The 53,275-nt window shown below is 48.4% G+C and overlaps 1 protein-coding gene across 7 annotated transcripts; it reads left to right on the top strand.

The window, feature by feature from the left end:
- The first annotated feature begins 2,071 nt into the window (after positions 1-2,071).
- On the top strand, positions 2,072-46,603 carry TLK2 (tousled like kinase 2). Of its 7 annotated transcripts, none has more exons than XM_064636686.1 (23): positions 2,072-2,576; positions 4,381-4,466; positions 6,268-6,333; positions 12,894-12,965; positions 15,509-15,578; positions 16,583-16,626; positions 17,976-18,071; positions 21,103-21,270; positions 21,807-21,902; positions 24,735-24,827; positions 26,034-26,144; positions 27,527-27,663; positions 29,337-29,489; positions 33,386-33,452; positions 35,281-35,378; positions 35,668-35,749; positions 37,437-37,528; positions 38,928-39,017; positions 39,469-39,638; positions 41,100-41,238; positions 42,338-42,449; positions 43,379-43,486; positions 43,995-46,603. In XM_064636686.1, exons 2-23 carry the CDS (start codon positions 4,386-4,388, stop codon positions 44,166-44,168), a joined length of 2,319 nt encoding a protein of 772 aa, XP_064492756.1. In that variant the 5' UTR covers positions 2,072-2,576; positions 4,381-4,385; the 3' UTR covers positions 44,169-46,603. The 7 variants fall into 7 exon arrangements, with proteins under 7 accessions (XP_064492756.1, XP_064492755.1, XP_064492759.1 ...); XM_064636685.1 differs by having other exon boundaries at positions 4,378-4,466; XM_064636689.1 differs by lacking the exon at positions 6,268-6,333 and having other exon boundaries at positions 2,073-2,576.
- Positions 46,604-53,275: the final 6,672 nt, after the last annotated feature.

The raw sequence follows: 53,275 nt of genomic DNA, 5'->3' as shown, positions 1-53,275 counted from the left end.
AAAAATCCGAACAAAACACAAAAAAACCACCCCCGCAAACGAACAAAAAAACACCCCACAACACAGACAGAAAATGCTATTTATTTATTTATTTATTTATTTATTTATTTATTTGATTCCTGCCACTGGTCGTGCACTGAAAATGTGACTCACGGAGCAGGAGCTGAACCTGGAGTTGCTCTTGTACCGAAAAAAAAAAAAAAAAACAAAAAAAACCCCACAACAACCAACCAAAAAAACACCGAAATTAAAGCACAGGAAACACGGTTTGTGTGAGCAGGCAGTGCTCCCGGAGCCATTGGCTGCTCCGAGTTACCAAAAGTACGATAAATTGGCGATTTTTAAATAATCCTGACTGCCCCCGGGAGTGATGCTCCGCCGGCTCCTCTCCGCACCCTCCCTCTGCCAGCCTGGGGGTTCCAGCTCGCCCCCAAACCGCTGGATGCACAGCGGAGGTGACGGATGTCCCTCGGCATTCCCGGATCCCTTCTGGAGCTCCGGGAGCCTCCTCTCCCATCGCTAATCCGCGCCTGCCTCCCCTCGGACAGGCCTGGCCACTTCCCTTCCCAACAATCCTCTTCCCCCCCCTTCCCTTGTTTGCTTTTCGCAAAGCTGATTCAGCCTTGGGGCGAGCGGGTCCTGCCCCTGCGCCCGCCCCGGGCGGGATGAGCCGCGATGGGATCGCTCGGGTCCAGCCAGGACGGGCCTTTTTTTTGTTGTTATTTTAATTTTTTAGTTGGTTTTTTGTTTTTTTGGGTTTTTTCCCCCGGCGGCAGCTCGGCCTTGCAAAGGCGAGGGCGGGCCGTGTGTGCCGGGGGCTGCTGGGGCGCCCGGCTTGTGTCTCTCACACGCGTGTTTTCCATGTTGGATCGGCCCCAAAAGAGGGGCTGGGAACATTCCTGGGGTCCCTGAGGGGAGGGGAGGGGGGGATGGAGAGTTGGGGGCTGTACCCTCCATCGGGGGGGGGATCAGGGTGGTTTTGGGAGCGAGATCGCTCCTGGGGGTGGAAGGTGGAGACTGGAGAGGAGGGGAAGAATTGGGGGTACATGGACACCACAGCTGCACCCCCGCTGGGGGGGCACCAGGGACCTGTCCCTGTCCCCCTGACCTGATCCCCACCTCAAGGTTGGATCTGACCTCCTACTTGTGCCTGTCACCCCCCACAAACCCCCCTGACCCCCACAGAACCCTGAACCCATCCTGACCCCTGCTCCCCCCCACCTGTGTGGCCCCCCCTGCCTCCTGCCCCCCCCCCCCTTGCTGACCCCCGGCCCTGTCCTCACCCCAAGGCTGGATCTGACCTCTCCTTGGGCCTTCCCCACAACCCCATGGCCTGCCTTGATCCCCTGCTGCCCCCCCACACCTGTGTGCCCCCCCATGCCTCCTGTCCCCCCCGACCTGCCCTGACCCCCTGGCCCACCCTGACCCCCCACTGATGCCCCCCCATGCCCGTGTGACCCCCCCCCGGGCCTCTTACCCCCCCCACCTCCTGCCACCCCTGACTTGCCCTGACCCCATGGCCCACCCTGACCCCCCACTGCCCCCCTACATCTGTGTGACCCCCATCACCCCCTTCCCTCCCCAGCCCCCTGTGACCCCCCCCATCATCCTCTTCCCCCCCCCCACCCCTGTGACCCTCCTGCCCCCACTGACCCCTCAGCTCCCCCCGACCCCCATAGTACCCTGACCCCATGGCCTATCCTGACCCCCCCACCCCCCTACACCTCTGTGACCCCCCCATCACCCCCCTCCTTCCCCAGCCCCCTGTGACTCCCCATTACCCCTTTCCCCCCCCAGTCCCGTGTGACCCCCTAATTACGTCCTGCCCCCCACGACTTGCCCTGACCCCATGGCCCACCCTGACCCCCCGCTGCCCCCCACACCCATGTAACCCCCCATCACCCCTTTCCCCCCTCGCCCCCCCTGACCCCCCACCCCGCCCCTCCCTCCTCCCCCTCAGGCCCCGCCCCTCCCCAAAGCCCCGCCCCCTCTGACCCCCCCCGTCCCCGGCGCGCCAACTCTCGCGAGACTGTTGGCGGTGTCGCCCCGCGCGTGTGCCCCCAGTGCCGGGCCGGGCCGAGCGCCGCGGGCCGGGAGGGACCTGGGGGGGCCGCCCCGACCCTGCCCTGCCCCGGCCCCGCCGCGCCCCCCGCCCCGCCCCGCCCCACCTGTGACCGCCCGGGCCCTCCCGAGCCCTCCCGCCAGGCCCTTTGTCCCGCCGCCGGCCCGCGCGCGCCCCGGCCCGGCCGCGCTCCTCACGCCAGGCCGGGGATCCGCGGCCTACCCACGAACCACCCCCCCCAGCCTCCCTCCCCGCCCGCCCCTCCGCCCTCCCCAGCCCCGCTGCCCGCAGCGGAGCCGCCCCCGGCCTCCCCCCTCCCTCCATCCCGCCCGTGCCGCCGCCGCCGCCGCCGCAGCAGGTTCCCTCCCTCCCGCCTTCCTCCTCCTCCTCCTCCTCCTCCCGCCGCCGCCGCCGCCGCTGCTGCTGCTGCTCGTGCCCCCGGCGGCGGCGGGATCTCCGCGCGGTGCCCCGGCAGCGCTGGGCCGGGCGGCGGCGGCGGGAGCGGCAGCGCCAGGTGAGACCCCGCGGGGGGCGGCGGGGCCGGCGCGGGGGGACCCCCCTGCGCCCCATCCCGGCGGGCGGGCGGGTGGGTGGGCGTGCGGGTGGGTGGGGGAGAGGCAGAACCGCGGGGGCCGGGTCAGGGCGGCAGGGCCGCGGCCTGAGCCCCGGGGCGGCGGCGGCGCGGCCTGGGCCCCTCGCCGGGCTCGGAGCAGCGCAGGCCCCGCGGCCCGGCCCGGCCCGGCCCCGCGGGGGCGAGCAGGGTGGGCACGGCCTGCAGAGCCCCGGGCTGGGGGGCGAGGAGGAGGAGGAGGCCGAGGCGGTGCAGCAGCTGGCAGCGGGGCAAGGCTGCTCGCTCGGCTCTGCGCCTCGAGTGGGTGGGAGAGGGCTGCTGGAAATCCCCCCACCCGGAGGGAATAGCAGCCCTGCCCGCGGGGGTCCCGGGGCAGCCCCCCGGGCTGGGGGAGCTTGTGTCAGCCCCTTCCCCACGGCAGCATCCCGGCGTGGGGATGCGGTTCCCCACGGATGGTGGCCCCGCGGTGGGGGGAGAAGCCCTGGGAGCGTTTGAACATCTTTGGCGTTTTCGTGGCTTGTCTGTCATTTTCCTCGCTGCTGCTCAGATTTCCTGTTTTGAAAACTGGGCTGAGAGAGCTTTGTTGGGCTCTCAGCAGAAATAAGGTGGTCTGATAAGCACGTTTAGTATCCCATCAGTTTTTGAGGGTTGTGGCTGATTTGGGAGAGCAGCTGGGAATGCCCCCGGATGGATTCACTTTGCCCCTGTAACTTGGAGCCGCAGCGTTTGGAGGAAGCGGCGGGGACAAAATGGACAGTTCATAAAAGGAACAATTGTGCACTGCCTGTTCTAGAGGGCACTTGCTGCCCTTCAAGAACTTTCCTCATCGCATATGCTCTTTATACAGCAAATCTTTATCTTCTGTTTCTGGGCTTTGCCTTTTTCTTTTTTTTTTTTGCTTTTGCTTTTTTTTTTCCTTCCCTACCTTAGTCCAGAAAATGAAACTGGAACAGACATTTCTGGAAATGAACTTGATTGGTGCGGTTGGGAAGATGTGATTCACAGTTATAATGAACAGTGAAATTTGTCCCATTTTTTTAGCAGTTCAGGATTCCAATTGTGTATTTCCTGATTTTTAACCTGTTTACACAGTTTTACTTGGGTGGGTTTTTAACCCTTCATATAAAGCATCCATAGTGTTGGATTGCCAAGGCACATCCAAGATGTAGAAGCAGCTGTTATTTTAGAGGCATCTGATGCTTTACCCTATAAATTAAAAGGTTTAAATGAGCATTATTTTCTTCTTATAATCTCTTTCTGTGCTTGGAAGAACCAGAACTGTTGTCAATGAAATCTGGAGTTTGGGGAGATCGAGTATTTCCAGGATTGGCCAAAAATAAATTATGGGGTAAAGAATGTTGCTTTTTTTTTTTTCTCCTAGTCATGCAGCACGGATGAAAAGCTCTGAATCTTTTAGTCATAACACTCTGGTCCCATGTTTTCCTTTCAATAAAGCATCCAGTGGGAGAATGTGACATAATTGGTTTCTTGGATTTAGAGATCTTGAAATGGCTGGTACAACAGAAGAGAGGAAACTCCAGCAGGGTTATGGTTTAAATACAATAATATGGTGGCAAAGTCATGTTGTTATTACGTGGTAATCTTGCATTTCTCTTTCAAGAAAATGCTCTCTACGTGGTTGTGCTGCAGAACAGGCACTTTTTAAGTCTCATCAGTGGCACAGAATATTAAATGTCTCTCCTTTTTCCTTGCATTGCATAATCTGAGTGTTGTTCTCCCGTAGCAGCAGAAATGATGGAAGAATTGCACAGCCTGGACCCACGCAGGCAGGAGCTCCTGGAGGCCAGGTTCACCGGGGTCGGGGTTGCCAAGGTGAGTGGGAGTACCTGTGGTAGCAGGTGGGACTTCTTATCCACCCTTGCCTGCACTTTGTTTGGGTGTTTTTAGTTTCTACACGGACAGTTTTGCTTTGCAAAAGAAGTTTTTGTGTGGCTTAGTCGTGTTTTGACAACTGATTTGCGTGAAGTGTGTTCAGGAGGAATGAAAATGGGATCTCTACGAGCAGATGTTTCGCTACACGGAAGGTTTGGGGCTCTGATGAAGTTCTTAGGAGTTGTTCCATCTCAAGGCACTTTGTGCACCCAAAAAACTCCAGGGCAACTTTGTGGAAGTGGGAATCTCCTGTGGCTCTTCCTTTCTGCAGGAATGCCTTGGAGAGCTGATTTGGCCTCTGGTGAGATACAGTTTCCAGTGGAGTGTGTTGGATACAACATGTAACCAGACTGAATACATTGAGTTGTTCAGTTCTCTGGGGGTGCAGGGCCTTCCCATTTAACACACAAAGTGTTTGCAGGGCAGCTCTCCTGGGTCTGATCCACAACCTGCCAGTAAAATCCCATCTTTATCCTCGTGTACAACTTCTCCCTGGGCAGGAGTTGCTTTCCCTGAGCAAGGCAGCTGAGTAACAACATTGTGTGGTTGCCTGGTGTCCTGGCATTAAGCTCCAAGTTCTCCAGGTGTTGGCAGTGTCAATGCCAGTCTCTCTGAGCAATGAAATGGTGGCAAAACTCATCTTAAAGTAGGTCAGGGACATGGAGGTAATTTTTGAGGGAGATACCAAGTTTTGGACAGCATCAAGGTAGAGGGTAAAGCAACATATCATTGGTAGAAAATTGTCAGAAATCTCCTAGAACTATGTTGAGGAGAAACGTTGTAGATGCTGCTTTTCTTAGAAAAATGCAAAGTGAGTCAGAACTGAAAGAGTTTAGAGTTCATGCTTTTCTCTGCTCTTCAGACAAGGTTAAGTCTTGGGAAGGGAGTGTGAGGAAGCCAAATTCTCAGCTGTAAGACAGTGTAGTAAGGAGGATTAACACTAGAAGTTGTTAAGAGGTAACAATTCTGGTTACTGAAGTAAAAGTGTGAGGATTTTTTCATCTTTGCCCCCTATTCTTAAGACTTTTTAAATCTGAAGTCTTTTACTGCCATAAAACCTTATAGTACTTTAATGTATTGTGATCTTGAAAGACTTGTTTTATACAACATTACAACTTTTCATGTACTTTATCACCTGTTTCTTGCCTTTTTACCCCATTTTGTCACGTTAGCATCTTTAGCTGTACCACTATAGATAAAGCCAAACAACTTTCTGGAATAGCTAAAACTTAAAAGCATAAACACTGTTGAAGCTTTAAAGCAGTGCCAACATGTTCAGTACTTGCAAAGAATGTTAGGAACTATTCCTTTTAAAGGAATAACCTTTAAAAGATACAGGAAAGCAAGTCTTAATTATGTTTCCAATATGTTTGGAGCAGAAAGTACATGCCCTTTCCTGTAGGGGTGAATATTGAGAACTCATTTTTGTTTCTAAAGCATATCCAAGTAAAAAAGCCTCATATCTTAGAGGCCTTACTTTGAGCAAAGCTGTTCTGTTGCTGAGTTTTATTTTTACCTGTTGTTGTGCAGTTTTTACCTTGTACCAGTCAGTAAACTGTTAAAGTGCATTACACTTATTGCAAACAATATTTATTTATTTATTTATTTATTTATTTATTTACTTGCATTCTCGCTAATTTGCACTAGATCAGCCAACCATTGATATGAATTAGCATGACTCTGCTATGTTGCAGCAAATCTTGGTTGCAATATTAATTTCAGCTACTACATTCCCTCCCAGGTTGGTGCTTCAAATTCCCTCCCCACCCCCCCAAGCCTCCGTCCGTCATGCTCCGCCCTGGCTTTGGTAGGTCACCACTGTCTTAAAGGGAATATGTTGGGAAAGCTGGGGGATTCAACTAAGATTTTTTTTTATTATTATTATTATTATTTTTATTTTTTTTATATATTTTTTTTTTTTTGCTGGCTCCAATGAAATGTTTGAAGGAAAAGAACCAGTGAGTGCCATCTAGTGGGACTGGCCCATCCCCCTGGGATGGAAGGTGTCTGGGGCTGTTTGTTGCATAAAAGGAAGAAATGTCGTCTCAGATGCTCCACCATTGGGTGAAGGCAGCAGGCACTTGTGCTGAGCTTCCTGCCTTCCTCCCACTGGGTGTATCTCTCCGTGTGTTTGCTTTGCTTTCTTGAATGTTTAAAAACCCAGGGTATGTTTTTGGACCTGCTGAAGCATTTACTTTACATCTTAACACTTCCACTGTCCCTCCGTGCTAAAGAACAACCACCTCTTGGGAGAAGTGGATGAGACTAAGCTGATCTAGAATAAATTTTCAGGCTGGAAAGTAGGAAAAAAAAAAAGCTTCTAGCCATCAGTCATGGGATTCTGGAAGAGCTTTCCAGTAACAGTAGTAGAGGACAGAAATCCTAAACTGTTTTGGAAACAGCTGTGTGCTGTCACCTCCTGTGGTAGCTGAAGGCACAACCCAATGACCGAGGTCATTTTTAGTCCCAAATGCCTCAAAATTCTGTTGCAAGTCTGTGATGAATTTTCTTACTTAGTAGCTGGAGAGTATATTTCTCTAGAAGCTTGGAGTTAATACATGGAATCAAATTTATGAGCAAGGAATGTTTCCAGGCAACTGATATACTCCTGTGGTTCATCCAGGTCACCAAATAGCTTCAAAAAGCCACTGATGCTTTGGATGTCTGTTCTTGCCATATGGTGAAGTGCCATTCTTCCCCAAATTTGCAGAGCAAGTCCCTGAATGAACACATGACTATCTGACACTGACTGTTCCTGCTTATTTAGCTCCTGCTTATATTTACTGACTGGGAAAACCTAAGGCATTATCCTGACTGGTCACCTGGGGCATCTTCCTTGGCTCAGGAGGTACAGGAGACAAAACATGGGGTGTTTCTCTAGATAATGTTGTTTAATTTTGTCTGTTCTCAGTTAAAATCTGTTCTGTTTCTCTTTTGCCTCCTTTTCCCCTATTTGGGTGCTGCCTTTAGGATATCAAGGGGGTAAACCCCAAAGGGTTTGTGTCATTTCCACAGACTTTTCCTGGATAAGAACTGGAAGAAGGAATTGTGATGGGTGAATGTGTGTTTGCACACAGGTTTGACCAGGGCAGATCCTCACAGCAGCACATGCATCTTCTACAGGTCTGCTCTTTAAAAGACCTTCAAACCAAATTGTGTGTGTCACTTTATTATAATTAAACTAAAAATGCTGAAGTTACCTGTAGGGAGAGAAACAGGGATCTTGTAGATCCAGCTAACTGAATTGAAGAAGTTTGGGTCTTAGTAGCTGGTGCTCCCTTTCCTCCCTCTTTGAGGTAATGCTGCAGAACATCTGCATCCAAAAAGAGAAGTGCTCATAAAAAACCAGCATTTCCTTGCATTAGTTTGGTTTTTACCCTTTCTCTGTCACTTTTTCAGTCTTGGTCTCTTCAGGAACTTACAGTTCTGTGATCTACTTAGCAACAGTTTTAGCAGCAGAGTTACTGAGTTGAGAATTCCTGTTTGAGGATAATCATGTCTTCCTTGGAGGGAGGTGGTGCTGCCCAGTGATGGTCCTGAGCAGGTGTCACATGCCACCAGAAGAACCTGTTAATAAGAGTTTTAAAACTTAGAGTTTCATTTATCAGCTGCCACAGAATGTGCCAGGACTTTATGCCAGATACTTGAAAATTGTTTGGATGCTTCCCTGTGCAACATTACTTACTTCAAATGTGTTGTCTGGCTCCTAGAGCCCAGAAATAGTTTGTCAGATCTCAGTTCTATTTCTGCCCCCGAGCTGAGGGTTAGGATGAGTTGTGTGACCCTTCTGTCCAGTTTGCCAGCAGTAAAATAAAAAAAACTGTATTCCCAACCAGAGAGAACTCTTGAGGCAGAATGGGAGCCAGGCAAATCCTGCTGCAAATCTGCTTACCCATCTTGATAGAGTGGGGGTTACCTGTGAACATCTGAGAGTAGATTAACTTCTCGTGGCAAAAAGACCTCAGTGATTCAGGGATTTCATTATCGGCCATAATACTGAGCTTTTCTAAAAGTCCAATTAAGAAGCAGGTTGTAATTCTCATACTTATGTGATGCTTGAAATAAGATAAGAATATGTTAATTAAACCTGTCTGACACTGGAGCAGAGTAACTGTAAAACCACTCAACCATGTCGCTTTGGTGTGAACCTGTGTGGAGTCAGCACTAACTTTTAGTGGAACTAAGGATTGACTTGTTCCCTTTGAAATCTCCTGATTTGCTACAGAATTCAGAGGAGCTCAAGTTAGCTTGGCTTGAGGTAATGAAGCATCTCTCCATGTCTCCTCCATTTAAACAGCCAGAGAATTTTGCACTGCACACTCTGGCTAGGCAGCTGGAATTCCTAGAGATTCCTTCTGGACAGCACAAAATGGAGACTACCCAAGTGGAGTTGTGGAGTGATGGATCATTTCTGGGAGCTTGGAGAGGCTGTGGACATGCACAGGTCATGGGAGGCAGGAGCTGGGTGAGGGGGGGGAGCCAGGCTGGTGTTGCAGACGGATCTGGTGGGAGCTCTCAGCAGGGTGAGCTGTTTGTATTGAAGCCTCGGCCATTGTGCCTCACTTTTGGCCTTCCCAGGGGCTCTTGCAAAGGGAGAAATGACTAACCAGCACCTGTGAGTGGCCAGATTGTAAATTCTTGCTTTTGAGTAGGAGTCTCGAAAGCTGCTGCTGCTGCTGTTGCATCCAGCTCTCAACATGGAGGCTTTGTTGTGCATAGGTAGGTCACGGGCTGAGGCAGCACTTGATAGGTGAATCACAAGGGAAAAGAGCCTGCCAGCTTATCTCAGGGAGAAATTCCTTGTGGAGGAGGAAGTGTGTGCTGTTCTTGTGCTTGTCATTTAGGTAAACACTATAGGAACCATTAGCTTGGTTCAGATGACCCACGTATTTTGAATTTTTGCTGAGCCCCATCAGCGATTCCCTTGACAGGGCGCAGGGGATGAGTGGGCTGGGAGTGATAGCACACAAGTGCAGTATTATCCCAAAGTGGTCTATGCTAGAAAAGCCAGATGACTTCTGCAACAAAATTCATAAGCCCTTCCTGTGTAAACTATTTCATGTTTATTATTCCCCACTGCTATTTCCCTGGCAATATTCTGGTGTTAGTGTTCTTTGCTAACTTGGCTTTGTTGGGTTTTTTTGTTGTTTTTTTTTTTCTTTCCAAAATTCAGGTTCATTCCTTTAATTCCTTTTGTGTCATGACCACTTAAAAATGGTATGCTAAATTAAGTACTGAACATTTACCCAGTGTCAGTTGCTGAGTTAAATATAAACAGTCAGGAATGATAAAATATAAATTTGAAGGGGTTTTTATACACACACTCACTGACTGTTGGTTGAGGGGAGATACTCAGATGTATAGTGTTTCACATCCATGTCTAAACCTGTTGCTATAAGGAGCTGATAATGAGGTTAGGTGTGAAATGAGGGATCTGGATGATCAGGAAAACTTGCTTTCCCTTTCTCTTGTGAGAAGAGGTGCAGCTGAGCACTAGGCCCTGTTCCTGAAACATCCTGGGTATTGCATCTTTATTGCTCCCAGTACAGCACGTTCTAGTGAACAATTTGTGTTTCCATTGCCAGAATGCCTCAAAACAACTTTGCCAGGTTCAGCTCCTGCCTGTAAAGGTCTAATCCTTTCCAGTAAGAAAGTGGAAGGTCCTCTGGAAGGTAATGGAGGGAGAGGGAGTCTCTTGCAGTGAAAATGGGTCAAAACATGTCTACAAAGAATTAACTGTGCATTTGTTCACAATATTGATCCATGTGACAGTGAAGTTGCTGGATACCTGTAGACAAGGACAAGCTGTTGTGCTTCCATAGCCAAATACTTGGTTCCTTCTCAACCTTTCTACTACTGCACTGAGTTCAGTTCTACCACATTGTCACTTTAGATTCTACAGGAAGGTTTAAAATAAAGGGAAAAAGGGGGGTTTTTTTGCTCTTCAAGAATCTGATCTAGTTCAAGGACTGAACTACTCTTTTGTTGATTCCAAAAGTGGGTTTGATTCCAGCTGCTAGAGCTGAAAATTTCCCACACAGAGGAGTCAGTACAGGTAGTTGTAGTACTGGAAGTGTGAAAAACGTAGTGGATTTTGTATCAGGCATTTTTGCAGCTGCTTGCATCCCAGAACTTTACATTCAGGGGCAAACTGGGTGGATTTCTTGTATTGGAGAGGATAAATTTGTATTTCTGGAAAAAATCTTAGCATCATTTCTGACTCTAGACAGCCTCAACAGTTTGTTGTCCAGGTGCCCCCAGAACATGGTGCATTGTCCTGTGTGAGCCCTGACCTTCCCCTTCAACCACAGTGTTCCTGAAAAGCTCCAATGGGGCATTTTGGGAGCAGCTGCTCCTATCACTTGCTGTCCACGTGCAAAAACAGAGGCAGAGAGATTGAAGCAAAGGTGGAAACAACTTTCACTTTCATCTTCCTCAAGTCAGAACCCCGACCTGCCCCTCTGAAACCACAAAATGCTCCCTGGGAGAGATGCTCCTGCCCCTCCCCAACCTCAGCTGGCACAGGAGGTGCTGCAGGGTTTGGGAAGGATTTTGGAGGGCAGCATTTGGACAGGTTATAAACAAGCTTTCTCATGGGTGTAAGGGTTCATTTTCTGCTGCCACTTCCTATGAGATATTACAATTTTTTTTAACAGTGAGGCCTTCACGTGGATGTAGCTGAGGTTAGTGTTGGCACTTCTGTTAAATCCTGTTGGCCAAGGAGTAAAATCCCTGGAATAACCAAGAATTGTACCTGTAACATTTGTGAGCTGTCACACTGGGTGGTGGGGAACTTGCTTTGCTTAAAAAGCAACTATTGCTGAAGAGATGAAACATCTTTCTGGTCCTGAGCTATTTGTGTGATGGCTTGAAGGGATAATGGTGTGGCTTAAAGAGCATAAACCTGCAATTTTTCTTAAAGTAACTTACTTTTAAAAGGGAATCATAAATGTTTAGCTTCTTGAGCTATTCAGGTGTTTGGATTTCTTATTTTTTTTGTGTTGAAGGAACTGAGCATTTTAGGAGGAACAGGTTTGGTATTTAACACTCAGTGTAACACAGAAAGTAAACAGAACTTCTACTTTCTGCACATGCCTGCTTGGAAATTGGGGTTAGTAACAACTAGGTTATATCACAGATTTAATTTGATGGTGGTGTTTGTGTCAGAAATAGGAGAGGGAGAACTGGTCCCCTCAAAAATTACCTACTGTGGGGTTTCTCTGTGGTGTTAAGGCTTCTCCCCCAGCCCACCATTGAGTCTTCTGCTCAGAAATATAATAAGAAGTGGCTTTGCCACAAGGAAAGATTGATTGGTGGGAAATGGTTACTGCAAAATTAAGAATGCTAAAATAGAATGAATCTTGGGGAAAAGATGCTCCCAAGTTATTAATGGAGAGCTGGCTTTATCATGTCATTCTTCCTGTTAATACATTCCATCATTAATTGTGAATCTTGTTTTTATATCTTTGTCAAATTTGTCTCGATTTTTTTTTTATTTTAAAGTTACATCTGTAGGAGGATACTTTTGTGTCAGGCTAAAACATGGTGACTTTGCATGATTCACTTTTTCCTTTTAAAACCGGTTTTGATACAGATCTTAAATCATTTTCAAACTGCTTGGATATGTAAAAATGCAGATGTGCATCCAGCAGAGCCTGCAAAGATGCAGCAGGCTCTTGAGGTACCTGGTTACTATTTTGATAAATCTGTTCCAGCCTGTGGAGTTTGTGCTGTGGCCTGGTGGGAGCAGCTGCTCTGTGGGCAGGTCAGCCTTGGGTCCATAAAACAGCCAAGTGGGAAAGATGGTACTGTGGGTACCAGTTGGACTGCTGGGAACACAACTCTCACTTGTGCACTCTCCCAGTGTTAAAAAAAGCATAAAATGACACATTTAAAGAAAAATCAGTGGTACAGCCAGCATCTGATAACAGCAATAGCTGCCTTGCCAGATGGAAGATGCCTCTGAATGCTTAGCCCAGGGTCAAGCAGATGCTTGTCTGAAGAGCTGAGCTTGGAACTCCTGCTACTCAACAAATCAGGAGGTTTTTTCCCCTCAAACCTTAGGCTGTTATAAATACCACCTTGGCTGTTTTGTGGGTGGGCTTACATGGAGCAGTGAGTGTATAAATTGAGACAGAAATATCATTCCAAAGGCTGGAGGAGCATTATCCTGAGCAAAGACTGTCCACTGACCATCCAACTGTCCTGCTGCAAAGGACCTGGGAAGTTTAGTGCCCCATCCTGTGGGGGGGTGTTGGAGCTGCTGTACCCACAGGACTTAGGCCAGCCCAGAGGTGCAGTGTTTGATAGGACGGGTCTGCCTCGTTTGGGTGTTGTTTCTAACAGTCTTTGCTTGTTTTTCCCCAGGGTCCATTAAATAGTGAGTCTTCCAACCAGAGCTTGTGCAGCGTGGGCTCTCTGAGCGATAAGGAATTGGAGGTAAGAGGCTCAACCCCGGGGCTTTTGGGGCTTAACTCATGTTAAGTTCATGATTGAACTCAAAATGTACAAGAAATTGTGTGAGAGTGAGCAACAGTTGTCTTAGTTTGGGGTGTGAGTGGGACTAGTGCAAGTATTTAGTCTGGAGCTTAACCCTGCAGTCTTTGGACCATGCTGGGAAGCTTCCCACTGCTCCAGGCAGGATTTACCCAACCCCAAACACAGCATTTGTAAAGCTCAGCTTAGGGAATTGGTTTTGCTGGTTTTGGTGTACTTTTGAACCAATAAAAGCCAGAGAGCACCGATGGAAAAGTTTGCCTTACCTATCAAATATGGGACTTTGCCTAAGTCTGTACAAGGCAGAGTTTTCATGGATCACTCTGTGCAAGTGTGGGGAGGAGAAAATTGATGCTTTGTCCCTAATTAATCTCAGTGCTTTAGGATTAACTATTTAAAAACTCTTGCTAAAGCAGCAAAATTAAGTGTAGAGTTAGATTTTTACTTTAAAATTCCATGTTAATAGAGCTAAATCTCAAGTTTAAGTGCATTTTCTTATGCATTTAAAGAACTTCCCACATGGTGATCAGGTAAGTTTTGGATCATACTTCCCTCTGTTATATGGCAGTGCTGATATGAGGGGTCTAGTGAAGCTCAGTCTTTTGAGAATGCAATATCTAAAACTCCAGAAGTGCAGTTAATAGTGAAAAACCGAGTATTCATTCTTATTTTAATTGGGTTGGGTTTTTTTTTTTTTGAACTTCTGTGGAGAGATTTAAATTGACCAAGCTGACATACTCTAATCTCTCCCATTCCTTGCTTTTTCAGTCTGTAGCAGATAATGTTGTGTGTCATTTTTGTTATGTAAGTACTTGAATGGAAAAACAACTTCAAGTGAATCTCATTAATATGCTCCCAGCTCCATGGAGGCTGTAATGGAGCCCGTGGTGTTACAGTCACGCCAACGCTGCTCAGGAGTTGCTCTTCACTCTGCAGTGAGGAGGCAATGTCACTGACTTCTCCACACACAGCAGCTGGAGCAGCAAGTCTCTACACAGTTATGGAGTTTTCAGTCCCCTCATTCTAAAAAAGTACCTTGCAGACACAATAACCACCTCTGTCTTAACATCCCCTCCCTCCTCTTAGAAAACGTGGCAGTGGGTGCCCAGCTGATGTCCATGTCCACCACCCACTGTGGGGACACAGCCAGGTTTAGGCTCAGCTTTATCCCTTCTTATGCTGCTAAAGATTGATTTCTGTGCTGACTCTGTGCAAGTCTTTTGGCAGAGCTCTTCAAACAGGGGCCTTGAGACTTGGGTTTGCAGAGAGCATGAAACTTGGGTTTCCCACAGACTCCCTGGCCGTGGCTCTCCCTCCCCCAGAGCTGTGTTTTGCACTCTGTGGTTTTCTCCCTGGCCCCAGGGTGTGGTTTAGTGGTGGCTGCAGTGACTGTAGAGCAGAGAGCTTGGGAATTCTTTGGGACCCTTTGGGATAAGAGATGTTTTTAGAATGACGTTTGGTGATGGAAATGATAAGACCTCTCTCTTTCCAGCAACCTCAGTGAGCTGCTTCCAGCAGGGCTTCCTTATGTTTTCAGCAGGTTTGGCCACAGATGTGACCCTGGTGATGGGGAAAGCACCATGCCAGGGTCTCCTCCACTCCTACATGTTTGGGCCTGTCAGCCTTGTACAAACAGATAGGCCTGGCACTCTGGAGCCTTTGGGCCTCAGGGATGACACTTCTGGAGCCCTCAGACCTCAGGCATGATACTCTGGAGCCTCCAGCCCTCAGGGGTGACACTTCTGGAGCCCTCAGGCCTGTCAACTATGCTCTGTATTGTGCCTGTGCATAAATAACACTGATTATACATCAATCCACTGGTCAGCTGCCCTTCAGGTCTCTGGTTGCTCACAGAAATGGCAGAAGCAACTAACCCTTGACTTTAGTGACAGCAGCTGAGGAGCAAACCAAAGTCCAGCACCTGTGGCAGGTCTCTCCTGGCTGCTGTCTTGGGGGGCTCTTCCTTGCCTTGTGCAAGGTTGTAATTTTGAACCAGTGGACAGGATAGTTCTTGTCCCCATCTGCAATGAGCTTTGGGAGGAAGCATTACCTGCAGGCAAGGTGAATTGTCCTGCTAGACTGTGATTGGACTGCAAATTTGGATGTCAGTACTCAGACCTCTCATTGTTATTCCCCTTGTACCAGTGCTATGATCACCTTGAAACAGTTTACACAGATTTTCATAAGTGTTTGAGCTTGCTCTGCTCACCCTGAGAGGTCACTGGGTAGTAGAGGCTGGATTGCTGCAGCTGAAATAGAAAAAATTCATTATTCTCCTTGTTAACCATGTTCTCTCCCTTCTGCAGCACATCAGAAAGTAGCAGCTATTTGAGAGCAGTTGTTTCTTTAAGTACCAGCAGGAGAAACAAATGCACCAGAGAAACGAACTGGCCACTGGGGATATGGAACAGATTATTGTGTATTGGCATTTTCTTTAACTCTTGGAATAACTGCAGAAATGTTAATTTTGAAGTATTGTTTAACAGACTCCTGAGAAAAAACAGAATGACCAGCGGAATAGGAAGAGGAAAGCTGAACCCTACGAGACCAGTCAAGGTAATTCCTGCTCCCACCCTGCTGCAGGGTTGGTAACTCCTTGTGTCCTAGGAAACTAATGGCTCTTCTCCAGGGTGTGTCGGGCAGCTTGTTATAAACTACTCCATGATGGTGTGTTCTCCTCTGGGAGCCTCGTTATCCTCGCTGGCAGAAAAATACTCAGTTTATTCCCACAAACTCTTGCATTTCCATGGGACAGGCTGCCCAGAGTCTTCCTATGGCTCAGCTGCAGGGTTGTTTTGGTCCTGCATCACCACACACACAGCAGCCAGACTGGAGGACAGAGCCTGTGCTCCCTTCCCTGCTTTCTGAGCCTTGTTACAGTAAAGCTGTGCCCCAACAAATTGAGAACAAGCTGTGCCCAAGCACAAAGCAGGCCCTGCTGTCCAGAGAGCTCAGGAGAACCTGGTGTGTTCAAGCCCAAGTTCACATTTTCCAGCAGATTTCTTTTGTTCCTCGACAAGAAAGTAGTGAAAATTGTGTTGACAGAAGTGCTTTGATAATATTATAATAAGAGAAAAGGGCTGAGTTTTAATGAGCTGGTGTTAAGCCACCACTAATTATCTCTCGAACTCTTATAGGAATGCTTGGGAGAGATCTAATACAAAGTAAGAGAGATCTAATACAAAGTAATTTACCTGAAGGCAGAGGACTAAAATACCCTTTGCTCTCTCCTTATCTTGAAGGAAATTTTGGAGAACCTGTGCAACAGTCAAAACCTTTAGTGTTTTCTAAGTACTTCAGCAAGTGCAAATGCTGTTTGATTGGATCTGAAATGTTTGGAATTGAGAGTTAATTGAATTGTCGACTGTAGATCCTCCCAACAACAGCACAGGAGCTGTAACCCTGGGGCAGGCTTTTGTTGTGCAGCAGCTTTGTTGTGATAGGTGTTGCACTGAGCAGGGAAAGGAGTGTCAAAATGTAGGAGGAGATTTTAGAATGGCATTGGAACTTCTGTTCTTACAAACACAACTCTTATTTCAATCCTTTGCTTTCCTTTTTAGGAAAAGGCACTCCTAGAGGACATAAAATTAGTGATTATTTTGAGGTAAGTGTCTTTATGTTGTCTGAGAAATCTACCTGAATTCACATCCTGCAAAATCTGTAGATGGAAATTTGTGATGTGACTTGAGTTGCTGATCCCTTGCTGGGGTCACTGACTGATGATGTCAGCCTGATATGCTCAGATCTGATTAGGCACAGGATATGAGGAAGTTGATTTTTAAATTAACATTTATTTGAACAGTTGCTAAAGCAGTTTTTCACTTAAGTCTAGGTTTGAGGTTCATTGGAACCTGGATCTCAGATGAGGATATCTGAGTATGCAAACAATTTTGATAAGAGCTCATGCTGCAGAAGAACCTCCCTGCACAGTCCTCACTGATTGGAGTAGGAAGTTGTTTACAGGGTTCCCTCTGCAGAAAAACCTCCCCTGGGAGGCTGGCACCACGTGGGAGATGGAAACCCCTCCCCACAACAGTGATGGACATTCCAAAAGTCAATATTCTTTTTTTCATTGCACAGTTTCTGAAGTTTTTCCAGCTCTGCTCAATCCAGGGCTGTAGCTTTTCTCTTAAGTCATTTCTTTATTTTACTGACTAACTTGGAGTCAGAAATTAAGTGCTTATAAGTGTTTTAATTTTTTCCTGGCTGAAGTTTTTTTATGAGTGGTTCACTGTGTGGTGTAGGGATTTCTGTGCCAACTAGAGCAGTTTGCCAGCTCCTTACCTGTCCTGTCTCTTACCAGTGACTGGCACAGGTGCCTCAGTGGAGCTGTGCCTTCCTTCCCACTCCTGTGGTGCACAGGAGACACATCTCACAGGGAAGGGGCTTCCTAATTCTATTCCAGTAAATAATTCTAGTAAATAATTCTATTCTAGTAAATAATTCTATTCTAGTAAATAATTCTGGTGAATAAATCTATTCTATTCTAGTAAATAATTCTATTCTAGTAAACAATTCTAGTAAATAATTCTATTCTAGTAAACAATTCTAGTAAATAATTCTATTCTAGTAAACAATTCTAGTAAATAATTCTAGTAAATAAAATAATTCTAGTAAATAATTCTAGCAAATAATTCTAGCAAATAATTCTAGTAAATCAGTGGTCTACTAGAATAGGATATATAAGCCAAGGTTTATACATGCAGGTTTATATCTCTTTTGTGTTAAAAAGGAAAATGGACTCAGTGCAAATACCAGGGTTTGTCTGAGGAACCTCTGCTGTTACTTTTGAAAACACCGCATGAAATGTTAAGGGGTTCCTCTGAAAAAAATGAGTCTGTGAAGCCTGTAAGGCTTCATTTTTAAGAATAATTTCTCCTGTCTGTGTTAAACTTGGTGCAATGTGGTGTCTGTGTGGGATTCCTGCTGACCCTGTTGTGTCTCCATGCCCAGTTTGCTGGGGGCAGTGGCCCAGGCACCAGTCCCGGTCGGAGCGTGCCGCCCGTCGCCAGGTCCTCGCCGCAGCATTCCCTGTCCAACCCCTTGCCGGTGAGTGTTCTGGGGACACACTGCTGGCCTGGCACTGCTGCTGGCCTGGCACTGCTGCTGGCCTGGCACTGCTGCTGGCCTGGCATTGCTGCTGGCCTGGCGTTGCTGCTGGCCTGGCGTTGCTGCTGGCCTGGCGTTGCTGCTGGCCTGGCAGTGCTGCTGGCCTGGCAGTGCTGCTGGCCTGGCATGGCTGCTGGCCTGGCATTGCTGCTGGCCTGGCATGGCTGCTGGCCTGGCATGGCTGCTGGCCTGGCGTTGCTGCTGGCCTGGCATGGCTGCTGGCCTGGCATGGCTGCTGGCCTGGCAGTGCTGCTGGCCTGGCACTGCTGCTGGCCTGGCAGTGCTGCTGGCCTGGCAGTGCTGCTGGCCTGGCACTGCTGCTGGCCTGGCATTGCTTGGCTCGGTGGCTGTGCTTAAGACACAGGTAACCCCAGGCTCTGAGCAGGGAGGTGGCTCGTGGGGAGTGGTTTGGCTTGTTCTCCGTTTTCAGCCTGAACCTGGGCTCTGGGAGCAAAGCTGTGTCTGGGACCCTGGGACAGTGGCTGTTCCAGCTGTGTGTGACATGGATACCCGAGCTTAAAGCATGCAGGATGACTGTTTTTATTAGCTGGGTGCTTACAGAGGTCCCTGTCCTTAGTAAAAGGTGGCACTGACCTGTTAGTTATCCTGTATTCCACTGTAGCACATGAACTTCTCCATCCAGTTGGGAGAATGTCGTGTGTTTGTGCAGCTCTGGTCAGGGATATTCTGATCTTGATTGGACCCTTTGGGTATCCTGAACATGGTACACACCATAATTTTACTGGGAAGGTCTTTTACTTCTTACCATGTGCATGTGATTTGCAAGGGGCATCAGCCAAAGCTTGCAGAGGAATGTGTGTACATGCACAGCTGGTGCTATTGTTTGTTACATAATTCCATTTTGCTGTCACAGCATTTCTGCAAGATCTGGATGTGAAGAAGTAACCAGTATTTTTAAGCCATTTTAGCACAGAGCAGCCAAAGAAATCTGCTTCATTAGCAAAACAATATTCAGAGCTGAGCTCTAGTTTTGACCACTGCCTGGGCTCCCTCTTTAAAAATGTTCAGCTTCTGTTGAGTGTCACAAAAGTCTGGAGCATTGTGGGAAAGGTTGGAATTCCCAAAACCAAAGTCTTTAGGGATTACATTATTCTGCAGAGACCTCTGCACAGTTCCTGAATGTACTGAACTAAACCCCAGCACTGAACACTCTGCTCAGAATTCCATGTGTGATTGTTAGATTTCAGAAGCCTGCTTGAGGGGGGAGCTTCACACATGCTTCTAGATCCTTTTTAATGTTTCTAAAAACTAAAATACAGCTTGTCAATTGAATGGCCCTTCCTCCTGTCTTGTATTAATTCACTAATACATCTCTTTAAAGAGAGGGTAGTGAAAGAAATAGCATCTCTGAATGTTGCAGATGTGTGAGGGACTAGAGACAATTCTTTTTTCCAGCAGATGAGATACCCCACAGGTGTTTGTAGTGGGAAAAGTGGATTCTTCCTTTGGTTTTCTTCTGCATTTGTATGTGTTGAGTAGGTAAAAGTTTGAGTGGAGTATTTCTGGTGAATATTGATGTTAGAGTTAGTTTCAGAAAGGCCAGTTTGTGTTCCTCCTTACACAGGTGCTCTTTGTGTTTCTTCTCTTCTTTACTCTTGCAGCTAAACCTGTGGTGTTTGCTTATTCATAACAATTCTGGGCCTTTGCAAGATCTGTCCTCTTCTTCCAAACTGAATGTCAGTGGTTTGAGCTGAGGCCCAAAAAATGGGGATGAGTGGAGAAGGTTGAGTATCTTACCCACTGCAGGTGTCAGTGTGGTCTAGGAAGGGAACAGAGTGTTGAAATGTCTTTCACATGAGACAAAGCTCCTCCAAACCCGAGTTAATCTGTACTGCACTGGAAATTTTCTGCAATCAGAACTTGCAGAGGAATTGTAGTGGCTTCAGGACATCACTTCTTGTCTTCAGATCTCTTGACTGCTTTGAATTGCCTCATTCCTCCTTTGATCAGAACAATGATCTGCAGGTCTTGAGGCTCTTGTGATGCCACTCTCAGGCACGAGCTCTCTTTTGGGGAAGGAAGCACACTCTTGACACTGGTAATGTTAGCCAGGAAATATGCTTCAGGTTGCAATTTAGGCTATTAAGAAAAACTGAAGCCTGACCTGACTGTTTACTTTCCCTGAGGCATTTACCTGGCCCAGAGTTAGGGCTTGGAAGGACTTGGATGATTATTACCCAGACTGCCAAGTTTTAGCAGCTATGGGCTGGCTTGGAAAGTCAGGACAGGGAGATGCTGAGTGCTGTAATCAGTGTAGCTCAGATGATTCTTGTTCTTATTAAACCCAGTTCCTGGATCACAGTTGGAAAACGAGTCTACTGCAGGAGAAAGGAGCTGACCCTTCAGAGATGTAACAGATCTTTAAAAGATTTGGGGAATGCATTAGTACCTTGTTTACCTTGTAGGAGATGGGCCCCAGCTGTAATGACAGAAATGAGCTTGCCCTGATGTCTGGGTCCTAGACATGGTTAGGTTGCTGCCATTTAGCAGTTCTGACCCAGTTTACTACCCCAGAATAACACTGTATGGTGACATTGGCTGTTTCAAAGTGAACCTTTCAAAACATCAAGTAGTACAATTGTGAATGCATTGACCAAAAACCTCAATGTAGATTTTTGGATCCTCAACCTGCTGGCTCTGAAACACGTCTTTGCGAAGGAAGGGGGTTTTGTTCAGCGGCGAGGAATTCTGTCCTGTGTGTTCATTTGTTAGGTTGGTGGGGTTTTTTTAATTGTTCCCTCCATTTCCCCTTTGCTGCCTGCCCTTGGAGCAGGATTGGAGTTATCACATCCTCACCACGCCGCCTGCTCATTCCTGAGCTGCTGCTTCGCTGACAACAGTTTTTGGCGAGAGTCAGAAGGAGCTGCTTTTTTTTTCTTTTTCAATTTAAAACAAACCCCCCCCAAAGCCCCAAAAGGAGTTGACTGTGTGTTTTGTGCCTGTGTTGCAGCGGCGGGTGGAGCAGCCGCTGTACGGGGCAGACGGCAGCGCAGCCAAGGAGCCGCAGGAGGAGCACTCAGCGCTGCCCACGCTGATGTCGGTGATGCTGGCGAAGCAGCGGCTTGAGAATGAGCAGCTGGCACAGAGGGGAGGTGGCCTCTGCTTTACTTTTGTCTCGGTGAGCAGCTCCCAAGAGATTTGGAGTCCTTAAAGGGATGGCTAGTTGAGGGATGGGGAGTTCAGAGCTTTTCTGCAGCCTGGGTTTTGCTGACCCAGTCTGTCGTCTTCTGGTAAGTTCATCTTCCTTGTGAAGGGTTGTAGGTGCCAGGCTCTGCTCGTTTAATAGAAGTGTGAGTTTCTAGTTAACAACTCAAAAAATCTTAGATCAGAATGATACCATCTGAGAGGTTAATCTGATAGATGCACAAAAGCAAAAGAATGAAGTATAGTCTTGCTGTGAGAAATGTTTGGTTTGGCCTCGCTTAATCTCAGCTGACATGAATTATATCAGGCTTTTAAAAGCTTTGTCTTCAGCAGGTTGGGCCAGGCTTCTTGAAGCAAACTGACACTCTTGTTTTACTGAACTGAATCTCTAGAGCCTTCTTAAACCTGAACATGAGAGTGTGGTGCAGGCCAGGCTGCAGCCCTGTGTGTGTGCACGGGCTCTGTGGTCGTGCTGAGGGACATATAACGATACACAACTTTCTTTTACAGGCCCAGCAAGGCAGCCCATCTTCCACCGGATCAGGGAACACTGAGCATTCCTGCACTTCCCAAAAACAGATTTCCATCCAGCACAAACAGTCACAGGTATAGCTCACTAGATGATACAGCTCTTGGGTGTGAGGTTGAAGCTTGATGCAGTTTGTCTGCCGTGCCACTGGTAGTGGACATGATGTTTCCAGTGGAAGAGCCAGTATTCCCAGCTCAGTCTGTACCTACTGAGTGAAGTAAATCACTCTGAACTTTGTTCCTCATCTTGTAAAGGATGTTTTCAGTTGCTGCTGCTGGAGTTTGTCCAATCTACTGCTGAGGCTTTTCTGTGTCAATGCTGTGGGCAGTTCTTCAGCTGTGTGTGACTGTGCTTGGGAGAGGAGCATCTCAGCCCTGTCTGTGTCAGCTCTGTGCTATCCTCAATGTTCTCTCTGGAAGTGAAGGTGTGAAGGAGACCTGAGTGGTGGTTGGGAATGCCTCTGTTCAGGGTCCTGGGTGCATCTGCATGGCTTACAGTACAAATAGCCACAGTCTGGCTGGAAGATCTTTGGCCTCTGCAGAGTTCACCCCGGAATAGTTTGTCCTGTCAAGGTGGAACATGATGTGTTCCTGACAGTGCTTCCCAGCAACTTCACTGACCTGGAGTCAGGAAAAGGAGTAGCTCTTCTGACTGTACTGGTGTCTTTTTGGTGCCTTTTACATTAAGATTCTTTTATCTGTGTCATCTTCTTCTGTTGCTTACCAGGATGTTCAGCTTTATCTGCAATGCACCTGGCTTATTTCTTCTCCAAGCCTGCTTTTAATCTTCTTTGGATTTTCATCTCTGATCTCTCTGTGTCTGACCCTTCCCTTGAGCAATTTTTAAGCAATCATTTCCTCACACTGGTCTGTGTCAGAGATGATTTGGTTGCTGGGGAAGGTCTGGTCTCCATTCCCCCAGCAGGTGGTACAAGTTCTTTGTGCACCAAGGACAGCAATTCCACCTCTGAGAGTACTCACTTGCTCAGGCCTAAGCTCTGTTGTGTCACTAGGGTCACATTTGTTGTCTGTGTTGTTAAAAGGCTGGTCTGGGAAGATCCATGTTTGCTGCTGTTTTCCCTGGGGAATTCTTGTGTGAGAATGATGCCATAACTTAGGAACCTGCCAGAGAAACCTTTCAATCTTTGCTGTCCCAACACCCACGCTTCAAATAGTGGGGTTTATTCCATTAACATCTATTTTATTCAAATAGATGTTTTTACTCTCTCCTCTGCTTAACATGCCCACAAGGTCCATCTTCTTTGCAAGACATGTTCTGAGCAAGCTTTTTGCAGCTGTCCAACTTCATTATATTCTCCAGAGGTCTGGATGTAGGATACACTTATGGGAAAGAATCCAGGAGGATGCTTGGCTGCACGATGAGGACATGTACACATTCGTGGGGTTTCCCTTCCAAACCTGTTTGGAGTTGATAGAATTTTGAGAGAGAAAAAAAAAAGATAATCTTCAGTGATTCCCAGCTTGAATCCCTGGTGGCAGTGACAGGAGCAGGATGTGATTCCCTCAGTGTTGGGCCCAGGTGCTCTGAGGCCGTGTGGGTTGGGATGGAGTCACATGGAAGAGTGTGGATGCTCAAAGAGCCTTCATCTGCCCCAGGGCAAGCGTGTCTGTGCCCTTGGCAGAATGAAATAACAGCTACCAAAGAACCTTTCTGCTGCTTGGCCTCCAGCTGCAGCCCAGGTTCTCCACACAGCCCCTGCCTGCTGCCCTCGGTGACAAAAGCTTTTGTCACACGTGCCTCCTGCAGGCAGGAAGCATAAACCAAGTTAGGGCAGAGGTGAGGTGACCTTCCCAGGCCTCCTCTTTGTCTTTTGGGATTCAGGCCCATCTTGCTCGATGAGCAGTGCTGGCAGGTGTTCTGTTTGAGCTTTCCCCTACTGGGCATGTGTAGAGAGGCAACAGTCAGCCAAGTTTGTCTCTTGCTCCATGGTGTGAGCTTCCAGGCAAGCCTGGAATTTGAAGAACAGTTATGTAACAATTCCACAGGTTAAGTCTCTGCTAACTCTTCTCAGAACCAGGAGAGGTGCCTGCTAGCCATAAGTGTGAAATGTGTGTGGGCAGTCAGGGAGAGAGTTTCCTCTGTGTTCACTTGACTATTTTAGATGCTGTGTTCATGTACATACCAACTCCTTCCCCTTTCCTTCCCCATCCTTTCATCAGAGTGCTGAGTTTGGAACACTAAAAGAATATAGTATGTGTCTTCTGTTGCTGGGTTTAAGTCTCATTTCACTGGTGAAGGTATTTGAGATGTGCTGCACCCCATAAAACTTTCCAAATAGGTTTCACTCGAGAACTGTAAAGCTCCTGTCCCCAGTGGGCACTAATACAACAATTTGTCAGAAACAAAAGCTTGTGCTCAATATTCCTGCTGTCCATCTGTGTTTTAAAATGAAGACTTGTGTTTTCTGTCAAGACCACTTTAGAACCCACAGGTGCTGTCTCTGTCTGCAGGTGGTTGTCTGTGCCCATCAGAGATCTCATAAATGTGATATTCCAGCTGAGGGCTGGGATTTGGTGGGGTTTCTCTTAAGCCTTTTCCCTATACAAGCTCTCCTGCACAGAGACCACCAAGGAGTGGGCAGAGCTCAACTGTAAAGCTAAAATTTGCAGGACACAGGATATTGTAGCCTGTGCAGAGTTCCCAGTTTGTGTTCTCCAGAGCAGCTCTGTGCTGGCTGACTGCCCCTGCTGTGCTGGAGGAGCCCCCCATGCAAAACCAAAGTGAATAATGGAGAAAATTCTTCCCCTGACTGCAAGGATGCAGGGGATCAGTCCTTCTTAAGCCCAGCTGTTCAGACCAGAGGGGGTTCCACTGGGATGTTATGTGCTGACTGTCTGAAACATTCCCTGTTTGTCTTAAACATGGTTTATGGTGATTTTTCCCTACAGTCCGACCTCACAATGGAAAAAATATCTGCACTAGAAAACAGTAAGAACTCTGACTTGGAGAAGAAGGAGGGGAGGATAGATGACTTATTAAGAGTAAGTATTTAAAGTGGGACAACTCTTCTAAAAGCTGCTATTTAAAGTTACCTGGAATGCTTGTGCCAGCCGGGCTGCAGAGCAGGATTTTGTACACCAGCTGTAGAACCAACACACTTGCAAGGTAAAACAAATCCAAGTGCAGGATAATTGTCTGGCTTGTGTAGACACTGTGTTTGGGCCTGCTTGAATCCACAAGCAGTGACTGTGGCTTTTGTTCAGCAGCATGTGCAGCAGCCTCTCAGTACCTGGGGAGTTGTGTTCTGAAATGCTCCTTCATGAGAGTCAGTGATGTGTGGGGAGATGAGGAGAACATCTTTTGGTCAAACCAGAAGAGTAAAACTCTTAACCCATTGGTATTCTTCAGTAAAAGATAAATACCTTTAAATCAAGGATCTTGTCTTAATGGAGAAGTTCTAATTGATGTGCCTTTCATCAGCTGGAGAGGCAGCTCTTGTGAAGTGTCAAAAAGCATTAGAAAGCACATTAAAGGGAGTAGAGGGAAGGCTCTGTGTGTCTAGTCTCAGCATCTGAAAGAAAATAATCTGTGAAGCAGGAAGTAGATTTTTTTTAAAATCATTATTATTATTATTTTTACCATTTACTGTTTATCAGAAGCCAGACAATTGGTTGGAAGGGAGATGGTCAAATTTAAGTTTCTCTCAATGCAAATGGCTGCAGATCCAATTGTGCTCTGTACTGTTACACAGCAGCTGTTGCTGGCAGCAGTCTGTGTAGAGGGGCTCATGGATAGTGATTTAAACAAGAATTTCACTGAAAGTGCAAAGGGAGTTCCCCCATCCTTTTCCTCTGCCAGTATTGTGGCTAAAGAGGAAGGATAGTCCAGGAATGACTAAGCTATTTTGAGACTTGGTAGCTGGGGCAAGGTCTTAAATGTTTAAAAGAATTTTTTAAAAAATCCCTTTCCTTGTGTTAATCTGTTTGTACCTTAGTTCCTTACCTGTAAAGCAGGATGATAGAACTTACCTGTTCTAGAGGGGTGTTCAGATGTGAGTGAGTTAAAAATTTAAGTTTGCCTTGGATGTTTTGCCAAGAGGAACCTGTTCCTTTTTTCCTTATCCTGCTGGTTTGCTGACTTTAATCTGCTCCCTAGAGCTAACTGGAGAAACTTCTGCCTAGGTGATGCTTAGTTTGGCTCTTCTCAGTGGTTTAAAGTCACAGGCTTTGTTCTCTGTTCACTTTTAGGCCAACTGTGATTTGAGGAGGCAGATTGATGAGCAGCAGAAGATGCTGGAGAAGTACAAGGAGCGGTTGAATCGATGTGTAACGATGAGCAAGAAGCTTCTTATAGAAAAGGTGAGCAGGGGACACCTCTGCAGGCACACTGCACATCCTGGGAAACATCTGAACAGTAAAAACCTCCTCCTCTCGCTGTAGTGATAAAAGACAACTGGAATTCTGCCTTGAATTACTTCTCTGCAAATGAGAACATAATCCAAAGACTGCAATGGTTCAGAATGTTGGGATTTGGTTACTTTTCACAGTGGCAGTGATCTCTTGCTTGAGTGCAATAGAGCTCTAAATGCAACAGGCATTGCTTGATTTGGACACTCATGCACTTTAAAAGCAACCCTGTGCAGCCCTGGCAGTGCCAGAGCAGTGTCCCCTTGTGCAGTGGGACTGCAGATCTGCTCTGGGACATGGGCAGGTGATTTAGACCTTCCCTTCTTCCACGGGGCGAAGCTGGAGATCATTGCTTTGTGTAACACTGAAAACAACACGTTAAAGACACTGGGGCCAGTGCCAGGCTGCTGTTTACCAGTGTCCAGCCTGCTCAGTGTTGAAAGGTTTCCAGCTTTCCTGATGGCTAAACAGTGGGGGGGTTTGATTGCTCTTTCACCTGTTGGCCAATTACACCTATTGTTTGTGGGCACTGGATGGGCAGAACCACCCGGGTGCTGGCTGGTACATGCAGTCTGTTTGAGTTGCTTTTGTCACAGAGCTGATTGTTCTTGGCTGACTGGGACTCCCCTCTCTGGGAGGATTTGTGACTCTGGGCAAGGTGTTAAGTAGGCCTGGCTTTCAGAGAGGTACTTGGGGCTCCAGTGGGGAGCTTCCCAGGCTCATCTTTAATCCTGTCTCGCTGAAACTTTGCTGTTCTTGTCTCAGACCTTGGAAATTTGTTCTCAGTTCCCAGAAATACTCTGTACAGAAACCACCAAAACCCTCTGTGACAGACACCACCACCAGTGTTTGTGCATGTTGGTGACCTGAGGTTGTGTCATGTCTGGGCATGGTACAAGTCTAGGACTGAGCTGGCTGATCACTGTATCATACTCTTAAGTGATCCAAGGTGTATTTTCTTTCTCCATCACCTGATGGAGTCAATAAGGGCCTGATCAGAGCCAGGCCTGTGGTCTAGCTAAGCTACTGGCACAAAGGGGCAGCTTTAATCCTGCTGCCAGACTGATTTCAACTGATCATAGGATGGGTGAGCTGCCCAGGGAATAATCAGGAGGGAAAAGTGAGGCTGAAATACCAGGAAGGAGGTGAACAAATACTTGTCAAACCCCTGTGAAGCACCAGCAGTAACCTGCTCCATGATCAGCTGCATTTCAGATAAGCAGAACCGAAACAATAGAAAGCGCTAAGAATTGGTGGTGATTTAAAACAGGGCACAGCTCTTTAGCTGCTAATTTATGGCTTGTATTTTCACATGTGCTGGGTTTTGTTTGCAGTCCAAGCAGGAGAAGATGGCCTGCAGGGATAAGAGCATGCAGGACAGGCTGAGGCTGGGGCACTTCACCACGGTGCGGCACGGCGCGTCCTTCACCGAGCAGTGGACAGACGGCTACGCCTTCCAGAACCTCATCAAGTGAGGACAAACAGCACTTTCTTTAAATTCACAGGCAGAAATGTCAAAAGCAAGCAGTTGTGTGTGATGCCTTGCATGTCAGTGTGAGAATGGTGTGAGTGATGCATGGAAGGATCAGACAGGAGCTACTGACAACGGGGAACGATTTCACCCTGAAGGGGGAAATACGTTTCCACTGAAAGCTCCAGAGACTTGAACTGGACTGAAATGGTTGGAGTGGGTTGGAAAGCCCTGTTGGGAATCCTCAGTGCACCCACTCTCTACAACTCCCTGACAGGAGGGTGTAGCCAGGTGGGGGTCAATCTCTTCTCCCAGGAACCAGCAGTAGGACAAAAGGGCTCAGTCTTCAGCTGTGCCAGGGGAGGTTTAGGTTGGACATTGGGAAGAAGGTCTTTACAGAGAGAGTCATTGGCATTGGAATGGGAGGGGGTGGAGTCACCATCCCTGGAGGTGTTTAAGAAGAGACTGGATGTGGCATCAGTGCCATGCTCTGGGTGACAAGGTGATGTTGTGGGTCAAAGGTTGGACTGGATGATCTCAGAGGTCTTTTCCAACCTCGTTGATTCTGTGACTGCTGTGCTTAGGGTGGACCAAAATCTCACCTATATTATGAGTCAATCAGTTTGATTTGCATACTTGCATACATTAGTCAGGGAAGGCTAATTAGCTTGCTTTTTTTTTTTCCTTGAAAGTAGAAAGTAGAGAAGCTTAAAAGAGAAAATCCATACTATTTAACTTTTTCTGCCTTCTGGTAACAGTGATCAAAGGGGCTGCAGAAACCTGGAAATGAAGATCAGAGACCCTTTTATGCAGGATGTTAATGGAAATATCCAGTCAATTCCCACCTGGCCTAGACCTTTAAGTAGGACTTGGCAAATTAATTGCATTAGAGAGAGCTGTGTGTGATCCTTTAAAATCACATCTCTTCTCTGTAGTCTGATAGGGAGGTGCAGCTCTTGTTAGGCACAGATTAAGGACTTTATAATTCTTGCTTAGTTTGTGCTGTAAGACATGGAGGAAATACTTTTGGAATACTTACCTGCAGTGTCTTCTTAAAAGGGAATTAAGTATGTAAATGCTTAAGTCATTTAGACTTGAATTTCAAGAGTGCTTTTATCACTTCAAAATGTTTCCAGATAGTCTTTTTATCTCAGAGGAGAGGCTGTTTCTTGGTGAAATCGGGAATGGTGTTGGTTATATTTTACAGAACTTAGGGTAGTTTTAACTGTACCTTTGAAGTTTAAAGATACTTTGTCAGGCAGTACCAGCCTTCAGGAAGAGTTTTAACAGGAAAATCTTGAGATTTAGAACAGAGCCTTCTAGGAAAAAGTATGTGGAAAGTTAGTGACTTACCATGGATCCTGGGTTTCCGTGAGGGCAGCGACTCCTTGGTTTTGGATATCCTCTGCATGAATAAAACCTTTCACTCACTGCAAGGTTTCTGTGAGCTAGGAAAAGAATCCCCTTTTATGTAAAAATACCTTTTAAAAATCTGACTCATCACCTTTGGCACATCCCCCTTTTCTGTACGAAAATATTTCGTTTCTAATCTTCCGAGTCCAACCCGTTTGGGATTCCTCACCCCAATCTGGTGAGAGCAGATGCTGAAGACAACCAAGTGCACACCCTTCATGGTTGTTTTTTTGGTTTTTTTTCTGCTCTCTGCTTTCCAGGCAACAGGAAAGGATAAATTCCCAGCGGGAAGAAATAGAAAGACAACGAAAAATGTTGGCAAAGAGGAAGCCCCCGGCCATGGGACAGACCCCCCCTGCCAGCAACGAGCAGAAGCAGCGCAAGAACAAGACCAACGGGGCAGAAAATGAAACGTAGGTTCCATCCAGGGCCTTCTGTGGGGCACTGCAAAGCCACAGGCTTTGGTTAGAGAGCATGGAATATCTCCTGGGAAATGGAATCTTGCCCTTGCCTCCAGGCTTCGCTCCATGCACAAATGAGTATTGTGGAATTAGCCTGGCACTCAGCAACAGCTGGCTGCAGTTCTGAATAGTTTTCATTGGAGTAAAACAAGGATCATTGCTGAGTCCAGACTTTGTATATGAGCTTAACTTTATTTCTTTTGAATGCAGTAACTTTTCAGCATTTTTGTTGTATCAGGTTTGGAAAGTGGGGTCTGACTTAAGTGTTGCAAGTTCACAATTGATATCAGTGTCAGGGTAGGACACTTTTTGTAAGGAAAACAAAATTATACACCTTGATTTCTATGGACTTTCTGGGGAGAATTGTGAGTTTGAATTTTCAAACAATGAATTTGGGATTCTGAAGAAATCAGATGCTCTCTGTAGAGACAGAGCACTGAGCACTGGCCTGTGTCCCCAGAGCAGTCTTTCACACATACCTGAGTTGGGGAAGTGGAAAGGTAGTGGAAGTGCTACTCTTTCTTCTTACAGACTTTTTTTCCCCTACCTCTTTTGAAGTTACTGATGTTCCAAGAGTCTTTATATTCTTAGAGAGTAAAGCTGGGTCTCACAAGAAATTTAAACTATCATTTTTTGGAACTTTTTATGAGTTGGAAATACATTAGTCAGAGACTTACCCCTCCATTCTATCAGTTCCCTTTACAGACCCCATTTCCTTGCTGTGGGCAATACCATAACTCTCAGTGACACTTTTCATTTTGCACTATTAAATCTCCTGGGCTTGATTTGACCTCCAAGTTCCTGAAGCCCTTTGAATTCTTGGCCTGGATCCTTAAAAGGGCACATGAAGCAACAGCTCCCACTGCCTTGTGCAGTCACAGCAGAGATGGCACTGGGGGAATCTGTTCAGGGTGCCCTCAGCAACCAGGGCAGTGCCCCCAGATGGCATCCAGGTGCCTGCAGATGAGGTGGGTTGTATTGGAGGGCAAAGAACTAACTTGATTGGAGTCATTTACCCCTCATTCTGGCCAAGTGAGCTTGAAAAGAACTAAATAAAACTTTCAAGTTGTCCTTCTGCATTGCAAGGGTTGAGGAGGGAGCAGCCAGTGGAATGGCAGTGCAGGGATATTTTGAAGTGTTGCTGTTCATCGTGGTAAACTTTGACTTCTGAGGGGTGGGATGAGCTTTCCCCATGTTTGTGGGGATGTTTTTCCCCAGCAGACTGGTGCAGCTGTGGTGTGGATTATTCTGGAGATGTGGCAGGACAGGTCTTGATGGGAATGGTCGTGTCTGTGATACTGGGTAAACTTCTGCCTGTGCTGAGGTTGTGACCTCACCCAGCTTTGCCAGACTCTGCTGGGAAGCCTTTTGTGCTACCAGGTCTTTTTCTCTGGTTCTTGCTGGTTTATCATTCTTCACTTTGGGGTTTTATCATTTTAGGGTTTTATACTTGTGGCTTAGAAGAGCTTCTTGTGGTGTGCTTGATAAAAACTGCTTGCCAGGCTATGGATGTGGTTCTTGTGGAGTGTTGTAGCTTCTGAAAACATCATTTTTGCAAGTCAGCTGTAGCAACTGGACTGACTGACTACTTGCTTAATCATTAATTACCCTGTGAGTGCATTTGTTGGACCATTGTGTATCAGAAATAACATTTTCTGACTTTTGGAGGGAGGCTTTTTCTGTGTAACTCTTACACAGAGGCTGACTTTTGGGCAATTTAAATATAAATGTTCCTAAAGGTTGAATGAGAAGCAGACAGCCAAATTCCTTTTTGATTTTTGGCTCCTCTTTGGTTCGTGGCTGTTGCTGTGTCTTAAAAAGGAGAGGAAGGTCCTGTGATGCAAATTTAAACATGTGCTGTCCCAAAACGAGTTTCTGGCTGTGAATGAGAAAAGGATTTTCATTCAGGAAGAATAATCTGCTGGGCTTGTCTGACATTCATTAGGGCAGCTTGGGCAGCCTAAAGCTCCACTAGAGGTGGTGTATTTTCAGCATGTTTGTGTGAAACAGGGCAGTGTTTGTCTCAGACCCCCGTGATTTTTGTCATGGTTGCTGTAACAGGCAGCTATTTTGGGCAGTGTTGGCCTGGTGGTGCTCCTTACATCTGGTGGTACTAATTACATCTCTGCCTTAATGAGGAGACTGGTGCTGTTTAGCATTTGGGCACAAGAATATGTGCAAAGCCTGTTGCTGGTTTATTCAATTGTCTTTTTATTCCCTTATACAGCAACAGCAACCAAAGGATCACAGAAAGACCTAAACTTTTGGGATGGTCTTTTAGATTGGCTGAATCTGATTAACATCCAGGCTGTCAGGGGGAGGGTGTGGTGTGTGAATTAGAATCACAGAATATCCTCAGTTGGAAGGGACCCACAGGAATCATCAAACCCAACTCCTTGGCCCTCAGCACACTTTTATAAGAAATGGGACAACATGTGAACATTTATGGTGCTGGCTGTGTTTTATACATATCTTTAATTTGTAATAAGCAGCTCCTTATGGTTGAGATTCCTTCAAAGGGAACTTGGCTCGTGAGTTTTGCATTAAATTTATCAGCTAACGATGCTTTCCACATGCTTTCAGCTATGTGGACCCTCTGCATCATCAACAGAGGAGGGAAGTTGGGGCATTTCAAGATGGTTGATCAGCTGAATATTCTCTCCTCTCAAGGTCCCCCAGCCTGCACAGAGGAAGAACTTGGTCCCCTCTTGAAATTAGTTGTGGCATTGATGTTGTGGAGGCCTCGTGGAGCTTTGTGTGAAGTACTGTGCAGAGCACAACTGCTCTTGCAGGAATCCTCCTGGGATATCCTCTGAACTCAGTTTAGGTTCAAAAAAAGATATTTATACACTGTCACATGCAGATCTTGTTTACAGAATAAATAGATGCAGTTGATATGGGCTTCATAGCCCTGTGTTCACATGTGATGCTTTTACCAAACTCCTTGTTGGTAGTAATGAGACAATTAATGTACTGATTGACTTTCTAACCTTGAAGAGCTCAGCATGGCACTGAACTTCACAAGTGATGGGGTCTGTCACTGTTTCAGTGTAAGGCTGAGCTTTGCCTCTGTCCTACATGGCTATAGAATAGAATCATGGAATGGGTTGGGCTGGAAGGGACCTTAAAGCTCATCCAATCCCACCCCCTGCCATGGGCAGGGACACCTTCCACCAGCCCAGGTTGCTCCAAGCCCTTTGTATAAAAGATATTGAAAGCATAAAACTTTCTTGAGCAACCATCTGGGGTGGAAATTTTGCACATCATTTACTATCCATAAAATGGGGATTATTCCCCTTATCCCATTGCTTCTCCCAACTACATGTGAGGTCCAAGATACAGTAAATTTCCCAGGATTTCCCTGGAAGCCACCTGGCAGGACCTGCAACAGGAAAAGCTCTGAATCCCAGGTCATTGCTCTATTTGCAGTGGCTCTGTGGCCAGGTGTGCTGCTGGTCCCAGAGGGAGTAGCTGGATTGAATTATCCAGCTTTTATTACAAAGGAAACTTTGAAAAATGAGTCAGTAAATGAAACTTTACATGGAAAAATAGGCTGTGGAATACTTGTGCTTCAGTGTGCCATATTTAAATTCTGGTTTAGCCATCTTTGTTAAAAGTCAGTCCCTAGCCTAGACAGGTGGTGTTGGGGACTTGGATTTGAAATTAATGTGCTGAGATTTTAAGCTTTAGTTCTCCTGTAGATTGAGTATTAAAAAATATGGATTGCAGAGTTTATCTACAAAATTTTGTGCTGGCTGTTGATGTCCTCTGGGTATTTGTCACTCCCACTGGTGATGTGTGTTCATTTTGTTGAACCCTAACGTGTTGGATCTTTCTCCTTTGTGCAGGTTAACATTAGCAGAGTATCATGAACAGGAAGAAATCTTCAAACTCAGACTAGGTCATCTTAAAAAGGTAAGAACTGACTGCAGCAAAGGCTTTTTGATGCAGTGTTCTGTGAACAAGAGCATTTCTCTGTAGAGGTCACCACTCTTTGTTTGATGAGATGTTTTTCTTGCTTGAAAGGGACAGCCAGGATTTTGTAATAATTTTTTTCCAGGGCAGTGGTATTCAGGAAAGATGTTCTTTGCTTCAATAAATAGATTTCTGTGTCCTTACAGTTAGGATTTCATGCAGAGAGTTCCACTCTTCTGATACATCTGTCACTGTGACCTGCCTGGTGCTGGGCTCTGAACGTGTCCAGCGTGGGGGAACAGGAAGGAATGGACCAAGGGAAGAAAATCAGGAGAACACAACAACAAAATGCAGCTTTTCCAATTCTTTGCAATATTGAGTAACCAGCACTATCAGTCCAATAAAATCTCCTGGGCTGTTGCAAACCAGTCCTGTTTAGGCAGCTGCAGTGCCCATTTGTTCTCAAATACCTTGGCTTCAGTAGGAACTGTACCTGCAGCTGAGGTTATATTTAGATAAGCTGTTGGTTACCTTGAAAGTGATTGCAGTGACCTATAAATAAGTTTTCTGGGACACTGCAACAGATGAAATTCTGAAGGAAAAAAGATAGATGTCTTCTGCCATTTCCTGGTTAGGTGTGATCTCTGCTAAGGCCAAGGAGTTTTCTTTTCCAAATGAAACAAAGAGGAAGTGGACAAATGTGCCCCTTCTTTTCTCAGGTGGTGCCTGAGCTCTACATTTATTTTTTTTCCTGTAACCTTGACACACAGGTTGCATTCAAAGCCTCATTAATGCCTCTGTACTCCTTGGTATTTTCAGTGGAAGGGAAAGTTACTGCACACATGGAATCTGCTGGCACTGTGCCCATTGTGCTTTATTGACCTGTGAACAAAGAGAAGGGATCTGGGCAGGGCTCCACAGCTTCCACATGGCTCCAGGGGATTAACTGCAGGTCCATCTCTGCTGGCATGTGGCACTGCCACCCTGGAATGGAGGAATCCATTGGGAAAAGGACCTTAATGGCAAATGAAGTAATGTGCTGGGATCGTGGCATTGTCTGAAGCTGAGCTTATCCTTCTCCACTTTTGGAAACTGGCTCATTCTTTGTGTCTAAAAATAGAACAAGTTGGAAAGGGAAGGAGCAGAGTCACAAGACCGATGGGTAACGATGTCCCTTGAGTCACACACACAAACCATTCTGCTCAAGGGACACGTTTTCCTTGAGGTTTGCAGCCCTGGCCACAGGGATGGCAATTCTCGTGTCCTGTTTGAGGGCACCTGAACTTCCCACTGGATAAACAGTTGTCAGAACTTCCCCATGGCACTGAGGAACGTTCTGACCTGTTCTGGCACTGCCACTACTAATAGGGACACAATGTTGTTCTCTCACATTTCCCATCCTGTCTGGATACTGCCCCCTCCCCACGTGGCATCATGACATCCCTGCCCTTACTTCTGAGCGCTGTCATCTTTCTCTTGTCCCAACAGAATTGAAATTCCTACAGAAACAGCTGCACAACGCTTAGGGAAGGAGCAGGATCAGAGAACAAGGCTTCTTAATTACAGAAAATGTTAAAATGTGAAAAATAAGGAGGTGTAAAGAGATGTGAGCTCCTGCCTGTGTAGGTGTGAACAGAACTGCCCAGTCAGTTTTCATTCCCGTCACCTTCCACCTGACTCTTAATTGACTCTGACCATCTCTCTGATCTCCCAGACAAGTTTTTTTGGCAGTAACCTCTTGGGAAGTGGAATTACATTTGTGTTTCCAAGTGCTACCTGCAGTATCTCACCCAGTGTGGTGTTTTCCTTTTGGTTTTCCCTTGAGCAGGAAGAAGCAGAGATCCAGGCGGAGCTGGAACGGCTAGAGAGGGTTAGGAATCTACACATCAGGGAATTGAAAAGGATACACAATGAAGATAATTCACAGTAAGAACTTAAAGCAATTTTTATTTGTTCTCTTGACAGTCTTTTTTAATTTGATGTTACAACTCAACAGTCACTTGGCTGGGGGGGGGGCACAGTGATATAACTTCAAGGCTTCCAAGTACATCAAGGTACCATGATATAGTCTTTCATCAGTGCAGAGTGATAAAATAGTATCAAATCTGTCAGTCATTAATAGTTTTCTGTCTGAGAGTAAGAATGTTTTTTCTCAGCTGTGCAGTAGCTGTGATTTATCTCTGTCAGTGTTCTCAAACCATGTCTTTCTCACCAGATTTAAAGATCATCCAACGCTAAATGATAGATATTTGTTGCTACATCTTCTGGGTAGAGGTGGCTTCAGTGAAGTATATAAGGTAAATTTGAAATGGCAATCTGGGGGGGAATCTGAATGTGCAGGGAAAATACTGTAGGAAGCAGAATTTCTCCACTTGTTTTCTCAATTCTGTGCGTGGTTGTGGCGGGAAGAAGGGAGGACAAAGCTCCTGGGGCATCTGGCTTGCATTAGGCAGCAGAACTGAGATTTTCAGGTGCTGCCCTTGTCCTCAGAAGGCCAAATTTCCTGCAAACATGTGTCAAGAAAATGTGGCACCAAGTCTTCAAGTTTTGTCAGGACAGAGAAGCAAAGCACTCGTTTCTCCAGGTGCTGCACACAAACATCTGCAGTGGCTCAGCCTTCCTGAGATGGCACAGCAAGTCTGGACATCTCTGCAAATAAGAGAAAATAGCTGCAGTAATAAGGGCAAAGCCTGCATTTCCTGGGGGTAGAAGGCTTTGTTTCTTGTGCCTTCATTTTACACTCTGAAGTAGCAGACTGGGTGTGTGTGTGTGTAGTTTTGGGACTTCCTTAGAACTGAGGATTCCTTGTGTGTCAGCACTCCTGACAGCCAAGACCTGGGATACTTTAAGTGCTTGCTCTTTGACTGTTGTGCTTAGAGCCATTCCAGTCCTCAGTACTCCCCATCTGCTCTCAGTAGTCTTGAATTCATGTTGAATTTGGCTGGGATGAAAATAATTATGCCAATGCAAATATTGGAAACTTCACAGTGCTTTATTATTTTGATGGAGGGCAGCAATAGGTACCTAAACTAAGGTACCAGACTGCTCAGGGGGGGAAGAAGAGAGTGTGAGCTGAGTGTGAGTTCTCTGAGCTGTTCTTTGGAGGCTTTGCTGACTAAGCAGAAAGTTTTGGCACCACAGATGAAAGCAGGAGGGTATGAATGCTTCATACCTGACTGCTCTTAAGAGTTGTAACTCTGTTATTAAAACAGAAACATGCTTGGCCCTTCTTCTCCAGGGTCTTGGCCAATCCATTAAGCGTTAGGAATTAAGTAGTCAACTTTTGAGATGAACACAGAGTATCCTTGTTTGCTTACAATAGCATTTTGCCCTGTCCTGTGAATTATTAGCTGTTGCTGCTCTCAGACAGGGTAAAAGATTTCTGCATTTTTCCAAGAGCACAATTCCAGAGGCCCATTCTTTAAGGACTGTTTAAATAGTAAAAAAAAGTGGAGGGGAAAATGCAGCACAAAATCACACAGTTCTGTCATTAAATTCTCCAGCTTCTAAATATGCTGAAACATTATGCTCCAAGTTGGAGAGCTGAGCTACCAGTGTGAAACAAAGTATTGAAAAATCCTCTGTATTTTGAGGTTTGTTTTTTTTTTAACCATGTGTAGAAAATGAGTTGGGGACTTGGGGGGATAATGGCAGGGTCTTTCCCAATATAATAACTGTCTATATTTTGCTAATTTGGCCTTTCTGGTCCCTTTGTAGCTCTGGTGGTAAAATGTCAGAATAAATGCAGCATGAGTTAGATTCCATGGGGAAGGTCAGATCAAAGCCCAGAATATTCAATTGTTTTCAGAGTTGCTTGGTTTCATTAGTGAAACTAATTACCTCAAAATGTGGGTTTGCTTTTCCCTCACTATGTCATAATGCTGATTTCCTGGGTGGGGATATTGGGTTGTTAGAGCTTGTCTGCTTTTGCAGTGTTAACTTGAAGCTGGGATTCCCACTGATTCTCAGCTCTTCTCTCTGCAGGCATTTGATTTAACAGAACAGAGATACGTAGCTGTGAAAATACACCAGTTAAATAAAAACTGGAGAGATGAGAAGAAAGAAAACTATCACAAGTAAGTGGGTCTGTAAAGCAGCCAGCCATGGTTCCAAACTCCTCCTGCATTCGGTTATCCAGTGTCTGCCAGTTTTTTCCTGTGTTTGCCACATTTCAAAAGCCCAGTAGCTGCTTGCAGAAGTTATGGTCAGATTAGAAATGTTTTAAATGTGCCCACAAACACACACAGAGTTTTGTATCAGCCCTCTGGCACCAGGTTTCAAAGCACCAGTGCTCTGTGAGGGAAGTGTTAAAGTGGCTTCTCCTCTCTGAAATGTTGAAGCTGTTTTGTGGGACACAGTTGTTCCTGCCCATCTTCAGGTACACACCTCCATGGTTCTCCCTGGAAGCCTCCCCCTTCCCTTTGCTTCCCAGAATGATGGATCCTTTCACAGATGGTGAGGAGGTAGAATCATGGAATGATTAGGGTTGGCAGGGACCTTAAAGACCTTCTCATTCCACCCCCTGCCATGGGCAGGGACACCTTCCACTAGCCCAGGTTGCTTCAAGCCCTGTCCAACCTGGCCTTGGACACTTCCAGGGATCCAGGGGCAGCCACAGCTTCTCTGGGCAACCAAAACAGTGTGGGCAGCAAATCAAGGAGAGAATTCTGCCCCTCTGCCTCTCTCAGAGCTGCCTCCAGCCCTGGGGTCCCAGCACAGGAAGGACGTGGAGCTGTTGGAGCGATGGTTTGAGGGATGGAGCAGCTCTGCTGGGAGGAAAGGCTGAGAGAGCTGGGACTGTTCAACCTGCAGAGAAGGCTCCAGAGTGACCCCCTTCCAATGCCTGAAGGGGCTACAAGACAGATGGAGAGAGACTATTTACAGGGCCTGGAGTAAAGGACAAGGGGGAATGGCTTCCCACTGGAGGAGAGACGGTTTAGATGGGATATTAGGAAGAAATTCTTTACTGGAAGGCTTTTGCTGTTGGTAGCTCTTGCTCCCTAATGCCATGGGTTAGATAAGCTCTCCAGAGTGGCAGCCAAGCCTTCTCCTCAGAGCTTCCCAGATAAAGCTGTGATCTTAAATCCCTGACAAGTCACTGGTGACAAACTAAGCTGAATTGGAAGCCTGGAAGTTGGGCTGTTGAGCATCATGGAATTTTTCTAGAACTTGCTGATTTTTGCATTCAGCCATCTTGGATCCCTTAAGGATTTATGAGGTGATTCTATTTTGGCAAGCAGTCCCATTAATCAAGATGAGTTATTTTGTAGCACTGCCAGCCCTGGAGCTGCACTGGGGTTCTGTGGTTCCCAAGAGCTGCTCTGTGCAGCTCCTCCTTCCCTTGCCTGTTCTGAGGCCGAGCGGCGTGATGAGCTCCACTGAAGCTGATGCTGGGTGGTGTGTCTGGGTTCACTATCTGCAGAACTAAGAATTAAGTCACTTGTATGACTAATGCTCAGACTTTGCTGCTTTCAGACATGCGTGTAGAGAGTACAGAATTCACAAAGAACTGGATCACCCTCGAATAGTTAAACTCTACGACTACTTCTCGCTGGATACTGACTCGTGAGTTGTGTTGTCCTTTCCCTTGCTTTGGCCTCTTCACTACAGACAGAGTATTTAAAACTTCCCAGAAAGCTCCAGAGAATGTCCCCACCAATGTTAGAGATATCTGAGGTGTACTTTCAACATACACTGGTTTTCCAGCTCCCAAACCAGCCTGTTGTGTTATGTCAGATGTGGTGCTTTACTGGTAAATCCTATTCTTTGGCCTGGGCAAACACCCCAGCTCATACAGCTTTTAGCTTCTGGGGCTTTAATGGGGGATCTCTGACCTTTGTACTGTTGAGCATCGAGGTCTGTGCTCCTGGGAGCTTATTTTTAGAAAAGAATTAATAGGCTGGCAGACTCTTAATTTAATATATTGACCAAATTGGTGAGTTACAGACAAGCCATAACAAAGTGTTCTGGTTCCTCTCAGGTGCCTTAATTACAACAACTGCTGTTTTGCTTGCAGGTTTTGTACAGTGTTAGAATACTGTGAGGGGAATGATCTGGACTTCTACCTGAAGCAGCACAAGCTCATGTCAGAGAAAGAGGCACGATCCATTATCATGCAGATTGTGAATGCTTTAAAATACTTAAATGAAATCAAACCTCCCATCATACACTATGACCTTAAACCAGGTATGTGTGCTGAGGTGCCTAAGGAGGTAACAAAAGGTAATGGGTTGCAGGTAACATGGGGGAGCTTCCTTTGGTCAGACAGCAAATGGAGACAGGGCTGTCTGGGAAAACTAGCTTGCAACAAGAAAAAAAACCCCAAATGCATAGGACATGCTGTGGAAAGGGTATTGTCTCCCAGAATTGCAACATAAAACAAGGAAGTGTAACATTCCAGAAAAAGGAGCTTCCTTGTTCAGAAGGAGCCCTTGAACCACCGAGTGTCTGTGTTTGTTTTCTTAATGTCCTGCTTGTATTTTGCTGTTGAGAGCTTCTGTTATTGCTTCATAAAGGTTCCCACAATTACTAGTGTGCTTCACGTTCCCATTCTTCTGGCTTATTCTTTCTGGAATCATCGGGCTGAAAATTTTGATGGCAGGAGTTGATATGGAAATATTCAGGTTTTTGTATCGTGGGGCAGCTCCCAAAGCTGAGGACACACAGTGAGACTGCTCAGCTCTGCCTTTGAATTCAGTCAGTTACATCTGCCAGGGAGAAGATCCTCCCCAAATATTTGTTGTAGATTTTCCTTTACCACTGGGCAGAATCACGGGAGGGAAATGGGAATGCTCTGTTTGGAGCGGTGCGTGTTGGTGACATGACTTTTTTGCTGGTCCAGTAAATTCATCCATCTCTTTGGGCAGTTATCCCTGGCTCCTCTCCCTGTCCTGGTGGCACTTCATCAGCATTGTGTAACTGCTGAGTGATGTGGTTTGTTGCATCAGCCCGAGGAATGTGTACAGGAGGTGGTGCTGTTGCACTGGTTCTCCTGACCCCGCTCCCTCCCCGCCTCTTCCCGGGTGTCTGAGCTGTGCCTGCAGCTGTGCAAAGCTGTGATTCATCCACTGCCACCACGCACAGTTCTGCTGCTTTATTGTAGGCTTGGAGAAGAACACTGATGATCTGACTCCTTGATCCTTGATGGATTTGTGAAAGACTCTTGCCTAAGTAGTAATTGTCCTTTTTGAGCTTAGAAAGTCACTGGGGAGCACTGCCAAGAAGGAGAGTTTCTGGCTTGTTGAGAGGCCAGGGCAAGTCAGAACTTCTGGGCAGGATGAGTCAGAACTGTGTGTGCACTTCTCTCCTTAATCCTCCTTTTTGACCTGCCCTTCCAACAGGACCTTTGGGAAGGGTCAGAACAGCCTGGGCATCAAGCCTGCTGGTTAACAGGGCTCGGGATCTGGAGGCTCCAAGGAAGATCAGGCCACTGGGTCATTCAGGGATGGGCAGATCAGTTCTAGTGCTTGATGGGAGCAGACTTGTCTCTGGACTTGGGGTTTTGAGAGTTAAAACATCACCCCAGGCTGCTGCAGCTCACAGTGTAGGCCCTTTGTCCTCGTGCAGAGCCAGAACTCAGCGCGATTTTATTCTTCTTGTTTCCTTGCTAGATGTGCAACCTAAAGGCTGCTTGTGTCCCCTCTCTAGGTAACATTCTTCTAGTCAATGGTACTGCATGTGGAGAGATAAAAATCACAGATTTTGGACTTTCCAAAATCATGGATGATGACAGCTACAACTCTGTCGATGGCATGGAACTGACATCGCAGGGGGCTGGTACTTACTGGTGAGTGTCGCCCGGGGCTCTTGCAAGTGAAGATCAAGAACAGTTTATAAACAGCTTTGGATCTGTGTCAGCTCTGTGTGTGCTGCCATTGGCTGTGACAGCTTGAGACACTGGAGGTTTGAGACCCTGGAAACTGCTCTTGTTGTCACACAGCTCCTTTTGAGGCTGGCAGCTTTTCGCTGTTCAGTGGGTTAGTGTTCAAAAACCAGCTTGGATCCAAAGGGCTGGTGAAAAGCTGCATATGCTGCTGAGATTGAGAGCTCTGGAGTGGGGCTTGGCTGCTCTTTCACAGTCCAGAGTGGCTCTGCCTCACAGCTTAAACAAGGACGAGGAGAATACTACACCTGTTTGGAAATTGAGGTACATCAGGGAGATGGAAAGAGTTATTCCCCTGAAACAAGGAGGTGAAAAGCCATAGTTAGCTCTCAAAAAAAAAATGTAAATCTCACAGTGCTGTCTATAGCCAGGGCTTCATTTCAGTGTCATGTGAAAGATGTTTTCAGCACTCCTTTATCCTCAGTGCCAAGTGTCAGTGGCTGAGAGCAGCCCCTTGGTGAGTGCCACTGGGGGTGACTCTGAGATGTCCCCCGAGCTGCCGACTGTCACCACGGGCAACGGCTGCACAGAACATTTGCTGAGGCATCTCGTGCTGTACAGTCTTGTTCTGTTCCTAAAAATGACACTGACTGTACCCTGAGTGTCTCTTAACTGGGACGTGGCATCTGGGCTTGTATTTCTAGAAATATGTATTTTGGCTGCGTGCTTCCATTGTGGGATTGTTGGCCAAGGCCTTTCAACAACAAATACCAGTTCTGAAGATAAAGGAAAATGGAGTTGTTTTACGTGCTCTGGTGCAAAGAAACTGAGTGTGCTGCTAGCTCAGAACACCAGTGTCTGGAGGGTCCTTGGGATCACTGTTCCCAGGAGGAGAGTAGGCATTGGTGATCTTGGCCCAGAGATCCACAGGAATGAAATGGGGTCCCTTGAATCCCAAACCAGTATCTCATCACAGAAGCTTGTTCCCTCCTTTTGAAAAAAAAAATGATCAAAAGTACTTGGAGCTGCTTCTCATAACCTGTTGTCACTTGCTTCTAATCAGGTATTTGCCACCAGAATGTTTTGTGGTTGGGAAGGAACCTCCAAAGATTTCAAATAAAGTTGATGTCTGGTCAGTGGGAGTCATCTTCTATCAGTGTCTCTATGGCAGAAAGGTAAGAAGGCATTTAACTCCTTTCTTAGTGGTGTTTCCCAAACCTTTTGGGAGCAGCCCTGGCTTCTGCTTCCTTCTCCCCAGACTTAGGTGCTTCCACCTTGTCTCCTTGCCATCAGTTCCAAGGCAGAGTCCATGCTAATGGAAGTGGGGAGAAGGCACTAGGCTGTGTTTTGCTGTTTGGCACTTCCCTCAGAAAAGACATTCTGCACAACATCTCTTTCCACTGGGCATGTTCCCACTGAGACCATTGTGGGTGGGCACTGTGGCCTGGTCTTGTTTTGTAACATTTTCAATGCCCTGAGTCTTTGTTGGGCTTGATGGCTGCAAGTCTTTAGGGGGGAAAAATAAGTACAAAGACCCATTCTGCAAGTTTTTAGGGTGGCTTTTGGGAGGGAAGAGTGTGGGTCAGGAAAAGATGATTTTTCACGAGAAGAGGTAATTTGGTTTGTGACAACAGCAGAGATTGGCTGCAGAAGGAAAAGGATTCCATGGGCTCTTGTTTCCAGGAGTCCTTGGTAACCAAGTGTTGTGAAAGCCAGGGCTGACACAGTCTGTGCTGCTCAGAGCTGTCAGTCAGGCACGGGGAACCAGCCCAGCAGAGGCTGGAGTGGGTGGATCTGCATCAGCTCAGATGGATGACACATGCTATAACAGACCTGCAAGGTCTGCAAGCAGGTGGAGATCCCTCCAGGCCGAGCCAGAGACACTCCAGACACATTCCAGCTTGATCCCTCGTGTTCAGTGAAGTGTGGGAGCAGCAGGTCCTGCTCCTCTGGCTGGAATCTGCAGCACCTTCTCAGCAGTTGTGGGCTGCTTGCCTGGAAAATACTGATGTCAGGTGATGATGAACAGTGGTGTTACGGGGCTTTTAAGGCCTGTCAGCAACCTTTAACAACTGTTTTGTTTTGTTTTGTTTTGTTTTGGTAGCCCTTTGGTCACAACCAGTCACAACAAGATATTCTGCAGGAGAACACAATCCTGAAAGCCACCGAGGTGCAGTTCCCTCCAAAGCCAGTAGTCACACCAGAAGCAAAGGTAAATCTGCTTGTGGGTCAGTCAGTGATTGGGACAGGCAGTTCCATCCTCTTGATTTCCCTACAGTCAGCTGGAATTCTGTGTTTAAGGCTCACCTCTTGCACAAGGATCAGTGGCTTTGCATGCCCCATCCCTGGAGGTGTCCAAGGCCAGGTTGGACGGGGCTTGGAGCAACCTGGGCTAGTGGAAGGTGCTCATGGCAGGAATGAGGTGGCCTTTAAGGTCCCTTCCAGCCCAAACCATCCTGGGATTCCACGGCAGGGGGTTGCAACCACATGATCTTTCCAACCCTTCCAACCCAAAGCATTCCACGATTGCTGTAGTCTCAGGCTGAGGGTTGAACCCCGTGGCCTGGCAGAGGCTGAGCTTTGGTGGTGCAGGAGCTGGGCCGTGCCTGGGGACGGAATTTCAGCGCTGGGGTGTCCCTCTGGCCCTGCTCCCAGAGAGCCAAAAGCTTCCTGTTTGTGTCCTAAACCACTAATCCTTGCCTTGCCCTGGGCTGCTGCAGGCGTTCATCAGGCGGTGTCTGGCCTACCGGAAGGAGGATCGGATAGATGTCCAGCAGCTGGCCTGTGATCCCTACTTGCTGCCTCACATCCGCAAATCCGTCTCCACGAGCAGCCCAGCTGGAGCTGCCATCGCGTCCACCTCCGGATCATCCAACAACAGCTCCTCAAACTGAGACAGAGCAATAGGCCAAAAACTGCTCGAGAAACCGGCAAAAAAAAGAATAAAAACCAAGACTTTCAGAAACAGCTTTGGAACAGAGGAATCCGCAAGGGTCTCAAGAAACCTGTACCAGGTGCTTTTTTTCTCTTGCTTTTTTCCATCCATAGAGCATGACGACATCAACTCTCATCAAGGAAACCTTTGGCATCTTAGGCCAAGCCACGTGGATAGGAGATGGCTTGAGGTTTATGCAGTCAGTGACCACAAAAGGGTGGCTGCTCTGAGCAAGGAGAGGAAACTCAAGAAAAAAAAAAATTACAAAAAGACATGGTTCCATGTACTGTGAACTTCTGAACATGCAGCCTTGGGGAATCCAGGACGCCGTGTGTGCTTCATATGAAGAATGTGGACTTTGGAAAAAAAAGACTGGGCTAGTCCAGTGTTGATATTTAAACATTGTTCTTTTTCTTTTAATAAAGTTTAGGTAACATCTCCTGAAAAGCTCGAAGCACCAAGGTTCAGCTGGGGATGGTATATGACTCTTTGCCCTTTGGAGGGGAAAAAAGTTGATCCTGCCTGTTCATGGCACTAGAGTTAGTGTTTTACCCCTAATTAATTTCAATTTTTTAAAAATAACAATTTTTTGGAAGAAAACAGTTTTCTGGTCTCCAAGTGAAACCCGTATTAGCAGGTTGGTGGCAGTGGCCATTCTGCAGCTGGTGCAGCTCCCCTGCTCCCTTGGGGTGGCCTCTTAGGAATAGTTCACCTCCTCAGGAGGGCGGTGAAGCCCTGGGAGAACAGGCCTGCGTGGATCTGTGCTGGGAGTGGATCACAGCTCAGGCTGCCACAAGGTTTCAGCTGCTGCCTCATCGCTCTCCCAACGGTTGCTCCTCGTTAATTTATTTCTGGTTTTGGACACACCCCGGCTGCTCCCCGAGCCCTGATCGGGACTGACGGGCAGGAAGGGATGGGAGCGCTCAGGTGTCACAGGTGTGATCTGTGCTCACACAGCTCTGTGCTGACCTGGTTCCTGTTAGAACATTCCCAAGCTGAAGGCTTGTCTGCCCCTCTCTGTTGGTGACTTGGCAGCCAAGCTTCCTCCCTCCTTTAACACTTTCCTTTTCAAACTCGCCGCACTCGCCGCCGTTGCTGCATCCGATTCCAGATGGGAAGGGAAGAGAATAATGCTCTTGAAGGGAGCAAACACCCTAATTATTATTTTTCTCTCCCTCCTGTAATCTGCCTGGAGGGGTCTGGCACCTTCAGCTGGATCTGCCTGCTGTGACACAGGAGCCTCCCATCCCCACTCTGCTCCCTTTTCCCCCCACGTTGAAGGAAAACCGAAAAGCAGCACTGCAACATGTGGCAGCCAGGTTGGAGCGTTCCTGACATGTGGCAGGAGCTCTTGGCCAGGGCTATTTAAAGATGCAGTGTTGGGGAGCAGGGTTTGCCTCGGGAGGGAGCTGAGCACTGCACTGCTGTGACTCAGGGTCTGGTTAAAAACCAAACCCCCCTGTGTGACTCCCCGACCCCCAGACCACCGTGGGGTGGGGGAGCCTCTGTGGGGCACCTCCGGGGTGGTACCCACAGCTCTGGCAGCACATGGGCTGTTTGGGGGGGCTCTGTGCCCCAGTGGCATCTCCTGGCAAGTGCTGTTCTCTGTCACAGACTTTGAGAGAGAACTGCCACTTGTCTGCCTTACCATGGGCCATCAGCTGCAGCTGCTGGGCTTAAACCTGATCAGGAACTGGAACGTGGAGCAGTCTGTTGGAATTAAACAACAGGCCAGGGAAGTGGAGAACTCTGCCACTTTGGTTTTTCTTACTGCTTTTGTAGTGACTCTGGGGCTTTTAAGTGGATTTATTCCCTCACAGCTGCATTAAGGTGATCTCTAAACTGTAGTGTTTTAAACAAAAGAACAGAAATACTGCATCTTTAAATCTTCAGCCATCCTTTCTTAGCCCTTTCCATCCCTGCTGCTCTAAGCCAGGAGTTAACTGTTCAGCAAGCAGCTTTGACATGTTTATTCAGCCTCTGTCAGGAGAAATCAGGGTTGGTGCTTCATCCCATTTGCCGAAACCGATGGTTTGGTGTCTGCCCACATCGGGGAGAATTCTAGGAGGGTTTTTTTCTATCCTGGTCCCGTTGTTTCTTGGCCATACAGTGTGTGCATCTCTGTGGGTGTGATTAGTTTTGTGTCAGAAGCATTTATCCTGCTGTGTGACACCATCCAGGGGCCTGGGGACAGCGCAGTGAAGAACCCTGGTAGAATTCTGGCTGCGACACCTCCCTTGTTAATATGGGTTTCACTTCCAATAACAGACCCTATTGCCACACTGTTCATTTACTTAAAGTGTATGAAGAATTTGTAACTTAAACCAGGCCAGACTGTTTTGGCTCTACCCAACAGATGAGACATGGATATTAAAATAAGTTTTAAGAAACTCATTTGCTTGGCTTTTACTGTTTTGCTGCTCTTGGTGTTGGCACGAGCTCTCTTGCAGTGGCTGTGAGGAGGTGACACGGGACAGGATGAGAAGGATGGAGGAAAGGTGAATCCAACCACTCACAGCAGTGAGATCTCTGCATCAGAGGGGGAATGGCTGAAAATTACCAACTCAGTTAATTCCTGGCATTGATTTTGTCCTGGAACATCAAGATTGAAATCTGAGGTGGGTTTTCCCTCATTTTCTGTAGGGCAGCAGCTGCCTTTAGAAGCACACAAATGTTGAGCACACAAAAAACACCTTTTTTGTGTCTGTTGATGAAATTCTGTGGCTCACAACACTCTGGCCACTCCCCAGCCCACAGGCACCCAGATCTCCCCTCAGTCACCCACAGTAACCACGCTGAGCAGTGATGAAACTTGGCCCTGAATTTCTCAGGGCTGAGCCTTGTCAGCTTTACAAAAACACACAATAGAAAATGAAAAAGGACCTTGGCAGCTGCAGATGTTGAGTCTGCTCGTATCTGGGCTGATCAGGGGGGAGCACAGACCAGTTTGTACATCCAGCTCCTCTGCAGCCGTGTGGGGCTGCTGATCAGGGTATCCCTTGGCATCCCCCAGGCTGTACCTGCCCCAGAGCTGGTCCCTTTAGTGAGGAGCTTCTCCACAAACCTGGTGTCACCCTGACTGTGCCTGAAGTCAAACTCTTTGAGTGCCAGTGAAACCCAACACCCAGTGAGTTCAGCCCCCTCCCTGCTGCTGCAGTTGATTATTTTTCAGCCCCCTGTGCCAGTTCTGATGATGCGACACAGATTTGGGCCAGGGGAGGTTTTGGCAGCGCCTGGAGCAGCAGCAGCAGCATCCTGTGGTGGTCAGGCCAGGTGCCCACATGTGTGTGGGGTGTACCTGGAGCAGGGACACGCTCAGGTGGACCCCAGCAGGAGCAAGACTCACCTTTGCCTCGCTGGATGCTTTGCCTCTGATATTCATGGCTGGGAGTCGCAGCATAAATGAGTTTCCCTCTGCCAGATGGGCCAGTCCCAGTTTATTTTGTGACCTGGCAAACCCTCAACCTGAGGTTTGCTACCGCTGCCAGGGTCTCCCTGGGGTTTGCTGCTGGAGGATGTTGTTTTCTGGGTGCTACACGAGCTTGGCTCAGGCAGCCTCTGACTTAAACCTTCCCAGCAGGGAGGGGGGAGAGAAGACTTTGGAGTACATGGGAGCAGGACCCAGCACAGCCCTGACTCCCTCCCAGCCCGGAGCTGCCTTTCCTACCAAATGCAGGCGAATCTTTGCACGGAGACACCGATTTTCCATGGTTGTGCCCATGGTCTCTGCTCCTCCCTGCCCTGGAGGGCAGCCGGGTGCCCCCGGCCATGGATCACCCTGGGTGGGGATGAGAGGCCAAGCAAACACGGGGCAGCTCAGCCTCCCCTCGCCACGTTCACACCCGGGAACGGGCTCTGGGCCACAAGGGCTCTATTGTGTGTGCTGGGAGCGGGGCTCAGCCACGCTCCCGTTCCATGGAATGGCTGGGGAGGGATGTGAAGCCCGGAGGAGCTGCCGGCGCGTGCTGTCGGTGCGGAGCTGCCAGCTCCGGGTGCTCCTCCCTGCTCCTGCCTGCTCCTCCCTGCCCCTCCCTGCTCCTGCCTGCTCCTGCCTGCTCCTCCCTGCCCCTCCCTGCTCCTGCCTGCTCCTGCCTGCTCCTCCCTGCTCCTCTGTGCTCCCGGCCCGCAGCTCACCCGGCGATGGGTCGCTGCAGCCCTTCTCCTCCTCCATCCTTCTCCTCGTGTTTCAGTCGCTCCATTGCTCACCACCGGGAGCTGATCCGGGAAAGCCTGGAAATAGAGGTTATCCACCATGTGCACTGCCAGTGTGGGATGAGCCTCACCAGCCCCCAGGCAGGGCTAGCAGGGAGCTGCTCTCACATCCATCCTCTGCAGGGATGGGGCAGATGGGTGCCATGGTCCTCATGGAGTTAAAAACATAGGGATGGAGCTAAAAACGCAGGAAGGGAGCTGAAAGTACAGGGATGAAGCTAAAAATGCAGGGATGCTTCGGGGACCAGTAGAGTCAAGACAGGGAGATTTGGCCTCATGTGCAGTCCAGATCTCCCATCCCCACTTGGGCAGCCCCGGGGAACTCCAGCAGCAAGGTTAGAAGGTGCTTGGCTCTGGTTTGAATTCACGGGAAGAATAAACCCAGAGCTGTGCTCGGCCCTGTCCTCTCTCGACCGAGGGCTCTGCTGTGTGGGAGCCACGAGCGGGTGCTGGCTGGGGCTGTGGGACAGCCCTTGGTCTGGCCCAGCTCTGCACCAGGAGCAGGGCTCAAAACCTGCTTTGTTCAGCACTGGCTCATCCCAGCTCCTGCTAATCCTAAAAATCCACCCGCTCCCACCCAAACCCAGGAGAGCAGCTGGGCTTGGTGCCAAAGCCCCTCCAGGCTGAAGGAACCGGTGAGGGATGGAGGTGGAAGGGCCGTGCCCGTGGCTATGAGGTAAGGCAGCGGCAGAGTTGGAAATGAAGCACCACTCTGCTCCTGCTGGAAAGGGCCAGGGAGCAGGGTGAGATCTCTGCTCCCTAGTCCCATCCCAGCTTCCAGCAGGAGGAAGATGCCGTTCGGGATATGCTGTCCTCCGCCGCTCTCCAGCTGCCTTCCCTCCCCGCTCCGCAGCCCCGGCTCTGCTGATTTACTCTTGAGTCATGCAGAGAAAGTGTTTTTCTAAAAGGCAAATTTCTCGTAAATGTCTGGAATTCCTCACTGCCCCTTTCCAGGAGCCCTGGGGAGGTCGGGCAGGAAGGAGAGGCAGCGGGCTGGGAGGGCAGCGCTGCTCCCCGGGCAGCCCCCGGCCCCGTCTCGCCCCCGCGGCGGAAGGGCAGGATCTCGGCGCTGGCCCTCCCAGCGCTGGAGCGCCCTGAAATTCCTCATGGCAGCTCTGAGCGAGCACATCTGGTTTTAATAAATTATTTTGCAGCTTGAACTTGCCTGACTTTTCAGGGCTGCAGAAGAGGGAGCAGTGAAGAGCTCCGAGAGCTGCAGCGTGAGGCGCCCGCGAAGGGACCCCCTTCCCAGTGCTGGGAGCCAGTGGAGCTGGGGAGGGGGCCGGGCGGGCTGGGGCTGACCGACCCCGGCAAAGCCCCATCTGCTCCTTGCAACAGCTGAGGGGACACTTGGGTTGGAGGCAGGGAAACGGCCCTTCATTTTGGCCGGGATCCCTCTACCCGCAGCTGAGCGTCGAGCAGAGCCGGGGCTGATCCTGAACCCTGTCAGCTCTCAGGCGAGGAGCTCTCCCTGACACCCCCTGCTCGGTGGAGCCCCGGCCGCCAGCACCGAGACCCCTCTCCCGGCACCGAACCCTCCTGGGAAAACCGAACCCTCGGGAGCCTCGACGGTCACCCCATGGCCACCAACACCCTGAGGCTGTGCAGTTGCTGAGCCCCTGCCCGGTGTGCCCAGGCTCGGCCTCAGAGGGAAGGGTGCGAATGCAAACTCTGGGGATGAGTCCTTTGCCATGGCCCCAGGGGGGTTCCCCAACAAGCCCAGCCAGGGGCTGCTGACCACCCTGTGCCCTCGATGCAGAGCCTGGCACAGGCCTGGGGGGGAAGCTGGGCTGTTCCTGCCTGTCTGGGAGAGCGACGTGGCCGTTCCCTGCTGCCGCTGCCGGCGCGGGGGAGAAGGAGGCAGCGGACGCCAAGTCGGCCTCTTTCCCCAGGCAGTGACCTCAGCGCACGGCGCCTGCCAGGTGGGTGTTGATCTTGGCCCAGCCCGGCCCGTTTGGGGCCAGGATGAGGCCGAGGCACTGCAGACACTGGGCTGAGCTCGGGGCTGAGCTCGGGGCTGAGCTCAAGGCACAGCCTGGCAGGTGCTGCCCGTCCCCGGCTGTAACTGGCACAGCAAAGCCAAGCCCTTGGCACCACCAGAGCCCCTCTGCCCACAGTGCTTTGCTCTCCTGGAGCCCCCAGTCCCGTGGAGAGCCGTGGGATGGAGGGAATACCCTTGGAAGGGCACAGCTGAGCAGGACATGCAGCCTCTCTGGTCATACAATGTACCCCCATGCCCTCCCCAGGCTCTAAAATAGACCCTTTGGACCTGCCAGTCCTCAGAGGTGGCTGGTAGGGTGGTCAGACCCTTCCTTTGGAGCATCTGGCAGCTACAGACACTGCTCTTGTGGTCCACAGGTCCCCAAATCCTGTCCTCTAATGCCTCTGGCACAAGCAAAGACCAAATGTGCCCCGTGTCAGCCCCAAACTCAACAACTCCCAGGGGCCTCACTGCCACTGAGCAGCCCAGCTCCAGATCTGGGGTTCCTTCCCCACCCCCATGGCTGGGTCCCACAGTGTGTTGGTGACACATTTTCCAGCCTGCTGAGCATCCAGACTGACCCTGGTTCCTCCCAGTGCTCCTGACCAGGCCAGACCTCCAGCCAAAGTTGGGCAAGTGGCACAGATCCACGTCTGGAAACATTTTCCAAGTCCTTCTGCAGGGTGACTCTCACCAGAGCCGGTGCTGTTTCACCCTGTCCCACTGCAGCCCCTCCACTGTGACCCCTCCCCATGCTGTGTTTTGCTTTGGCCAAAAAACAGCTTTTTATTTTTCCAACTAAGAGGCAGATACAGATGGTCTGACTGCAGGAACCAGCCACTGCCAGTGAGTGTCCCAAATTCTGGGTGATCCTGGGATGAGCCTGTCCCTACCATCCATCTCTCAGTGCAAGGAGCTCTCCGAGAGCGTTGGCCCTCCCCTGCACGGGCCACATCCCCTCGTCTGGCAGCAACTCCTCAGGGCCAGAGGGGTCAGACAGCTTGGAAACGTCCCAGGGGAAGGGAAAAATGCATTTCCTCCCGATCCACTCCGACGAGTAGCAACTCAACTGGTACTAAACCGGATTAGGAGGAGAGCGGGTGAGGAGCCTTTGGCCCGCACTGAAGGAATTAATTATTAAGAAGTGCTAATTATCTTCTAATCACACGCAGCATAGGGGCCTCCAAGACACGGGATAAAGCAGGCCAGGAAGCTGTGATGCTCCACGGGACACACAGCCTTTTGACTCTGCTGTGTCCCCTCCTTTGGATGGGATTCAGCTCCTGGGAAAGGTTTGTCCGGGATGAACAGAGGGTCCCACTCGTGAGACATCACAGCTCCATCACGTCTGATGGCACCCCTGGTGGCACCCCCCGGAGTGGTCTCCAAGGTTTAGGGATGGGAGTGAGGACCTGGGCGATTCCCTCCTCTCCTCCAGGCCCTGTTTGCTCCCCGTGGCAGTTCCTGGTGTGTATCCAGCCATGGAGGCCAGCGGGGCCCTTCTCCCAGCGCTGCCACAATTAAAAAATAATCCCTTGCCTTAAAAAAAACCCAACAGCCCAGATGCTGATGTGCTTAATTGGCCCCCCCCCGAGGATTTACATCCCCAAAGCCCATCCTGGCACCGGCCTGCAGGTCCTTCCTGCCTTGCTGGGAAACAACGGATTCATTTATTTTCCTAAGAACGGACAAACAGCCGGTGCCCGGCTCACACGTGTCCCCTGTGTTGTGCACCCTCAGGGCCAGATCCTGCTCCCTGCTGGAGGGAGCTTGGCCTCATTAAAAGCACCATCTTCCCTGGACTTGTAAGGCAGAGCCTGTGTGCTGAGGTCTGACATCCCCTTCCCTGCACTGCTCAAATCCCGGGACACTCAAGGAGCTGGTGAGGCTCCTGCACGCTCAGGGGTGCTCCCACAAGGCTGGGCACTGTGAACATCACCCAAATGAACCTTTGTGTTGTGCCACGAGTGTTCCCACCTCTCCCCTCAAAGCTTTCTTGGTGGCTCCAGGAATGGAGGAGATCCGGCTCCCTGGCAGCTGGGCAGGGGGATACCCAGCTGAGCAGTGCCTGGCTGCCCCGTGGGAATCCTCTCCTGGCAGCTTTCAGGGATTTGGGGCTTTGATTTGATTCAAGCAAGCTGCAATGTTGAACCTCCTGCAGGTGCCTCGGGGTGACCTGTTACCTCCAGCCAGACCTGGGGAAGGTGTGAGCAGCTGTGCTGGTCTGTGCTGATGGATTTAAGGTGAAAATGGGTTTTAGCACCAAAGAAACCCCACAGCAGGAATCTGTGGTGCCCGCACAGCTCCCGTTGCAGTGGGGGCGCCTTGCATAGAAATGTGCAGCCCTGTGGATGTAGAAAGCCAGGAATACACCATTTTCCAGTGTTTTCCATGTATACTGCCTTCCTTGGGTGGCTTTTGGGGGCCTGGGCAGCCCTGCTGAAGTGGAGGTGTGAAAATAAAAGTTTTAAAAAAGTTATTAAAAACTTTTTTAAAAAAGCCTTTTATACTCAGCTCCTGGATGTGGGATATATCTGCGTTGGATCCCGCGGTTGCACTTCATCCCGTGCCCTCAGCAGAGCACTGGGAAGCTGCACCCCACGGCTGGAGGGCCGGGCCGGGTGGTGGGAGGTGCAATGAGCTGTGTCCGGCCTCAGCGTCCTCATCCCCGGCTGAGCCGGGAGCTGCCCAGCTCTGAGCCACGGGGATGGAAGGAGGAGGATCCGGCTGGGCTTGGGATGAGATAACTCTGCCGGGCACCCAGTGGTGCAAGGGAGGGCGTGTGGTGGGAGCTCACAGCAGCCCTTGGCTGTTTTTCCCGGCGGAGGTGGGGTCCCACACTGCGGGGCTGGAGGCACCGCGGGGATCTCCCA

Source organism: Pseudopipra pipra, chromosome 26 (assembly GCF_036250125.1).
Source record: "Pseudopipra pipra isolate bDixPip1 chromosome 26, bDixPip1.hap1, whole genome shotgun sequence".
NCBI lineage: Eukaryota > Metazoa > Chordata > Aves > Passeriformes > Pipridae > Pseudopipra > Pseudopipra pipra.
This window is presented reverse-complemented; position numbering and strand designations above follow the sequence as displayed.

Excerpts from the sequence above, each read along its gene's own strand:
- TLK2 (XM_064636686.1), top strand. The coding sequence starts at position 4,386 with ATGATGGAAGAATTGCACAGCCTGGACCCACGCAGGCAGGAGCTCCTG. Across the intron at positions 16,627-17,975 it reads AAATTAGTGATTATTTTGAG|TTTGCTGGGGGCAGTGGCCC; the intron begins GTAAGTGTCTTT and ends CTCCATGCCCAG. Across the intron at positions 21,903-24,734 it reads TCCAGCACAAACAGTCACAG|TCCGACCTCACAATGGAAAA; the intron begins GTATAGCTCACT and ends TTTTCCCTACAG.